This window comes from Hyaena hyaena, unplaced genomic scaffold, assembly GCF_003009895.1.
Source record: "Hyaena hyaena isolate Hyena2069 unplaced genomic scaffold, ASM300989v1 scaffold_122, whole genome shotgun sequence".
Classification (NCBI taxonomy): domain Eukaryota; kingdom Metazoa; phylum Chordata; class Mammalia; order Carnivora; family Hyaenidae; genus Hyaena; species Hyaena hyaena.
The window spans coordinates 102,911-174,999 of NW_024080754.1; the positions used below are offsets into that span (position 1 = coordinate 102,911).

Genomic DNA, 72,089 nt, shown 5'->3' on the forward strand with positions numbered 1-72,089 from the left:
ATTTTATTAACTATTTTATATTTATTTTTATTTTAGACAATTTCCACTTTTAAGTTTATTTTGAGAGAGAATGCATGTGCACGAGCGGAGAGAGGGTCAGAAAGAGAGACAGTCAGACAGACAGAGAATCCCAAGCAGGCTCTGCGTTGTCAGTACAGAGCCTGTTGAGGGGCTCGATCTCACAAACCATGAGATCATGACCTGAGCTGAAATCAAGAGCTGGATGCTTAACCAACTGAGCCACGCAGGCACCCTTATAGTTATTATTATATGGTGACTTTACTAATGTTTGCTAAATCTAAACTCCATGAGGGCAAGGCAGTGCCTGTTTTCTTATTATTGTAGTCCCACTTTTCAGTAGAGTCTCTAGCACAGAGTAGGTCCTCAAGTAAGACTTTTTAAATAAATATTTGTCAAGACAGGGTAGAACCAGATGACATCCAAAGTCCCCAATCCCCACCAAACTGCTGACTCTAAGATTTGGATTTTTATTTTAGCATGATTTATCATATTTAATAAATGTTTTAGACTTTTAGATTTGCATTATTCTCATTAATTTAATTTTCTGGGGCACCTGGGTGGCTCAGAAGGTTGGGCATCTGACTTCAGCTCAGGTCATGACCTCACAGTTTGTGAGTTCAAACCCCACATCGGTCTCTGTGCTGACAGCTCAGAGCCTGGAGTGTGCGTCTTCAGATTCTGTGTCTCCCTCTCTCCCTGCCCCTCCCTGGCTCACACTCTGTCTCTGTCTCTCTCAAAAATAAATAAACATTAAAAAATTTTTAATAAAAAATTAAATTTTTATCCACTTTTATTTAACTTTTTAGTATTTTTGTTTTAGTCATGTTTGATTTTAAGCTTTTCATTTCTGCATTATTATAAAATTATTTTGTTATCAATTCTGTTTGTTTGCTATTGCTCTTTCATATATTGCTCTTCTTTTCCTTTTTGCATGAATAGCTTGCTTTTAATTCTATAATAGTTAAGGTGATCTTCTGTGTCAGAAATTTAATATTTTGGTGATGACTAGCAAATGTTATTCTGCTACTTCTACACCCCTAGGTCTTTATTTCAATTAGTATAATTTGCTCATTAAATTAACACGTCTATTATGGTGCCAGCACTCACGAAACAGACAGAAAAATGTCTCATGTGGGTCAATTGGAATCATTTGGTTATATTAACATTGTAGCCTTTTATAAGAGGGTCTTAGTAGATACCGTTATTAACAGAGATAGGGCACAAATTGAAATGAGGTTTTTATGCATTACATGCTCTGAGTAGATTTTCAACTGACAAATCTGTGCAGAAGGCAGCTGGGCTTTCAAAATATACCTTATTCATGGGTCCACAGAGCCATTTGCCAGTTTTCACAGAATTAAGAACCATGCTTGTTTACCTGGTTCAGTGTATAAATAGGCATAGCAGCAAGCTTGTGGCGACTTCAGAAATATCATCTGACATTATTTTACCTGAATATAAGAAATGTTCTCTATACTGTTTGAGTCAAAGATACCTCTGACTAAAAAGCCTCTATTCGGCTTTTCTGGAACATTCTAATTCTGGGTGATTCAGCACCCCCTAAGCCAACGAGTCCCACGTCTGCACTGACCAACACAGTATGCCCTTCACATGTCAGCACACTGGCCAAGCTTTAATAAGACAAATAAAACCAATCAATGGTGATTAATCCCCACCTGTACTCTAACCCCAACCTTACATTCTTCCTAGATGTGTGGCCTTGAGCATGGCACATGCCCTCTTCTCCCTTGTTTTTTCAGCTTTAAAACCTACCCTGACTCACTCAGACATTAAGAATATCTAATGTATTGGGGTGCCTGGGTGGGTCAGTCGATTAAGCATCGGATTCTTAGATTTCGGCTCAGGTCATAAACTCATGGTTGTAAGATCAAGCCCCACGTCAGGCTCTGTGCTGAGTCGAGCCTCCTTGGGATTTTCTCTCTCCCTCCCTCCCTCTCTCTCTGTCACTCTCTCTCTCTCTCAAAATAAATAAACTTTTTTTAAAAAAGAATATTTAATGTATTAATACAATAAGCATTTTATAAAGTAAAGGTTGTCTACGAATAGATTTCATTTGTGTTGTGAACAATTTGCATTTTTATCCACTAGCTATTTCAAGCTTTATTATGGCTTGTTAGATTCCACATATAGTCTCCCCTCCCAGATGTTACTCCCCAGTTGATTAGCTTTCCTTGGAACACTATTCTGGTCATATCATTCACCAATGCAAAGCATTCAATGATGTACCATGACCTAACGGTGAGGTAAAAATTCCTCAATCTAATAATCCACGTTCCTACAATACACCCCCATTCACATATATTTTGAGGTTGACAAACTTATTGATGCAATAGATAGGGATAATCACTAGTACCAACTGGAAAGGGACTTATGGAGATTCGTGTCAGAACTGTTTGTTTTCTTAAGAAATATTTCTTGGGGCACCTGGGTGGCTCAGTTGGTTAAGCATCTGACTTCAGCTCAGGTCATGATCTCACGGTTCATGAGTCTGAGCCTCACATCAGGCTCTGTGCTAACAACTCAGAGCCTGGAACCTGCTTCAGATTCTGTGTCTCACTCTCTCTCTGTTCCTCCCTTGCTCATACTCTGTCTCTCTGTCTCTCTCTCAAAAATAAAATAAAGAATTAAAAAATTTTTAATAAATAAGTAAATAAATATTTCTCTGTTTTGAAGGCTTTTTCTCATTTTGTTATGGCTGCATTCACAATAAGTGGGACCTGGAAGATTTCCAGAGGATCCAGTTAAAGGTGATTACAGAGCAGGGGCGCCTGGGTGGCTTAGTCGGTTAAGCGTCCGACTTTCGCTTAGGTCATGATCTCAAGGTTCGTGGGTTCGAGCCCAGCGTCGGGCTCTGTGCTGACTGCCAGCTCAGAGACTGGAGCCTGTTTCAGTCTGTGACTCCCTCTCTCTCTGACCCTCCCCTGCTCATGCTGTCTCTTTCTCTCTCCTAGAAATAAATAAAACATTAAAAATATTTTTTAAAAAAAGGTGATTACAGAGCAAAAAACCAAGCAACACCTATGCGAAAGTTCCTTATTCCTACCACACATAGTATACTCATGATATAAACATTCCTGTAAAGCTTGTTAAGCTAAGGCAATTGGGGTTGTACTTTGTATTTGGCAACCAACGTGGACTAACCTAATGACCAATAAAAAGAGCATCATGTCTCCTGAGGTCATGGGCAAGGAAGACACCCCAGGACTCCGAAAAGTGGACAATGCCTCAGGATGGAGTACTCAAGAGGATGTCCTGAGAGGGCGCCTGGGTGGCTCAGTCAGTTAAGCGTCTGACTTCGGCTCAGGTCATGACCTCATGGTTCATGGGTTCGAGCCCCGCGTCGGGTTCTGTGCTGACAGCTAGCTCAGAGCCTGAAGCCTGCTTCAGATTCTGTGTCTCCCTCTCTCTCTGACCCTCCCCTGCTCACTCTGTGTCTCTCTCTCTCTCTCAGAAATAAATAAAACATTAAAATTTTAAAAAAGGGGGTATGTCCTGAATTCTAATCTGGAGACAAACCCTAGGAGAAGCAGCCTAGGAGCCTAGGAGATGCTCCACCAGGTCAGACCCCCTCATCACAAATGGGGGTGTCTGCCTGGACTGAGAGACACCTGTATGTATCTGCGGGACAGAGAGGAAGCAATCACAAAGTAAGCAGGTGATAGTCATCAGTAGCATTTTCATCATCCAATTCTCTTGATGAGCATTTAGCACAAATTGTCCATTCACACAGATACAGAACTTCATCAGCCTTCAACCTTCCCCCTCCTGGAAATAGAAAGAAGGTCTTTATTCCTGTATCCTTCCCACAAAACTTAATGAAGTCCTGCTATATATCAAAGACTATACTAGACCCTGAAGATATGGTCATAAGCAAGGCATGTTCTTGAAAAGAAGACATATTTCACCCTTCCATATAAATGAAATCCAGCAGTAACTATACATTTATAATAGATATTTTGTCCAAAAAAAAAAAAAAACCACCAGATGTTCATAGCAATTAGCAAAGTGATTAAGTCACTTTACATTTTTGCACTTGATTCTTGACTAATATGACAAAATGTCAGAGCTAAAAATAACTATACAAGGGTGACATGTAGAAGACAGCCAGGGGGAAATTAAAAACAAAGGAGCAGGAACTGGGGACTTTCCATGAAACCATCAGATAAAAGTGTCACATAGTTTATAATTCCATTTATATAACATTCTTGAAATGACAAAATTATAGAGATGGAAAACAAATTAGTGATTCTCAGGGGTCAGAGATGGTGCCGGAAGTAACGACTATTGTAAAGAGATAGCAGAGAGGAGATCTTTGCAGTAATGGAATAGCCTGTGTCTTCATCATGATAGTTTTTACACAAATTTACGTATGTGATAAAAAGGCATCGGGCCATATACACATACTGTAACATCGTCAAATTTCTGGGTTTGATCCTACTGTATTAGCCATTAGGGAAATGAGATAAAGAGTACCTGGGACCTCTATATTCTATTTTTGCAACTTCCTGTTAATTTATAATTATTTCAAAATTAAAAGCTAAGAAAAAAAACAGGAGCAAGCACTAGGTAGGGACTTTCCATGAAACATCAGTTAAAATATTTGTGTAAAAGCCAAATCTGTTTTCAAGTACAACCAGAGGTAGCTTTTAAGAGTTTGGTGCACATGAACAATGTGTCTCTGGCTCTTCAACACTGACCAGGGAAGTATCATCGCACCCACAAAGGATCTCCCAGTCAACTAGTTTGTGTTGTTTTCTTGTGATATGATAATATAATTGCAAGACTAATGTTGAGAAGAACAAACAAAAAGCTTAAAGCCTGCCACCTAACATCTGTCTAAAGATTGCATTGCTTCTAATTTCTGTCATGTAGCCTCTGGTTTTTACCTTAGGTAAAATGAGAAATATCTGACTTCAAAATTCAAAATCTTTTCCTCAGAAATTTTTTTAAGTGGGATTATTAGAGGCACACAAATTAGGATAGACACAAGAAGTTTAAGATACGCAGCAATGTTTCATGCTAATGAACTGAAGTACCTCTTGAGCCCTTCTAATCATCGATGTCTATGGTTGTATTATTTCTGTTGAGGTAAAATTATCTACATAATGTTATTACCTTGATCTCCTGTATAAGGATAATAGAAAATTCTTCCATACTTTGCAAATGCATTATATTCTGAAAGAATATTAACATTGTATTTCATGTAAGTTCCTAATGGGAACAGTTCTAAACGTAAAATAATTACTCAAAATGCCTCTCTACTCATAATTGCAACAAATTTTATAAAATTATAGATTTGAAGGAGATATTTCTATCTATTACATTTTGCTTTGTTAAGGTACTAAGCATTCTAATTCACTTTAAATATTCATAGAGTTGGCATATACATGTCTATACATAACATAGCTATACATACTATGATATATAGATCAGAAGGTCACAATGATAAAATATATCATTGAATAAAATGTCTAGCGCATTCCAAAATACTTATACCTGCAGTATTTTAACTTAAATTAATCATATAACTGGCTCTGTCCTGTATTTTGTTAAACACAATATTGGTGTTCTGTAGAGACTTTTTCATGAGCTATGGCTCCTCAAACCCAAACTCTAAAACCCTCTAGAAGTGAATATTGAAAACTAGAGTAAGAAAAGAAATTTCATTGTTGCTAGTATTCTAATGGGGGGGAGGGGAACAGGTATAGGGACATAGGTGTAAAGAACCAATGGAAGAGGGGGATAAAGCTTCATTTTGGTTATGAAGACCAAACCACCTTGTATTTTGAGGTTGAAAAAAAAATAATACTGTGTCTGATGTCATTCTGGCATCTATTACTCTAGTGGGCTAGAATCACAGGAAAGAGGAAGTGTAAGTCACTTGCCTAAACCCCAACACCATTCTTCTAGAGTACAACAACACGTGTACATAAAACTTGACATTATCTTTAAGAATCATTTGAAACAAAGGCACCCAGGGGCACCTGGGTGGCTCAGTCGGTTAAGCGTCCGACTTGGGTTCAGGTCATGATCTCACGGTTCGTGGGTTCCAGCCCGGCGTCGGGCTTGTGCTGACTGCCAGCTCAGAGCCTGGAGCCTGTTTCGGATTCTGTGTCTCCCTCTCTCTCTGACCCTCCCCTGTTCACGCTGTCTCTCTCTCTCTCTCAGAAATAAATAATTTAAAAAAAAAAAAAAAATTAAAAAAAGAAATAAATAAATAAAGTAATGAAACAGAGGCACCTGGGTGGCTCAGTGGATTAAGCATCTGATGCTTGATCTCACCCTCAGGTCATGATCTCAGGGTTTATGAATTCGAGCCCTGAGTAGGTCTCTGCACTGGTAGTGCATAGCCTGCTTAGGAGTACTTCTTGCCCGGGGCGCCTGGGTGGCTTAGTCGGTTAAGCGTCCGACTTTCGCTTAGGTCATGATCTCGCGGTTCGTGGGTTCGAGCCCCGAGTCGGGCTCTGTGCTGACTGCCAGCTCAGAGCCTGGAGCCTATTTCAGAGTCTGTGTCTCCCTCTCTCTCTGACCCTCCCCTGCTCATGCTGTCTCTCTCTCTCTCTCCTAGAAATAAATAAAAAAATTAAAAAAAAAAAAAAAAGGAGTACTTCTTGCCCTCTGTCCCACCCCTGCTCATGTGCTCGCTCTCTCTGTCTCTCAAAAATAAATAAATAAATAAAAAAGAATCGGGGGCACCTGGGGGCTCAGTTTGTTAAGCACCCAACTTCAGCTCAGGTTTTGATCTCACAGTTTGTTAAGTTAGAGCCCCCACATCGGGCTATCTGCTGTCAGCATGGAGCTCGTTTCAGATCCTCTGGCCCTCCCTCTCTCATTCCGTTCTCCCTCTGCCTCTCAAAAATAAATAAGTATAAAAAAATTTTAATTAAAAAAGTAAATAAATACAATTTTTAAAAAAGAATCGTTTGAAACAATAAAATAGAAATATATTCAGGAAGCATTTCAAGTTATGTCTTTTATTGTATTTAAACCCTCTATAAATTGGTAATTCCTATGTATAGCACAGGCCGGTCTGCATTAACTGAAACATTTTATTGGAAGACCCCGTACATAGTACTAGTTCAGAAAATCCTCTTAAATAAATGCTAGATTGATGAATGTCATTAAGTGACATACTTTTTAAAAATGTCCCATTAGTAAGGAAATGGTTAAATAAAATGTGGCATGCCCTATAATAGATTTCTTCAGGGCCATTTAAAAAAATAAAAGAGCTACATCAACGCAGATGTAGCCCAAAAATACATGTGGAAAAAGCATAATTCAGAATATATTAAAAATGCCATAATTTGTGAAAAAATTTAGATAATACCACAATAATAATTTATACTGCTCATGAATACTTCATTTGTGTAAGACAATGACAAACACACTGTGAGAACATACATTAAATTTATAATAAAGCTGTCCTTTAAGGAAGGGGAAAAAAGAATAAATTTGGAATGAAGGTTTAAAGACACCTCAGATGTGTGAAATAAGTCAGGCAGAGAAGGACAAATATCATATGTTTGCACGTATAGGAGGATTAGGAGGAACTTAAAGGAGGACAATAGGGGAGAAGAAGAGGGGAAGTGGTGGGGGAAAGGGGGAGAGGCAAACCATGAGAGACTCTTGAATGCTGAGAACAAACTGAGGGCTGATGGATGGGGGGGGTGGGCACGGAGAGGGGTACTTGTGGGGATGAGCACTGGGTGTTATACGGAAACCAACTTGACAATAAACTATTTGTAAAAAAAAAATAAAAAATAAACAACACCTCAGATGTCGCATTTATTTTAGTAATTCAGAACATGTAGCGGATTTATTTTAAAAAACTGAAAATTCAGATGCAGTTCATGTCTCTCAAATAAAAGAAAATCATCTTTTAACAAGCTTCTTTGTCTCAAGTACCCTTGCATTCTATCTTATATTATTTTTAGGAATCATTCTGGGAGTATTATACTCCAGTATTATAAACCAAAAGGAAAAAAAAAACCTATTTTGTGAACTATACAGACAAATAAAGGATAAATCTATTCGAAGTCCTGTTAGTAGGTATTTTTCATGAGCACAAAATGACTAATCTGACAAAATGTGAAACATAAAAAGGACTTTCTTATTATGGTTATTTCCACCGTTATTTTCTCCCTCTTGAAAGAGCTAATTGAGATTGTCTAAGACACATGGAAACCCTTCACTAAATGTCTATAAGTCAGACTGAATATGTAATCCGGTAAAATAGAAACTAGTGAGCCGCCCCTTCCCATCCCCAGGGAAGATCCAAGTTGAAGCCGAGGAAGTGGTACAACACCTTGCCCCAGTGAGCAGGTATTATGATTGGAGGTCGTTCCACTCTCAAAATAAGAGCTCCAAACTAATCTCAGAGATCACGGTGTTTCATTACCAGACCTACCCCATGAGCAGACTTATGAGTCTGGTTAGAGAACTGCTCACTTGGAAAACAACTGACTTGGTTTTTATATGCTGTACAATTCTCATAAAGGATCTGACACGTTTCCCCTCTCAAAGGCTGTCTTCCATTCCAAGGCTAACCCTAGACCCCGTGTGCAGACTCAACTGTCAGTGCCCAACCTCTGTTGTCTGGTCTGCAATGTCTTCTTAACAAGCCCTGTCTGCCTCAACTACACAATTGTGGAATACTACAAAATTCTAAATCAATTTTCAAATCTTGAATAAAAATGCATTCTTTGATTCCATTAAACTCACATGTTATATACATTTTATTGTATTCTTATCCTCTGAAAATTAGTTGAGTTTTAAAACGTAGCAGAGTCTTCTCTCAAATTAATTTAGCCAAACATTGCACACATTTTACAAAACACTGCACACATTTACAACTTACTGACTGGTAAGGAGGAGCTAGGGTAGACCCCACGCAGCCAGACAAATTCCAACACTCCCCAAATGCCCTGATGTTTGATTTGTTGACACTAAACCCAGCGCTGGGGATAACCCCAATTCTGTGTTCTGATTCTAGTATCTCCACTTCTTACCATGTGACTTGTAGCTTTATAGAAAAACACTCTAGCTATATAACTTCTGGTAAAGGAACACACTTTTAATCTCTGCTTGAATGCTAAAATAAGATTGAGAATGACATCTACTCATATTCTTAATTTTTATGAAATGCACTATGCCTCTTAAAATATACTACTCTCCTTTGTCATACTCATGGCATTTGATTGCTCTCAATGCAAGGGACAAAGGTCTCTGTAACCACAAGCTTGCTTGGCTACATGACTGTCTTCCTTGCATAGGAAAGAACTATTTCTTTTTAATTTTTTAATGTTTATTTGTTTTGGGGGGCAGGAGAGGAGGCATGAGACGGGCAGAGAGACAGAGGTTTCGAAGCAGGCTCCAGGCTCTGAGCTGTCAGCACAGAGCCCAGTGCATGGCTCACACCCACAAGCTGCAAGATTGTGACGTGAGCCAAAGTCAAACACTTAACCGACTGAGCCACCCAGGTGCTCTGATAGGAGAGATTTAGACCACAGGACCCAATTAGACTCCCACAATCTGTTGTGCCAAGAGGCATGATGGAGGAAGGTAGATGAAGGAAGGAATAGACATTGTGCTGCTTCACAATCTTCCTCAGCATCTGAGACCAGGTCACAGTCTTCTCAGGGAGTGGTGGCAGTACCCATTCATGAAGGTGATGGTGGCAACAGTCTTGCTTTACTCATGACACTCCCAGCCAATGACTAAGCAAGGCAGGGCCACACAGGACCTCCTCAGTCCCACCAAATGCAGGTAGGACATATTTTACAGATCAAATTTCCCACAAATATTTAACCACATATCCTTGATATACTATACTACAAAGTTACCTGACAAAGAAAAAAGAAAGATGCAGATATGTACACAGTTGAAGTAAATATGATGAGTGATGCAAAGTATAGAGAAAAGGGTCACCTGTCTGGCCTGAGAATTGAGAGGTTGCCAAGAAGAATTAGTATCTAAGCTAACTCATGAAGCATAAGGACTCATTTCATCTGGGATTAGCCAGGTATAAACAATGTGATGAGAATAGTTCAAGCCAAAGCACTCCATGCACAAACAAGAAGAGAGCCCAAAGTTAAACTCTCAGATTCCTTGTAAAAGGAAGAGTCCAGATTCAGACTCAGTTTGGACTATTAGGATCGTCAATAGTACACTTCCACCTAAGTTCAGACTGAAAATGGCAATAGACATAAAATTCCCCCTCTGTTCGCCACAGGTGTGTCCAGAGCCAACCCTCACCACTTCGATTCTACAAGGCATGCCTCCCTCATCCCGTTGCTCCCTTTGGGAACGAAATAAAGTCCAAGCAAACAACTGCCAGCAGTAACACAGAGAATTATGAAGGCCTTTTCTGACCGCCAATGGTTAGTTGAGTTGGCAGCAAAAATACTTTCTGAGCTAGAAAATCATTGATAGTGAAGACTTCTGGAAGGTTACACTTAACCTCAACTATGCCATTGCTCGCACCAAATGTTGACCTACTCATGTATAGGAGGCAGAAAAGAAACATTTTGGTTAATGACTGAGTGCTCTTTAAATATTTATGTTAAATGAGAGCTTAAATCTCACAGACTAAAAGATGTTTTGCCGTGCCAGAGTAATGGAAATCGTTTTATGATTCAGTGTTTAGCTAATGCAAATTACCTCCTCGAGACTCGCCCCAAATGTTTCAGAGTGGAATCCAAACAATTTTTATTCGGGGATGTCAATATGCAACTAGAATATAAAATTAAGGAACTTACAATAAAGCAGCCTTTGGTGCATTTATTTCCACCGTTGATAGATTCTGTTAGCAGAGTCATTGGAACTTGCTTCCAGGTAGAACATGACTAATCATGACTCCTGTAAGATGCTAATTTATCATTAGCTGAGTAAATACACATTTTTACATCTTTAATTTCAAGACCTAAATCAACCAGACAAAAATTATTTCATTTACTTGGTGGTGAGACTTTTCTTCTGTAGAATTAAAGGCCTATGTTGACCAGGAAGGAATCCAGGTGGCACATTGGCTTCATAGCACAGGATGCCAAAGGCAGTAGAGAAGCAGAGCCCACAGCCCAGAATGAGGCTATGATAGGAAATGTGCCAGAATTCCTAGTGTCTATGGAGGCCAACTCTGAACTCAGAGTGAGACCTGGGTGAATTAGGAGGCATCCTGGAATGTGGGCTTTGATGAGATGCAATGTCATGTGATGCGGCATACACGGAAGGGCCTGGCTCAGCAGTGGGCCCAGAAGTAGTAGCCTGGAAGTTCCAAGCTGAATCAGACTCGGAGAAGATCAGCAGTGCTGCCACCAACCACTGCGGGTGGGCTCTGGGTGGAGGATCATCTAGGAGATTGGTTCTCAAATCTAAGCATGTGTCGGAAGGAACCAGTCTGCTCCCCTGGCCTAACCCCAGAAAGTCTGATGCAACAAGGCAGGGATAAAACACAGGAATCTGTATTTATCACACTTGCCAGGTGGTTCCCATGTAGGTTTCTGATAAAGAATCACGGCCTACGTGGTAACTGAAATAAGTAAGATAAAGACATTATCTTCTACCTGGCAGAATGAACCATGATATATTGATGCAATAAAATATAGCTCAATGGCACAAGTAGGAAGACAGACTTTTACCACCCTCTCCCACTCTGGTTGCACTACACGTCAGTGTAAGTGTCCAATTGTGGTACCTCCAATTTTCAGAGGCCATTAAGAAATTGCTAAAAACACTTTACATTTTTTCAAATTTTTAATGTTTATTTATTCTTAAGAGAGAGGGAGAGAAGAGCACGAGCTGGGGAGGGGCAGAGAGAGAGGGAGAGACACAGAATCTGACACAGACTCCAGGCTCTGAGCTCTCAGCACAGAATCTAATGTGGCTCTCGAACCCACAAGCCATGAGACCATGACCTAAGCCGAAGTCGGATGCCTAACCGACTGAGGTACCCAGGTGCCCCAAGAAGCACTTTACATTTTTTAAATTCAAAACTTTTAACTTACTTATACATACCAATTGTGTAACTAACAGGTATTATAGTAAAAGGTGTATTGGGTACTAAAGGGAAAAAACTTGGATTTTAATCTCAGTTCCATTTCTGTTTACATTGATCACATTGACATGTTAGTAACAGCTCAGCATCTTAATTTCCTTGACTAAAAAGTTGGAATAATAATAATGCCTGTTGAGAATGGTTGTTTTAAGAATTAAATGAGGAGTATATTTAAGTTCGGAGTCTGGTATCTGGTACATAGAAGAAACTGTAATTTTTTTTTTAGATGAATGAGTGAATGAACAAACAAACATTAGGGCAGATGAGAAGTTCTTTTGAAATTCAATGAATGTTGGAAATGTTGACAGAGATGGTGTGCTAGCTTTCAAGTTATTGACAAACATAAGGAATTCTTTATTTTTAATTACCAGTTTATTTCTTTTTTCCAGTGCGTTTTTACCCACCAGGAACACGAGTGTAATCATCCTTTATTTTTATCCTGTTTTGGCTTTGACTTCCTACATAGCCTTGGTGTAAATCATTCAAACTACCACTTAAGCCATAGACCAGCAGAGCCTAGCAGTCTTTGGAACCAGTGCTGCTGAACCAGACGGGAAAACTAATTCATTCATCTGGCTTTCATTTTGTATACCTTTCCCATCTTCTTTAGTACTTTTATTAATTTCTAGAGCATGGTCTGTGAGTAGTTCCACAGAAGTTCACAATTACGACGGGCTGTCTTCCATGTTAACTCTTCAAATGGCCTCATTTATGGGCACAGCTGTTTCATCTTGATTTCATTGGGAGTGAGGCAAAACCAGCATTTCCCTTCTCACAGCTCATTGACTTTCAGACATGTATCGTGGCATACATTAAGTTCAATTTCTGCAGAGTTGTTATTGAGGTGTACAACCACACACAGTTTGGATGGCATCATGCCCTCCAAATGGGACAAAGAATAAGGCAGACAGAAGGACAGGCATAAGAAAAGGTAAATTTTCCAATCTGTGACATTCATTTCATGTTGTGGAGATCCCCAAGTTTTCCCAGGAAGAAAAGAAAGTCTGGGACTCGGAGGTAAACAGCACTTTTCTATGTATAAATAACTTCATACACATCACTTGATATTCTACACTATAACATAGTGGAGAATCCTTAGTTTATTTTTTTTAATGTTTTTACTTTTAATTTGAGAGATACAGAGAGAGTGGGAGCAGGAGAGAGGCAGAGAGAAGACAGAAATCCCAGGTAGGTTTCACACTGTCAGCAAAAGGGGCTCAATCTCTTGAACCAGGAGATCCTTACCTGAACCAAAATCAAGAGTCAAACGCTCAACCAACTGACCCAACCACCTCAGACACCCCTAAAATCCTTATTGTATTATTTTAAAATTTCTTTAATGTTTATTTATTTTTGAGAGAGAGAGACAGAGACAGAGCACAAGTAGGGGAAGGGCAGAGAGAGAGGAAGACACAGAATCCGAAGCAGGCTCCAGGCTCCCAGCAGTCAGCATAGAGCCCAAATCGGGGCTCGAACCCGTGAGCTGTGACATCGTGATCTGAGCCAAGGTCAGATGCTTAAGTGACTGAGCCACCCAGACACCCCTAAAATCCTTATTTTAAAGATGAGAAAATGGAAGCACAATAGGGTTGTATCAGTTACCCAAGGTCACACAGTTGGCCAGCTGCAAAGCAGGGGCTGCATATCATTTTCTTTTTGTCTTAGTCCATTTGAGCTGTTATAACATAATACCACAGCCTGGGTGGCTCATTAACAACAGAAGTTTGTTTCTCTTGGGCACCCTCCTACACTGTTGGTGGGAATGTAAACTGGTACAGCCCCTCTGGAAAACAGTGTGGAGGTTCCTCAAAAAATTAACAATAGAACTCCCCTATGACCCAGCAATAGCACTGCTAGGAATTTACCCAAGGGATACAGAAATGCTGAGGCATAGGAGCACATGGACCCCAATGTTCATAGCAGCACTCTCCACAATAGCCAAAACATGGAAAGAGCCTAAGTGTCCATCAACGGACGAATGGATCAAGAAGATGTGGTTTATCTATACCATGGAATACTACATGGCAATGAGAAAGCATGAAATCTGGCCATGTGTAGCAACATGGATGGACCTTGAGGGTGTTATGCTGAGCAAAATAAGTCAGGCAGAGAAGGACAGATACCGTATGTTTGCACGTATAGGAGGATTAGGAGGAACTTAACTGAGGAACAAGAGGGAGAAATGGTGGGGAAAAGGGAGAGAGGCAAACCATGAGAGACTCTTGAATGCTGACAAAAACTGAGGACTGATGGATGTGGGGGGGAGGGGGTGATGGGCATGGAGGAGGACACTTGTGGGGATGAGCACTGGGTGTTATATGGAAACCAACTTGACAATAAACTGTTTGTAAAAAAATTAAATTAAATTAAATTTAAAAAAAAAGAAGTTTGTTTCTCTCAATTCTTAAGGCTGGGGATCAAGATCAAAGCACCAGCATGGTTGGTTTTTGGTGAGGGTTCTCTTCCCGGTTCATGGTTGGTGCCTTCTCACTGTGTTCTCACATGGGGAGACAACCTAGCTCTCTGAGACACTTTTATAAGGGCATTAATCTCATCCCTAAGGACTCCATTCTCATGACTTAACCACCTCCCAGGGGCCCACCTCCTAATTCCATCACATTGGGCTTTAAGGATTTCAACATAAGAATTTTGGAGGTGACAGAAACATTCAGACCATAGCATTTTTCTAGTTCCAAATCCCAGATTCCTTCCAAAATAATAATATTTCTCCATAATCAGATGTGACTCTAGGGTTAGCAGAGCCTTAAAGGGGGAAAAGAGACATGTTCAAGGCAAATTCAGTTTTCCAGAGTTAACCTACATTATCTGATTCAAATAAACTTCCCACATCATATTCTGCTCAAAGACACTCTGCGGATGTAAGTTTATCAATTAATTGCCAGTCACTACAGGAGATTCCCTTTTTCGGATGGTTGCCATTACTTCCTGGCTTTAGTTTAGCCACAGACACCTAACAGCTGCCAAGGCAAACAGTTCAGTAGGATCATGGGCTGATCTGGACATGCTGTAGTCATATCTGGTTGAGTTTCCTTGGACCTGTGTTCTGAACTTGACTGGGCTGAGCAATCATTTTCACAGAGGAGTTGTTACACATAATTGAGATTTTTTCTTAGTACATAATGGTATTTTTTCTGAGTCATTATAAATAATCTCCAGTTCAAAGGATTCTACAGATAAAATGCCCACAGATATAGCCCTCCTCCTCCCCTTAGAAAAAGAAGCAGCAGCAGCAGCAGCCTCTAAAATAGATTCATTTTTATCTTATATAGTTTATGTAAACTGCACTTCTGTGACTAACGCAGGAATAGGTTCAGGTTAAGTGTTCTGCATTCTCAGGTAAATCTCAGAGACTCTTGTTTACCTTGTTTGTTTGTTTGTTTATGGTCCGGCAAAGTTCTTACATAAATGAACTACAGATTTCTCTGCTCTCAGCTAAACCTTATTGAACGTTTGATTAACTGCTTTACATACATCTTCCAGGCTCAGGAAATTGTTTAATGCACCAGGTACTAAGAGCTTGAGCAGGAGATCAAGCGTCGTGGGATTGAGGTGAAATCCCCCAAACACAAAGGGGAACACAGCGAATGCTAACATTTGGAGGAAAAGAAACACCTCCTCTTCCTCTCTTCAACCACCACCAATGCCCTGGGGTGTAGGGTGTGATTGTGATCCTCCCACTTCCAATCTCCCTCCCCACCCACTTCTGCTCCTCCACCCACCCTTGTTAACTCTTCACAAGACAGGAGTAGCTAATCCTCAGTAATGGAGATGTTCATGGGCACATTGCACTAGGTACCTTAAATATTAACATGTCCTTAAAGAGTACTGCTGAAAGCTCTCTGCTTTTTCCTCCTGCCTTCCAGATTTGCAAAGTAAGCAGACACAGGCAAAGCCTGACTTCTCTCCAGAATTTCTCTCTCTCTCTCTCTCTCTCTCTCTCTCCTTCTTAACTCCTTTCTCTCTCTCTCTGAGCATGTAATTGAACAGTGTTAGATTTAGGGGGAAAGGAGTCTTGCTTTTGTTGTGCTGATGAGCCTGTATTGAGAGAGATTTAATAAATCGACATTTCACTATTGATGAAATGGTACTCTACTTCTCCCTTGGCTATTAATCCTTGAGTTTAGCATTCTCCTTATCAGGCATCCAGTAAGAAGAAGTTCTATAAGGCAGAAGTGTACTCTCTCATTCTTGGGACGCCAATTAATAACTTCAAAATATACACCATACTTCTTTGGCATAATGTTTATACTTAGTTCTACTCAATCAATTACTGGGCTAATGATAAAATCTCCAAATGAAGGGAACTAAGCATGTGATGGAAGTTTGTTAGGGAATACTGAAAGGTAATCCACCTATGTCTCAAGAAGAGACTTTTAATTTTCCTATTTCACTTCATTGATCAAGCCCACCATGATGGGTATTATCTCTACTATTCTGTCCCCAGCAGGTTTTCCTGCCATCAATTAGCTCATAAGATGTTTCAACTATGCCTTAGTCTGTGTTCTCCTGGAAGGAGATCTGAGACAAAGTCTTGGGTGCAGTCCTTTCTTTGGGAAGTGATTCTTCTAGAAAGCAGGAATGAAGGATGAAGGTAATAAAACAAAGAATGAGAGAAATTCAATAAAAGAATACTTTATCAAGTTGGTGCTTGATGCTCAACATCCCAGGACCTTCTAAGGTCTCTGAGCAGGATCCCTAAAATGTCCAATGTCAAGGCACTAGAGAAGCCCTTAGCAGAAAGTTAGAGGAACATACTGAAGACACAGGGGAAAACTCTGTCAGGTGACATTTGTGGAGATCTAGTCAAGTTCTGCATAGAACTGGAGGCCACAGAAGAAGATGGACTAAAAGATGGTATTATGTCCAGTAGAGTCTTCCTGTATCATTACACAGTTCCTGGAGTGCCTTCTTTTGAGTCCAAAATGTTAGAGTCCCCTTCAAGCTGAGACCAGCCACAGTGTCAGGAAAGACCTATTACAATGGTTTGATATAACAATCCTGGCTGCTGCAGTTGGCCTGAGGCCATGACTGATATCCACCATCAATCCACATCATCAGTTTTCAAGTTCCTCAGTCTTGGGCAACATTTTGACAGCTCTTGGTTGCTTTTCTGGTTGAATAATCTAGACCTTTATCCGTTAGAAATCTGAGACTTTGTTTTTCTTGACTAACTTGAGCCAAGGTTACTCAATTTCCTGTTCACAGCTGTCACTGAACAGGGAAGCACCAAAGACAACTCCATGAATTCCCAAATTCCAGACCTACTCCTCTCTGATCCCATTATGTAACAGCAGCCCTATCTCCTCCTGATAATCAGACTCAAATTCCCCACAAATACAGTAATTCCTGTCTTTTCCTGCTGGCCCACTGACATGAGGATCCAGGAGTGACCAGGGGTAAGTATAGCTTCATGCAGTGGAAGCCTTACTGGGTGGTATTCTGGAATAGCCTAAGATTGTGAGGACGAATCTGCTCCCCAAGTGAATTTCTGGGAGTGATAGTAAAATGAGCCAATCTTACTTCTACCCCTTTGGTTCCCAGACTCCTGTTTTATGATAATAAAAAAAGAACATCACCTATTGAATGTTTTCCTCTGAAAGTAGAGCCTTAGCCAAAGCTCATACACTGTGTCCAAACCTTTTACATCATCCATAACTGATACTCTATACCCATTAAACAATAACTCTTTATCGCTCCCTCCCCGGAGCCCCTGGTAGACACTCTGCTACCTTCTGTCTCTATGATTTTGACTATTCTATGTCTTCAAATAAGTGAAATCATATAATATTTGTTCTTTTATTTCCGGCTTCTATTCACTATAGTATTAGAAGTTCCAGCCAGAGCAAGTAGGCAAGAAAAAGAAATAAAAGGCATCCAAATTGGAAAGAAAGAAGTAAATTTATCTGTAGTCACAAATTATATGATTTTATATGTAAAAACCCATAAAACTGGGGGCACCTACATGGCTCAGTCAGTTGAGCATCCAGCCTAATCATGATCTCGCCATTCCTGAGTTCAAGCCCTGCATCGGGCTCTGTGCTGACAGCTCAGAGCCAGAGCCTCTTTCAGATTCTGTGCCTCCCTCTCTCTTTCTCTCTTCCCCTTCCCCACTCACGCTCTGTCTCTCTTTCTCTCAAAAATGAAGAAACATTAAAAAAATTTTTTTAAACCCTAAAACTTCCACACATGCATAAAAACTGTAGTGCAGAGTGGTAATGGTTGTACAACCATGTGAATACACTTAATGTTACTGAATCATATACTTAAAATAGCTAAAATGATAAATTTTATACTTTGTTTATTTTACCAACATAAAGACAGAGAGAGTGCTCAGAGAAGAGAAAATGTTTTGGATTTTCTTTGATATCGGGAGTCGAGAAAAATGCCAAACCCATAACCATACGCCAGTGTCAGAGGTTGTAAAAAGCAGCTGGGTTTCTGGACACCTCTTGATAAACTAATGACTATGTGGACACAGAAAAGGGAAAAAGCATTTTGACTCAGGCCATCAGGAAAAATAGGATGGAGGTATCTCATGATAGAGACTTTGAGAACAGGGAGAATTTTCATAGTAGAGGTTGGAGAGATTATTCCAGGCTTTCCAACTGCAGAAGCAAGACATTGGCTCTTACTCAATTACATCTAGAACATGCTCTGAACAATCTGCTAAGGTAATTTCCATTTTTATGATTGCTAACTAGCTGAGAAGTGGAAGCAGCCACAACAGGCAATATTTGACGTTTAGGAATAAGGAGGTGCTCAGTGAAATCTAGGGTCTCCCCTACTCCCATTCAAGTTCTCCTGAAAGTGTTCCCCTCTGGTCCTTAAGTTCACCAAATGGACTTAGGAAAACATAACATCCAAGTTCATCAGGATACTGTAACAAAATTAACTAAAAATTTAAAATCCTCTTAAGGTTTTCAATTCTTAGATTTAAAGATACCTATCACAATATTGACTTACAATTAAATCATATATATCAAAATATCACTACATGTAACGTAGCTAACCCTTTGATCAGCGACAAAAACTCCCTATACTTTTCCCGGTGTCTCAAATTTTTTTTCAGAACTCTTCTTTAATCCGTGTTTCAATGACTTCCTCCTTTGCAGCCAAATGGAAGGTGAAGCTGAAGGCATTTCAGTGTCTACATATTGGGCGGCCAACCATCCTCACGGCAACTTTACCTGTAGCCTTGTCTAGAACCCAGGTCTTTATGTGGCCTTCTTATAAGCAGCTCCTTTCTTTCATAGTATAGAAATAAAGAATCTGTATAAAAGCTTATCAAATTTCTCACAGGGACCCACATTGGATTGCATAGGCTCAGTGTCGGTTTTTTCACTGTCTGCAGAATGATCTGGTGAGAGGCCACCTGTGCTGTGACTTTGTCAGCTCTTTAGTAAATTACATGCAAAGATAAAGAGGATAATCCTTGCCTGCTGATAAAACGCATTCTTCATTCTCCATTTTCCACAACGTATTGAATAACACCATAGTCCATAAGTCATTATATCCTTTATATAACAAATGTATAATTACAAAACATAGAGCCAAAAAAAAAAAAAAAATGCACCTCAAAGAACATTGTGCTTTCTAACAGGAAGTAGAGAGATATTTCAGAACAGCGAACACAGGTTTTCAACTCGGAAATCTTTTAACAGCACGATGATTCAGTGTTCTGCCTTGCTTAAACACAAGTAGCAATTGCCATTTGGAAAAATTTGAAAAGAGGAAGGAATTTTTAATATATTTTATTTTCCTAATTTTGTATGCATCCTGCACTTGCCTCTGACATCATTAACTCTTCGCGGCAACCTTCTGGAGGCATTATTACCTCATTTTATTGCAGAAGCTGAGAAGTGGTAAGGAATTTGCTCAAGGTCAGTCTCCAAAGAGGTGGAATCTAGATCCAAACCAGAATGTGTTTGAATCCAGTAACCTTTGACTATTCAGAGTCCGGGACATTTCTCATTAGAATTCAGTGTATAAAATTACCATTAGAGTTTTTTAGCTTTATAAAAACAAAAATTACGGTGTTTCTTAAGAATAAATTTAGCATATATAACGCATATTAATAATATGTCTTTAAGGGGCGCCTGGGTGGCTTAGTCGGTTAAGCGTCTGACTTTCGCTTGGGTCATGGTCTCACGGTTCGTGGGTTCGAGCCCCGCGTCGGGCTCTGTGCTGACTGCCAGCTCAGAGCCTGGAGCCTGTTTCAGTCTGTGACTCCCCCTCTCTCTCTGACCCTCCCCTGCTCACGCTGTCTCTCTCTCTCTCTCCTAGAAATAAATAAAAAAAATAAAAATAAAATAATATGTCTTTAAAATCTGTGCCTCAAAATTTATTACACAGCAAAAAAAAAAAAAAAAAGCTACTTATGGCTATTTGACCTTCTAAAATCTAGTTTTATTCAGTTAACATGTTTTGCTTCAACAAAACAAAAACTTATATTTAATGGCATTAATTCTGAATAGTTCAGTAACTTGATACTCTAGGTATTTTTTGTTTCTATTCATTTTTAAATATTGAGATCTATGTGGACTATTAGCATCAATCCTTTTAAGAAACTGAATTTCTATACATTTCGAGCCAACAAACCAGAAAAAAAAAAGTAGGGGGAGGGGAGGGCGGGAACTGGAGGAACAAGAAATCTGAGCGCAGGAAGCAACCAAGAGGCTTACAGAATGGAGTTCTTCTGCCACCTCGTGGCTCTTCTGTGTTATAGCCAGAACACTTTATTCATTTTTTTTTTTAATGTTTTATTTTATTTTTGAGGGAGAGATAGAGACAGCGTGAACAGGGGAGGGTCAGAGAAGAGGGAGATACAGAATCGGAAATGGGCTCCAGGCTCTGAGCTGTCAGCACAGAGCCCTACGTGGGGCTCGAACCCACAAACCGTGAGATCATGACCTGAGCCAAAATCTGACGCTTAACTGACTGAGCCATCCAGGGCCCCCTATTCATTTTTTTTCAAGAACTATCTTGGTACACTTTCGTTTCCAAAAGTTAAATTATTCACTCAGTGGTTTCCAAATCTGAATGCCCAACACAGTCGCTCAAAAAAAAATTATCCAGGGGACCCATATCTTGATAATGTTGATCTCATATTTGGGGGATGGGCCTGAGATAGTTTCCCAATTATCCCAGTTGCTAATAGCGCCTGTTGATACCACATTGGACATGTCAAACTTGCAAGCTTTTTATAAAGCATCAGTATTCTCATTCTGGGCTCACAGCTAAACTCCGTTTAGTGTCTCTCTTTAGCTGGGTTGTGACCACGTGACGGGGCTGTAGCGGCCTTCATCTTCATTGAATGCGGTTATATTGTTTTCATTTTCTTCTTGGATATTTTGGCTAATTTTGGTCTTGTTAACCCCTTTCTTGAAACTTTTTCTTCTGTTGGGTTTATGTATTTTCTCTATTGATCCTCCTACCAGAAAAACAACCAAACATCGTCAGCATAAAAGTCAAAGTTTCACTTCACTCTGGCTGAACTGGCCCGATTCTCCAACACATCAGACATGCCTCCCCTTGGGACTTCGGACCATCTAGTGTTTCCGGCTCAACACTCTTTCCTCAAATACGTACATGGGACCTGCCCCACATCGTTCAAGTCTTTGTTCAAGCATTTACTTCTCACTGATAACCCTACTCATAAATGCAACTTCTTTCCAACAAATTTCTTAACGTTTATGCTGCTTTATTTTTTCCATAGCAGTTACAATATTCAAATACTACACAATTTTAATACTTATTATGTTTATTGTCTTCTTTACCCTAGAAAACAAAATTCATAGAGACAGAGATTTATTTTCTCCACTGCTGTGTGCTCGGAAATAGAGATAGTGCCTCACATCTACAATGTGGGTGCTCAAAAAAATATTTGTGCAGGGACTGAATGAACGGGTTGAATGAAGGAATAATGATCCAAGCTGTTGGTAAATAAACACATGAAAACAATATTCAGCCCCACAAGTATTCAAACATAAAACTTAACACACAATATCATATCTTCCTATGGATTTTTCAATTTATAGGGTCTTTAAATATAATCCCTAAACCCAGTGAGCGTGTAGCGAATTGCATTCACATTTTAAATTGGTGTAGTCATTTTTTAAAATCAATTTACATGTAGTCATAAAGCATTTATAACCTCTGACCCAGTAACCCCAGTTTTGGAATTTTGCTTCAACAGCCACAAACAAAAATGTTTATACATATGTTCTATCCAGCCATCTACTGCAATATTATTAATAATGATGAAATTGGGAAGAAACTAAATGAATTAAATTATGTCAGTGCCATGGACTATTTTGCAGCCATTATAAGTCACAGGGACTTATAAATGTCACAGGGACTTCAGCATGGAAGATTGTTTATGGGAAATGGAATCTGTAATTACATAGTTTTTATATGTAGATGGGAAAAACTATAAAGAATACACAAAAATTAGAACTTTCGCATATGTGAGTGATGAGATTAAATCTTATTTTTGTCTCCCTTTCCCAAATGCTCCAGTCTGCTGCCTAGCTTTTACAGTTCTTTAGCATTGGTAAGGAAAATAAATTGTCTTACTTCTAAATGTTATACCCTCACCTGATGTGAATTTATTCAAAGTTCCAAAAAGGTGATCATTGCTTGCTTTTGTTGTATTCATCAAGAACCATTTACATCATTGTGGAAATATTTTTAGAGTCCTGAAAACAGATTTATTTGCATGAAAATGAGCAATTTATCCAAAAAATTCAGATTAGAATTTAACATTAATTCAAGAATTAAATTGTTCTCATTTATCATGTGTCTGCTCTACCTAACTGTCTGCAAGGGTTTACGTTCTAATTGTTTGGTTCATATAGATCTGGTTGAGCCCATTATCTCTCTATATTTTAGTAAATAGGACTGTCTATAATTGTTCTTCTTTACATACATTGCTACGAGTTCATAGCATACTCCCCAGGAATTCATGGAGGGGAGGGGTTTTCAGACAAAGGAATTCAGGGCATGCTCTTCCCCCCAAAAAATTGGTCCCCCCGCCCTTGAAATCTGAACTAACCCTCAGCCTTCACCAGATCCTGAGATTGTGATCTCTTTGCTTGATCTACCCTTTCCTACCAGCTCTCAACCCAGTAAACCCTTCCCTTCAGTCGTGTGTGACCTGACATACTATTGAAATTCAGTCTTCCTCCCGGGTGCCTTGGTCAGCAAGGATTTGGGCCACAGCCTTGCTGGCCTTCCTGGTCATGGTGAGAAGTAACTCCTCTCAATTTCATAGTCCCTCATTTGCATGACTCTCTACTACTCTGCCATTCCCCAATCAATACTGACTGCCAAGAATTCTTTTCAGGGTCATAACATTAACTCTTTGGTGTGCAATGATGTCAAGTCAACTATCCCTTGATTTGCATCCATGCAAAGTTAAAAACTCTTATAACAACAGCCAAAAAACAAAAGGCAAAAATCCCTCCTTGTGGGACCTCTTACTCCAAAGGCCCTCCCTAGAGAAGAATTGCACTTCTCACCATTGACAGGCTTACTGTGTGACTTACTTAAGCCAAAGAAATGAGGGAAGAAGTGATACGTTCCATACACAGTAGAAGCTGTAGGACTTATCGCATGGTTCTTCCACTGCTTTCTATTTCCTCTGCCTAAAGGTGAACAGTGTCCTCAAAAGGGCCTGTTTCTTCAGGAAAAGTCCAGAAATGAAGCAGACCAAGTGTCCTGTAATAAAGTTAAAAAAAAAAAACAAAAAAAAAAACAACCTTATTGTTAGATACAACTAAGATTTTAAAAGTTGTTTGTTACCATAACATAACCCAGCCAATACTGCCTGACACAACTTGTGTCTTCCTGACTTTTTAGGAGGCAGGATGATAGAGTGAGCTCAATGTGTGACTTTGGCACCTAATCTCATTGTGCCTCCTCTATAACATTGAGCATGGGTGAGGTTATTGTGATAAATAAATAAGTGAAAACTTAGAAACACATAAACACTAGCTGGTAAATAACAGATGCTAATAAATGTTAACTATTGCTATTTATTATTCTTATTACTATTACAATTATTAATCTACAACAGATAAGGGTTTTATCCTCATTCTGAACATACAGTCTCCAACACAGCGTCTGACTCACATATTCCATTTGATCTATTTTCCAAGTGTCTTTAACTGATTTCGTTTCATTTCATCACATGATCACTTCCTTTGATACTCTTTTACCATCACTTTTTCTTCTTTTCCTTTAAACTAGGAAAGATTTTATAACATAAATTTAAACAGGAACCAAGTACCTTCAAACATTCAGCTCATTTTACTTGATACCCTGAATTTTGTACTTTTATAGACTTCAATCTATTCTTTGCCCTAATGGAGCTCTCGATAAATCATTTCATATATCAAAATGTCTGCTTAACAGACATCGTAGGGTATAGTAGATTCAGTTTGTAAACACACGTATCTGAAATGGTCAAAAGTTATGGAGCCAGAGTCTCCAGAAAAACTATTTTTAAAAGCCATTCTTTTCTACTGTCATGTTCTCAAGGATGGGGAATAATGTTCTTTTCTCTTTTTCCTCCACGGAACAATTATACAAAAAGACAACCTTTGTTTCTTAGAAATCCTATATTTTTTGTGTCCTTAGTTTCTTTACATCTTTCTGTTTTTCTCACACAAAGCATCTTTAATCCATCTGTGACATTGATTCTCATTGCAACCCATTTTCCTGGATTCTATAAACAGAAGATATTCGCTTTAAATTACCAAATCTCACTCTCACCTCATTTTTCACTGCAAGAAAATAAAATAGAAAGTTCTTTCTCAAAGTGAAAACGATTATTTTCTATCCAGCTTTATAGATGCTTAAGGGCTTCAGGGTTGTTCTTATTACCTAATTTTCTAACTGGCCACCTGGTCTCCAGTTTCTCCCTTAACTGCATGCTTCATTTTGTTGCCAAAATCATCTTCTTAAAATTAAAATTTGACTCTCTCACTTTCTTGGGTAAAAACATCCATATGCTCTCCAACAACAATGAAATTACTGCAGTTGGAGAATTAGTGCCAAATTAGCGCACTCCTATCCAATAGACCACCCCCACACTAGATCTTCCTCTTCCTCTCATTCCTATGATAGCACTTTCTTCTTCACCTTTTCTGTTCATTCTTTAGTTCATTCCCAGCCTCCTTCTCTTTTTAGATCTGTGAATGTATACATTCTCCACACTTACATTCTCAAGCCTTCACACTTCTCTTACACACTATCCTTAGAGCCACACTATCCTTAGCTTTAGAACTCAAAAGAGTTTGAACACCATGACCTAGGCTTGGCTGTGTCTCTTCTCTCTTCTATAATGGCCACACCCAATTTATTACCAAATTCTGTCCATTCAACCTTCCAGATTTCCCTATTGCAAACCTTTTTCTCCCTTCCCTCTACCATTGACCAAGTCAGTCAGAAGAGGACCTGAGATGAGTGTTTTGGCCACACTATGCCAGATGGCATCGTACCCCAGTGGTCTGAGACACCACTGAGTTTCCTGCTGGTGGGTCTCAGTGCTCTGAGAAGAGGCTAGCTGTGGTCCCTTTGTGGGGACCTTCAACACATCCCTACCCAGATTACCTGCAGCACACATGCTACCAGTCCTGGTATCCCTTGGCTGTGCTTTGTCTGACGTCAACAGATTTGTTCTCATTTGTACAAGATGGTATTTGGTATCTTCTAGTTGGAGTGAGCATGCAATTTAAGGGCATGTTTTCTAGTCTGAGTAGTGGTTGCCTGCTTCCAGAGTCTAATGATTTATCTCAGGCCCAGAGTTTTCTAGGGCTGGTAATAGTTCTCTGGAAGTTGGACTTTTGGCTACTGCCTTGACAACTGACTGTCCCTTCCTTAGGTATCTTTCTCCATTACATCCTGCAGACCTCTGCCTGATTAAACGTCATCTTTCACGGATACAGTGTCACTCCCCTTCTTAGATATTCTTATGGGTGCCACTCAGCCAAGAAATAAAATTAAAGCTCTCTACGGGCACTTGGATGGCTCAGTGGGTTAAGCATCTGACTCTTGATCTCACCTCAGGTCTTGATCTCAGGGCCATGAGTTCAAGCCCTGTGCTGAGCTCCATTCTGGGAGTGAAGCCTACTTTAAAAAAATAAGTTAATAAAAGCTCTCTAACTTTGAATAAAGACTTTTCTGGGATCTTCCCTCACAGTTGCCTTTGTATCATATCTTCTGTATTTCTCTACCCATAACTAACACTCCATAAGAGGGATATCAGGGGCACCTGGCTGGCTCAGTCGGTGGAGAATGCAACTCTTGATCTTGGAGTCTTGAGTTGGAGCCCAGTGTTGAGGGTAGAGTTTATTTTTAAAAAGAGAGAGAGAGAGAGAGAAGACAGAAAGGGAATATCAGAGACTTTGATTCTCTTACTAGTGATTAATTTCATGTCTTCAAAAGGACAATTTCAATCAATGCTATTATATGAGAGTTGCTGTGCCCTGAAATTGTCTTCTATGTGGGCATATTAACACTGGTGATAGAATGGTCATAAATAATGTAAAGTACTTAAGTTGCCAGACCTCTCGGATCATAGGAGTCCTAACTCATATTCATAAGCTCATTCATGACCCTCTTCATCAGAGTCCCAACCCACTCCATGCAAATTGAAGCAGGCAAGTGACAAGTCACCATGGCTTATGTCAGACGTTGAATCTGAAAAATGGCCCCAAATTGCTACAAAAGAGACTGAATTGTCCTCTAGACACTATTTTAGCCCTTATGCAAACTCCTATTTTGGCATCCTGCCAGCTTCTTGCTTCTACAAAAATTTAAGCTGCCTGAAAAACATCGGTGTTTCACAGGGCAAAGGGATGGTCAGACCCTCTACTATGTGTCCTTCAAGTGAAAGCTATTGATTCTGAGATCAAACCCTCCAGCTGCTCACTGTAACACTCCCTCTGCTCAGTTACACCAGTGCTGTAACTGAAACCATTTGATGTATTTCTCCCTCACACTTCACTAGTCAGAGTCCAAATTGCTTCACTTCATTAATGTCTTTATCTCTACCCATTGGTGTTACCAGAATCAAACCTGAGAGAATATCGAGGGTATTTGGTTGCTCATGGTATTTATCACAATGCCAGCCTGGAAAAGAAGAAGCTCGGTGTTGGGAGAAATAATGCTCACTCTTTGCGTCTCCTCAGAGAAAATACCCAAAGCTGCCAGAACTTAGGCCTTGTCAGTAGGCCACTTCCCCACATCTCCATTTCAATGATAAGGGTTCAGGATGCTCATAAGCATGAATGGAAGGTAGCTGATTTTTACACAAACTCCTTTGTGAATTAGTTTTAAAATAGTACTAATAGTTACACAATAAGTATTGTGTTTTAAAACAAATTTATTAAAAACAATGAACCCACTCATTTAAATATGAGAAATGGTGGATCAAATGGTAATTTGATATGTAATATCTCTATAATATAATGAAAACTCTTCTGTAGCACACATTTATATCATACCTTGAAAGTTCCCTTTAAAATTCCACAAAACAGGGGCGCCTGAGTGGCTTAGTCGGTTGAGCGTCCGACTTTCGCTTGGGTCATGATCTCGCGGTTTGTGGGTTCGAGCCCTGCGTCGGGCTCTGTGCTGACTGCCAGCTCAGAGCCTGGAGCCTGTTTCAGTCTGTGACGCCCTCTCTCTCTGACCCTCCCCTGCTCATGCTGTGTGTGTGTGTCTCTCTCTCCTAGAAATAAATAAAAATATTTTTTAAAAAAATTCCACAAAACAAAATAGAGAATAGAAGAAGAAAGAGAAGGCAGGAGGTGAAAGTCGAAAGAAGGAGGGAGAGGAGGAGGAAATAAGAGGGTAGGCAAGGAGGGAAGGAGAGAAGGGAATAAAATATTCACATCTCCAGAGGGCAGGTGGGTTGGGGTATGGGTGAAATAGGTGGGTGCAATAGGGAATTTAAAAGTGCACCTGTTGTGATGAGTAGTAGGTGATTAAAATAGAAAGAAGAGAGAGAAGAAGGAGGAGAAGAAGGTGGGGTCGGGGGGAGAAGGAGAAGAATAAGGAGGAGGAGGAGGAGAAGAAAGGGCATAAGAAGCCTGTGCAGTACAACTAAGTTTCTAGTTCTTGGTCAGGCCTTGGTAGGATGAATGTATTCCCTTTGTGACGATTTATCTAACCGTATACTTGGGATTTGTGCACGTTGTTGCACGAGTGATACTTCAACAGAAAGTTTTCTCAAAAAAAATGTTCAGTGGAGAAAAGTAAAAATACAATATAAAATCACCCTCTTGGGGATTTTTCTATAGAAAAAAAAAGTCACACATGAAGAGTAAGCAGAATGCTTTATTAATCACATAGAAAATTAGACCAATTAATCATCACTTGTGATTTCTCCTGTGTAATTGACATAGTAAATGATTCTGTCTGGGCTGACCGTGGCCAGTGAAAAGCTAGCAGAATCTTTCTTTCTGTACATTTTTGTTAATAAATCTACGGGAAATGCAGGGTCATTTGGAACATTGAATAAAAGCTTTCTAACTCAAAGATCATATGTTTGAAATTCATCATATTTGTGATTCTGCCAAAACACCGTCAGAAGTTGGGATCTTTGTTTTCCTAGCCTTAATTCAGGCGTACTCTATGATACCATTAGGTTCTGAAGAGTCTGAATTTAAAACTTGTACTTCAGAAAAAGTCTCAAGTTTGTAATCTGTTTACAACTATAACATAAGTAGAATTTATTCATTCAGTCTTATTTCTTAGCAATAACAGGAAGTGTATCTAACATGCACCTTGCCCTCAGTAAGGTACTCAGTACCCTTTATTATGTAAAAAATAATCATAATCTGTGTTTTGAAATATTCCATGTGAACTACAAATAAATAAAAGATACAGATACAAATACAATAAAAGAGGAATATCTCTAAAGATACAGATAAAACCAAGCTGATAAGAAGTATATAAAAGGCCTAAGAGAATACAAGTTACCATGTCTTCCTGTAAATCTTGGTACATTTCCAGGGAATCCATATTTGCAGGACTTTGGAGGAAAAATCAAAATGAGACACAAGTTTTCTGGTTTCTTTTGAGTGTCATAGATATGGATACCAGGAATCAGACCTGGAGATGTGGTTTGGGTACAAGATGTTTATTAAAGAACAAAGTCTACAAAAGGAAGGGAGAAAAGGCAAGATTGTGTACAAGAAATCACTCTGGGATCCAGGCTTCTCACTGATGGTCCATATGCTTTGTTTCCTCACCAAATAACAGACTGGAAATACTCTGAAGACATTGTTTTTAAAAATGTTTGGCAGATCCCTAAAATGTGCCTTTTATTCAGCTTTCATAGGTAATGTTTATAGAAAGTTTTTGGCTATAAAAGAAACCTTCTTTCATGCTAATAGTGAACCGTGACTGGTGGAGAAATATGCTAGAACGTGATCACTGGTAGTGGGTATGTTTTCTTGTATATACATTTTTTCACTTGCCAAATTCTCCAAAGTGCATGTGTACAACTCTCAAAACAGTTATAAATATATGATAAAAGTCGACACTGAAAGCAGTGAGACAGCTGTACATGGGGCAAAAGGTATGAGCTGAGGAGTTTGGATTAAAAAAAAAAAAAAACCAAAACACTGACAATTAGTGTTTATAAACAATGGATTTTTTCGGTTGAGTGGAACCATAAATAGTTTTGTTTTCTTTTTACTTTACCAACATTCCTATAATAGGAAGTTATTACCTTTATAACAGGGTGATGGGGATGCAAGTTCTCCAAGCTCATTTAGTGTTTAAAATAACATTTAAAACAGAATAAAGACCCAAGGAGAGAGTTTAACCCTGCGTAGCTAAGACACAGCTGAAAGAAGTAATGAACAGCTGACCCCAGTTTGGGCCTCCTGTGTTTCAAGTTTCAGTAGGAGGAAAGACAAATCTCAAAGAAGGAGAATAAACAATATTTCGGGTGAGGGAATGGGCTCAGATACCTTGACTAGTTAGACAGCCTTTAGGGGATTGTCAAGATTTTTGAAAATGAAAATGCTTTTCTCTACTGGAGCACTTTTGAAAGAGACAAATGACAGCAACCTCTCTTCCATAGGGGGGCTTTCCAAGTGTATTGTATGAAAATTATAGCAAATGGCATCTGATGGGGAGGCCTGTTAACGTTCCCCTCCACCGTGAGTCATTCAGACATTCATCACACCCACAGAGCCTTCACCAGAGCCACCATTTCCCCCCATCACATTGGTTTGTGAATGTGTGACTGAAGGCCTCCTGGAGCCTCTCCTCATCCCTTGAGCTGAAGCCTCTCAGAAACCACTTTCAGCTCCAAGCAGAGCCTGTACCACAATCTTTGGCCTCAAGGACTCAGAGACTGTTCTTGGCAATCATAGAATTAGTCAACAGGAACTTGACCTTGCTGGGGGAGTTTTCCAGACCTCACCTCATCTCTCAATTCCAGACAGCTAATATGAGAGATACACAAAACCTACACAAGTACTGCTGTAAAACCAAAAAGAAAGTCATAAATGTTGGAGAAAGCCTGAAGCTATTTCAACTGTCAAAAATATTCAAACTTTTCCATCAATATTCTGTTACATTCTGTCTCATTCAAGTCCAGCAGTTCACCTAAAGAAAGAATCTGGACATGAATACATTCTACAACATAATACTCAAGGGATAGAGATTAAATGGATTCTTTTTAGAACTTTAAAAATCTGCAACTAATTATTTCCATAATATATACCAGTTTCAGAAAATTATGATGCCTAAAAATCTCCACTAGAAGAACTCCCAATCTATGTTATTACTTACATTTGAAATTTCAGATTGTTTATGCAGTGTAATCTTTTAATAGTCTACTTAGAATAAGTGTTCCATTAAAAAATTATCCTTTCAATCTCTGAATTTCAGTTTAATCATCTTATAATTATGTTAAAATGCTCTAAAAGCATTTTAATCTAATATCTGATTTCATGGAATCATTTTTTTATTCTATACAAATTGTGTCTTAACTAATTTCAGGAAGAAAGATCTGTCCATAATTTCGCCCTCAAAATAAAATTCAACTAGCTATAAGCCATTGGATGTCGGCCTTGTGGGCAGATGGAATTTATTTATGAAGGAAGTTTAGGTCTAGAGACCTAAAACAAGGGTATGAGGTTTCTGATCATTAAAATGAAAAATTCATCCACTAAGGAAGGAAGTGTTCTTTAGTGAGATTTAGGAAGACTTGCTCTGGAATATAGAGTTTTCCAGAGTAAGAGCTGCGTCCTCTGGTGAGATTTTGGATGGTAGATACTTTATCAGGGAAAGGAAGTCCATGGAGAAATGATAATGAAAACACTCCCCCTTGGAGAACTCCGGGTGTGGGTGGTGTAAGTGGCACCACATGAGAACTGAGAGTTTATCCCAGGGTATCAAAGCTTTTTGGTAGAAGGAGGGGTGGAGAACAGCTCTTGGCATATGGTAAGTACCACATAAGTGTTTATTATTATTACCGACAGGTCAGAACATAGGAGAAATGTGTGAGCAGCATAAGGAACATCGCTCCAAGGTGACACCACACTTATTATAGCTAACTCTTCTAGCTATAGTTAGGGCCAGCCTGGGAGCAAAGGATTAAAATATTCATTTATTTATTTATTTATTTGGACATGGTTCGTTGCATCTCTGAACACAGAGCAAATTTAATTTTTAATAACCCTTTTTTGTCTTATTTAAATTTCACTGTTAACTAGAGGAGGAGCATCAATGAAAGGGCATATGGGTTAACACACATTCTCACTGAAGGCCTAATTCAGATGAAGTCACACTTATTTCCTCTAACTTGAGGTATCGCCGTATACTAAGGTTGAGTGACTCCGAATCCCAGAGCCACAGCAAGAGCCCATGTGAGGATCTTGAATTTAGCCGTGAGAACAGGAGATCCAGAGGGCCTGAGGGTGAGAGACAGAGAGTCAGAGGAAAGAAGTAGGCTGGGCCAAGGATTTGCTTTTAAAGGTAACCTCTGATTGAGTCTGGTTATCTGTGATGTGACCGTAAAAGAGCAAGAATGATTTGCAATTAGAATCAGGATGCATGAAGTTCACTTTATGTTCACTTCTATGAGTGATATTAAATATATTTATTGCTCTTTTCTCTCTACAAAAGGGCAAGGGACCTATTTTTTATGAACCTGCTTAAAATATATAAAAATCCAAGGCAGCTTTCTTGGTGTGGGAGTTCTTTTATGGCAATTGAATAAAGATAATCATTCCAGTGGAAATTCTGCACACAGGAAAGTTTGAAATATCTGAGGACATATGTAATATAAGACAAAAGTGCTCTTAAATATTACAGTCCTCAAAATGTTGATGAGTTTAGGAAAGTTGAAGTAACAGTTGTTCCTTCCTAGGGCTGGATTGACATTTGAATATTTTAATAACAGTTAAATAGACAAACTTTAGGAGGATTCCAAAACAGGACACTGGTCAATAACTTTTAGGAGTACTTGGAATTTTGAAGAAAACTTAAAATAAATCCTACTGTTGAGAGGATATGACAGACTCCCTAAAGGAGAACTATCAAACTCTGGAAAATAAACATTCTAAAGACAAATTTGATTTATAATATGATGTTTTATTGAGTTCAACATTTTATCATTTCAACAGTAAAAACAATGTAGTGGTTAGTTCTGCATCTCAACTTGACAGGGCCACAGGGTGCCTAGATATCTGATCAGACATTATGCTGCATGTGTCCATAAGGGCGTTTAAAATGAGATTCACATTTGATTAGACTAAGTAAAGCAGATTGCTCTCCGTAATGTGGGTGGACCTCATCCAATGAGTTGAAGACTTGAACAAAAGGTCTGGCTCTTCCACAAGTGAAAGAGAACTCCTCTTGCCGATTGCTTTGAACCAAGATAATAGCTCTTTTCTTGCCTTCAGACTCCAATTAAAATATCAGTTCTTCTTGGGTCTTGAACCTAGAAACTTGAGATTTTTAGATTTCTCAGCCTCCGTAATTGCAGTGAGCCAACTTCTTACAAGGAAGAAACAAACATATCGGTTCTGTTTCTCTGGAGAAACCTAATACAAACGAGGACTCCTGCAATCCTACGAGGACTCCTGCAATCCTGCTGAGCACACTGAACATCTGTCCAGGTGAATTCATCAGAATCGGTGACCTAACCCAATGCCTTACCTGTGCCAACATTTAACTTCTTTCTTGAATGCATGAATATATGAATGTTTAGATAAATAAAAACTTGAATGCATGAAGAAATAACTGATTGAATGTTAAAATGATCAAGTGATTTCTAAGAATAAAAATGGGTGATTCTTCAATTATTCAGGACTGAGAGTTTTTCAAAAGCAAGTGCTCAGATGACTAGCTTCTTTCCTGCCCAATGTAAAACAATGCCAAATGACCCAGAGAAGTTTCTGGAAACTAAAGGCTGGCTATGTCCATGTGGTCCAAATATCCAGTTGAAAACTGATCTGTGCAGGGGTTTTGGCGTGGCTCAGTTGTTTAAGCGTCCAACTTCAGCTCAGGTCATGATCTCACAGTTCCTGAGTTCAAGCCCCACATCAGTCTCTCTACTGTCAGTGCAGAACCCGCTTCGGATCCTCTCTCTCTGCCCCTTCCCCACATGCTCTCTCTCTCTCTCTCTCTCTCTCTCTCTGTCAATAAATAAACATTAAAAAAAAGAAAGAAAACTGATCAGTGCAGACTATCTTTTAGATTGTGCCAAGTAAGATCAGCCAACGTGTTGCCACAAATGAATGAGTTTCAGAAGCAACGTTATTCAAAGCCTGCAACTTGTTAGACAATTCACACCCTCTGTGCTTTGCTGAAGCAGAGCTGATCGCTACTGCTTTCTTGCAACCTCTCATCTCCTGCAATAGACACCCATCTCCTAAAATCTAAGAGACTGACACAAATGGAAAATTCACACACGCACACAAACCCAAAACCCTTACTCTTCCTATCATACGAAAAATCTGGGGGGAAAAGATATTCATTGTTTGAAAAATAAAATCAAAAATCAAAGAGAAAGGCACACCCCTTGTACTCTAAACTCTGCTAGGAGTCATTATTCATTTTAAAAAGCATTCGAAGTGGGGATTTTTTTTAAGGTAATTGAAAATTTACCTAAAAAGATTCAACTAAAAGTTATTGAAACCTAAATCCAGGTCTGTGATCTCATACTTCTTTTCTGAACTAATCTTTAAAACAATGCTTTAAGTAAGTTATTATTGATTTCATAATGAAACTGATATGGGTTTAGTGGGTTTAGTAAGTTTTCCTCTTCAGACTTAATAGGTGGTGGGGCCCAAATCATCCTGGTCTCTTTGACTCATGAAATCTCAAGTCCATCATTCTGACTTTAAATATAATTGTACAGTAAGACCTGTAGTTAGCCACTCTGTGAAGTTCTGGCCAAGTGCAGCAATGATTTTGATTATTACAAATACTACCACACACATTAACCTGACACCTAGTCAGAGACATTACAGGTAAGGTGGTTTCGAAAGTCTATGCCTGGAATTTTCTAATGCTCCTGATGAAAGTCCTGACACTAGGATTCTTATAATGTTATTCTACATGAATGTGTCCAAACTGTAGAACTAATACCAGCTACACTCAGGCAAAATTCAAGAGATGTCCCTAATTTTTATATATCATGTATCTGAGTCAGGAAGAAAACAGAAAACTGAAATCCTAACTTTTTAAGATATGTGTCTCCTTGCACACGTACTCCAATGTTCATAGTGGCACTCTCAACAAGAGCCAAAACATGGAAAGAGCCTAAGTGTCCATCAACAGATGAATGGGTCAAGAAGATGTGGTTTATCTATACCATGGAATACTACATGGCAATGAGAAAGCATGAAATCTGGCCATGTGTAGCAACATGGATGGACCTTGAGGGTGTTATGCTGAGCGAAATAAGTCAGGCAGAGAAAGACAAATATCATACGTTTGCATGTATAGGAGGATTAGGAGGAACTTAACTGAGGAACAAGGGGGAGAAGAAGGGGGGAAATGGTGGGGGAAAGGGAGAGAGGCAAACCATGAGAGACTCTTGAATGCTGACAAAAACTGAGGACTGATGGATGTGGGGGGGAGGGGGGATGGGCATGGAGGAGGACACTTGTGGGGATGAGCACTGAGTGTTATGTGGAAACTAATTTGACAATAAACTATTTGTAAAAAAAAAAGAAAAATAATGGGGTTTAAAAAGTAAATATACAATATTATTCCCTATACTTTAAAAAAAAAAAAAAAAAAAGATGTGTGTCTCCTTGAATTACTTCACTCAGTTTGAACAGAAGTGTGTTAGCCGTCAAATCACTCTATATCTTCTCCAGAAACAAAAGCAGACCTTCACATACCCCTGGGGTAAATTTGTGTATTGCACACACATACACACATAGAAACTCATTGCACAACCCTTTCATTATTTCATTGTCTAAGTGTGTTCTCTCCAACTGGAAGACACTTGCAGAAATGTCAAGCAATTACTGACTTCTGAGTCTTTGTTAGCAAAACAATGAAATAAACCACAATTTCCTGCCCCTAGCACTTCACCACATGGTGCTGGTGCAGTGCCTACCCAAGAAATGCCAGATGGCGCGGAGACATCATTTTTTTCAAGAATAACATCACACACACTTTGAATAGAAGTATATTTTAACAACATACCTGCTGCAGTCATGGGAGCAAGAAGTCCTACAGCTGCACTCATCCTTGGGCTTTCACAACTAGCATAGATCACAAGCTGCTTTAGGAACTTTCCCAAAAGGTTGTATTACCTGTAACTATAAATCATTCTATGTAGCACTGAGAGTTTATGTCCAAAACCAAAGTATTTATTTGGACACTTAGAAAAGCAATATTGAAGACTTACACCACGAGTCATCACCTTGCCAATCCCCAATTTTATTGTGCTGTGTTATTAAAAATGTTGATGCTAGAACATCAAATCCTACAGGTATCTCTGAGGGATGCTAACTTTTATCCTAAGGTTGGTGTGAAGAGAATATCTAGTAGAGAAACTTCCTGGGAAATAAAAGTAATTACAAACCCATGTAACACTCCTTAGATTCAAAACTTAAGTGAAATACATCCTAATATTTTGTCAGTTCTACAAAGCACAGATCAGAAATTTATTTCCATGAAGGCATTGACTAAAAGTGGGACTCTACCAAGCTGCTAATTGATTTTTATATTGAATAAAATTTTTAGTAAGTGAAAATAGTATATACTATACTACTTAGCACAAAACTTCCAAAAGTAATTTTATGCCCTTGGGAAGTGATCAAGAAGCCTTGGGCAAAAATTGATATTGACTTTTCAGGATTCTTCCAAAAGAAGAAAGTCTGGATTGGCGTAATCTCCTTTGTTGTTTTTTGTTTGTTTGTTGCCATTATAATCTCAGAATTGTGATCGCCAGACATTAACAACTAACTAATCTAAATTTTCATCAGGTGAGTTAAAGGCATTTGTACAGAATTTTTTTTCCAAACAATAGAATAAAGAATATTCTTTTATTTGGATAAAGAATTCAGGTGAATAAAAATGTACTGAAGTGCATTGCTGGAGATGACTGACCAAATTTCAATAACCAATATAGGGCTTCTATCAATTTACAAGTTATGTATCAAATTGTAAGGTAATGCAATGTATTGTCATTATCACAGTATGTTGAAATATGAATGGATTTTTTTCCTAAAGTTCCCGCTTTCCCTTTTCCACTTGCTCACCTAATTCAGGCAAATAATCTGTCTATTCTAGTAATTTCCTCAGGATATAGATGTGACAAGGTAAAAGTGGAAAACAGAAGCTTCCTATGAATTCCTCGTTTATATTTTCCAAAATCACAATGCCACAAAGTGATTATTTGAGGGGTGAAAATGACTCTGGAAGGAAGCTATCAAAAACTATAAAGGGACAGATCTTCCCTGAATACTAGAAACATAATCTACTAGGCTGGGGGACAGCAGAAGAAAGACAAAGTATGGTGGTTTAGAGAGAGAAAGTATTGACTCTGCTCTCCATATTAGAACCTCAGTGAGAACACAAGTCCCTGATGTGGTTTAAGAGACAGAGAACAAATATGGGTATTTGCCCCCTTCTCCTAGATCATAAACCCATGGAAGTGATAAAATCACAAATTGGGCATCAAGGCAAATGAAGCCATAGATAATGTACCAGGAGAAGTACCTTACCAGGGAATAGCATAAAAGCTTGATGTTTCTGTTTTCAAGCCTGACATGGAAATATCAGAGAGACCCATTGGACCAGAAGCCCTAGATAGGCAAGAATGAGAGTTGTCTCAACAGTTTACTCTATGGATCAGTGAGCAAGGACCAAATGGGACCATGGACTGGTCGGCAAACATTTGTGTGGTGGATGACTAAAAACTAAGATAGGTCATATAACATCTTGAAATTGCATAAATCTCCCTGGAATTTAGACACAAGCCAGGGAAAAGAGAGACGGTTTAGGTGTTTGATCGCCTAAGGAACTGAAGATTCAAAGAGGTCCTACAGATGCTGCCCCTTGAAGCCACCTACAACCTCACTGTGTTCTTCAACATCGTGGTGGAGGGCAAGCCCTGGGGCATGTCTCCTTTGAGCTGTTTGCAGACAAAGTTCCAAAGACAGAAGACAACATTTGTGTTCTGAGCACTGGAGACAGAGAAATTGGTTATAAAGCCTCCTGTTTTCACAGGATTATCCTGGGACTTATATGTCTGAGGGTGACTTCGCACACCATAATGGCACTGGCGGCAAGTCTATCTATGGGGAGAAATTTGATGATGAGAATTTCATCCTGAAGCAGACAGGTCCTGGCATCTTGTCCATGGCAAATGCTAGACCCACACTAATGGTTCCCATTTTTTCATCTGCACTGCCAAGACTGAGTGACTGGATGGTAAGCACATGATCTTTGGCAAGGTGAAAGAGGGCAGGAATATTGTGGAAGCCATGGAGACTTTGGGTGCCAGAATGGCAAGACCATCAAGAAGATCATCATTTCTGACTGTATACAAACCTAATAAATTTGACTGTGTTTTATCTTAACTATCAGACCATTCCTTCTGTAGCACAGGTTAGCACCCCTTACCCTCATCTGATCGAAATATCCTTTAATCTTGGTGTGCTCACTGCAGTACTATGGGTTCCATATTTTCCTTACTCTCCTCCAAGTCTAGCTATATTGCAGAGTTAAGTTATGATTATAAAATAGAAACTAAACAACAGCAACAAAAATTTTTCAAAGAAAAATAGTTGCTATGTAGAAGAATCAAGGTATGTTTCTTACAGTTCTGGATCATTTTGGAGTAAAACTTGTACCTGTTATAAAAGATAATGTAATTAACACTCATATCATGAATTACTATTTAGGAGTTAACGTCCAAGTACCCTGATCTCCCAGATTTTCCTAAGATCATGAACACAAGGAAACTTTATAGCGTCACCTTTAGATCCATCTAATTTGTCATCATCTGCCCTCACATATATTTTTTAACTTCATATGTTTGCTTATATTGTGCATTCCACTTTCTCTTTTCTGTCTGAGTTTTTGTGAATACCTACCATGTGCAAACCATGATAGAGTAGTATTGTCTCTGCCATTCATGTCCCAGGTTCTATTATTTTATATGAACTATCATTTATTGCATGTTAATCAAAGTAGGAACTTTACAAGAACTATCTCCTCTTCACAAACACAAAATGTGTGAGTTCAGCGTCATGATCTCCTTTTTACGAATAGAAAGCAAGCTTGGAAAGGCTACAAAGCTTGCTTAAAGTTAAACTGATTGAATGTCAAGGAGAGAAACTTGAAAATATCTTGTTTTTAAACCTCTAGCCCACATTGGTCTCTAGCCTGCTACCACGTTTTGAAAGCATTGTCATCTCAATGTATAGTGTCTAATTTTCTCTTCTCTTTTCTTCCCTTTCTCATCACACAGCTAGTTCACAATAAAATTTCCTTTTATAGAATTTCCTATTCTTATGCCATTACTTATGTTTTATATTTACCTTCTAAGCCAAATTGGAAACAACCAAAGGTCATAGATAAGGCCTCCTTTGGGAGAAACTTTTCCCATATTTCTCACTTTTTCATAAATAGTAGTGTACTTCAGCAATGTTTAATCTTATGATCATCTTTCCTTTAAAAAAAAACCCTGACATTTCTTTATTCTTCTTTTCCTCTGGATATTTATCCTTTGTCTTTTCTTCTTTCTACACCCAAGATTCTTTAGAGTGTCTACATTCTCTGTATTTACCAGCTCACCCCCTATTCCCTCTCTATGCCAGTGCCATCTGACTTCCTCTCCCACCAAGCCACTAAGAGTTCTTTGGAATGTCACCAATGAATTCCTGAATGCTAAATCTATTAAACACCTTTTGGTCTTTATCTAATTAGCCATGTGGCACATAAATATAACCAAGTAGAAAGAGTGACTGTATGCCTTTAGCACTTTTTCCAAAGGTAAAACCTCTAAAGCATTCATTTCTGAGATAACATGTTCACATAATCAGGACATTTGTTAAAACTATGACGTAAATAAGTAGAGGGGTCAGTGTGAAAGCCAGGGAGCACACACAGAAAGAAGAGTAAAGGGCTTTCTCCTTTCTGAGCAACGGCGTTCCCCAATACCTAGTGGGGACAGCCACTCAAGACTCTCTCCACTGATATGAGACCTCGGAATTCTCCTCCTAAACAGTGTCTTCCTTTGGACTTTGGGAACCCGAAGGCTTCCTCATGTACCAATTCCACTGCCTGAACCTCTATCATCCTGGCTAATTTCTACTCATGCTTCAAGTCTTCACTTAAACATCTCCTCATCATAGAAGCCTTCCATGATTCTCCAGGATTCATTAAATTCCCTTTGCTTTAGACAACTTTACAGCTTATTCCATAACCCTCATCAGAGCTGTAATTACTTATTGAATCTCTGCCTTTGCTCGCTGTGATCTTCAGGAGGACAGATGGTCGTGTTCACTGTCATAGCCCCCAGGGCCCAATGGAGTGCCTGGCACATCAACAGTGCTTGATAACTATTCCCTGAATTGAACTGAATTGAAATTTTCTTAAATTAACTTTCTAACCATACTTTAGTAGATACATTTGTAACAGGGAGCATTAAAGGGAAAGGGTTATTATAGTGCTAAAATGTCTAGAATGACTATCAAAATGGAATAGTTGAAGAATCTGAGAATATTTAACCTACAAAAGAAGAAAGCATGTAAAGCCTATCATATGGAAGAGAGCCTAGAATTACTCCCTATGACCAAACTAGAACACAAAGGAACAATTCAGCTCAGTATGAGGAAAGACTCTTCGGCTGAAGCTAGAGGGGGAAAAAGTCATGCATCAAAGTGGGAGCAGTTCTCTGTTTAGACAAACATGATCCTTAGAAGGGATTTTCTCACTGAACAGGTAGTTGAAGGATATAAGTCCTGAAGACATTTCCACACTCTCATGCTTCCTTTGTAAGTGAAGGAAAAGTAAAAATGGTATATCATCCCTCTTCCCCCTAAACCCTTCTAAGTTTAAAGGGGAAAAGATACATAAAGCAGAGAAAAGGTGGACATAAACTTCAAAAAAATTGTGTTTAATGCACACTATTGTTATGATTTATTTTCCCCCCAGGTATTTTAAATTTGTTCTAATGCTATTTTCATGGTCAATTTGTTTTTAGTTGGGGTTTGTTTGGTTGACTGGTTGGTTTGTTTTTTAGTATCTACCGATGCATTATCCATGCAAAGAACTTCTTGTACTTTGCCCTTTATTCTGAATTCTGTATCCCAAGTTTGTGGTTCAGGGAGGAGCAATTGCTCAACAAACATGAAAATGATGATTGCTTATTGTTAGTATTTAATATAATTATTCAAAAACTTAATAAACACTTTTATAGAAGCTCAAAATTTCCAGTCAGTACATATCCCTTGAGACTATGGCTGGTAGCAAGTAGCTTGTCCATAACATTTTAGAGAGGGGAAATTATTTTTGAAAGAAAATCATGGAGCCATAACATTAGTTTAATTGTTATTAGGGTTTGATATTAGGGTTCTAAGGTTAAACACACTTTCTTCATTAGTAACCATTTCATTTCACGTACTTTCTGCCTCGCTTTTCTTGACTCTCAATGCCAGGAAAAAAAACAGATGGCAAATATGGAGGCATTTGGAATTAAAAATAATTATGCAAGTAATTCTCTAACAAGACAGAGACAGTATTTAAGTGGAGGGTTTTTTCCATTTACACTATAATTTCCAATATTATTTAGTCTTTCTCTACTATTCAGCAATATAGCACACATACAACAGTTTTCTTACAAAGAGAATGAAATTTTTTTCTCTTGAGAAAACAGTTGTTTTGGACAATTCAAATAATCCCATTTAAAAACAAAATCACTACAAGATAAATTTAAATTTGACTTGAACGAATATTAGAGTATGTCAAATTATAGCATAATTGAGATTATTTTTATCCCTTCCGGTACTCATTCTTCAGACTACAGAGAACTTTTATTCAGTTTTTCAACAGAGTGCAGACATAGACTAGACACTGGGGAGGACCTAGGGCGTGAGAAGAAACATACATAAAGATAACAGGGTGGAGTCGGGTAATGGGTTTGGAACATGGTAGTGGCTGGGCAGGAAGAGGCGAGCCTCTTACACAGCCAGATACTGCTCTGAGTGGTTCAGCAGTAAGACCAAAGCAGATAACCAAAAGTGAGAGTCTCAGGAGAGCCTGCTTAGCCTTTAAAACCTCAAAGGTTGTCTGGATAAAGTAGTGTTGTGCACGACCTCAGAGTTACTCTATCTTGACATCAGAGATATTTCTACTTCTGGAAAAATGGAGGTGGAGTACTTTTCCCTATTCCTTATGCTAACTAAAGCATAAACAAACAAAAAAACAAACAAACAAACTGAAACATTATACATAAAACCAATGTAAGAAAATCCTGAAAGATAAAGAGAACATAGAAGTCTGACTAGAGATTTTGAGAACCATAGAAAGACACAGTGGTAAGTTCTCTAGGTTTTGGGGCTTGGGGTTTTGGGTTCTCTTTGCTTCAAGTATTCCAGACTGCTTTTTGGATATGAGGACAGGGCTCTTCACTATGCCAGGTCCTATACACGACCCAACCTCATCCCTTTAGTGTCAGTGGGAGGCTAAAATTCCATCCCTGCTCCTCCCTCACCCCACTGAGCGGCATCAGAGGTGGCTTAGAAGAAAATCAAAACTTTGATCACTGCCTAGTGTAAGAAGGAACTCTTCATCCTCATGGTATTGGTGGAGGACATGTAAGGAGCAGTAACAAGGCACCACGCCCTGCACCCCAAGCCAGAGTAGTATCAGCAGAAACTTAGCAAAAAGCCTGGTCTTCCACCCACACCCACACTCACACTCACACCCAGCAGTAATGAGGATCGCCTCTGCTCCAGTTGTCAATGAGAAACATGGATTTCCACCCCCTCCTGGCAGTCATGAGGCAGTGCCCCCTTCACCTACCAGATCTGAGTCAGGGGAGGCCTACTATAACAGAGGATTTAAATAAGATCCAGACATCTATATTTTCATCAAAGATCATTCATCCTATTAGGGACCAGGAAAATCTCAGTATGAATGAGAAAACATAATCAACAAACACCAACACCCAGATGACACAGAGTTAGAAATATCTGACAATGAAGGTGTCTGGGTGGCTCAGTCAGTTGAGCATCCGACTCTTGATTTTGGATCAGGTCATGATCCCAGGATCATGAGATGAAACCCTGCGTTGGGCTACGCACTGAGTATGGAGCCTACTTGGGATTCTCTCTATCTCTTCCTCTGCCCCTCTGCTCGCTCACACTAATTATCTCTCTAAAATAAACAAACAAACGACAATTATTTTAAAGCAGCAATCCAATAAACATGCTCCCACAAACAATTATAAACATGATTGAAATAAATTATAAAATAGAAAGTCTCCGCAAAGACAGAAAATATAAAGAATCTAACGGAAATTTTAGAATTAAAAAACACAGTACAAAACAAAAAAAAATTAATGGATGGTCTCAACAGCAGAATGGAGAGGATAGAGTGAAGAATCAGTGAATTTGAAGACAGAACAATGGAAATTTTCCAGTCTGAAAACAGAGAACAGAAGGACTGGGGACAGGGGTAGGGAAGGGAGAGACACCTCAGGGACCTGAGGAACTTTGACAAAATATCTAACTTGTGTGTCACTGGAGTCCCAGAAAGGGGGAAGAAAGAGAATGGGACTGGAAAAGGACTCAGAAAAAGAACATGAAGAAATGAATAACACCATTAAGTCAGCACCATCAGCTCTCTGCTTTCCCTACCTCACCCATCCTTCGGACCTAGAGTCTGGCTTTCAGAATTGTGGGAAAACAACATTGGCTCCATGATGCAGCACTGGAAGGCAGTCAATGTGGCATCCCAAGCCCATTCAAAGATATATATTTTGGTAGAAATTACAAAAACTTCTTTTCTGTCTCTCTTACTTCTGGTCCTTTCCCATGATGTGAACCTGAGACAGCCTCAAGAGCTATAGTGTAGGGCTGCTAATGGGACCACAGCCCGTATTAGGCAGTTGGCACTAGATTTGGTCATGAGGAGGGGCAGATAACATAAATTCTGACCCTTGGATTTTCTGTTCTGGGGAAGGATAACAAAGTCTACTCCTGTCCTGCTTCCTTTAACAAAAGCCCCTGGTCACAGAGCTGTGAGTAATGCTTCAACCTTGAAACCACCTAAGAATTTGATCTTTAAACAGTTAAAGAAAAGCTGTGATTTTCAAAGTTTCTAACAATTCTTGGATTGCTAAGTATGTATTGCAAACTGATATTTTTTTTGAGAGGATATATCAAGACTTCAAAAGGCAAAGTCTAGGGCAGACTGGAATAAGGAGGCTGAAAAAAAGAAGATAAATTCTTCCATTGGACAAAACTATCAGTAAATTCTACATGCAGTTATAATGTCCATTTTGAAAAGATTTTCTTTGAAATGGATGGGAGGTGAATTTGGGACTAGGAGAAAGGCGAGGGGGGAGAAAGACCCTAGAGTGAGAGAGCAGACCCACAAAAACGGTAGCAGGCCAGTGGCCCAAAAGGAAGTATGATATTGTTAGAGTCCCCTAGAGCAGAAATGACTGATGAACTTGAGATAAGTTATTTACTTATTTGAATTTAGGTTGCTTACTGATTTGTGCTGTAATTCCTTGCCACCTTCACCAAGCCATCATGTAAAGTTCTCCGTAGCAGGTCTGGGCTGGTACGACAAGGAATAGAGGACAGGTGACTATATGTGGTTTGGAATGAACCGGTGTGGGCAGGAGACAGGTAGGTACAGCAGGATGGCAGATCCAGAGTGAATAAAAGGGAGACAGGAACAGCAAATGGGAGAATATATGAGCTGAGAGCATCTTGTAGCCATTCTCCTCCACTCCCCTACCCAGGGAAACAAGACACAAGGTATTAGACTGAATGCATCACTTAATGCCTTTGTGCAGGAGGGGCTCAGTTATTGGATTCGTATTTGAAAGGACAGCGTAACTCCAAAAGGCTGAAGGTTTTGGGCACTTTCAGCTCATACATTCTTCTTCCTGAGGATTCTTGAAATCTTGCAACTCATGGAATCTGCCATTGGTCACTATAAAGGTTTCCAAGTAGAGCTGGGTGAGCTTGTCCCTTGAACTATTACCTGGGTTTGTGCATGTTTCCTATCCAGGGTTCCCTGACACCCAATAAGACAAATATTAAAATGACATAAGTCTTACATAGCATTCAGAAGACAGATGTTCTAAAACAAAAAGTATCGGTCAAGTTGTCCTTGGCGGGACTTAATTATAAATAAGGAAATGTGTGTGTGTGTGTGTGTGTGTGTGTGTGTGTGTGTGTATGTGCGCGCTTCCAAAGAAATTGTGTTGGGTATTATGTGGAAATCTGGAGCAGAAAAGCACTGGCCACTTAGTGCTTAGTGACCTCTGCTACTTGTGCTGGTGTCTTGGTTGAGTCTTGGTTAAGGATTGCTCCCAGGGACAGATATCCCTGCCATTCCCAGTCTGTACTTCTCTGAGCCAGTTCCCAGGAAAACAAGACACAGCTGCCAGCTGATGAGTCTGAGCTCCAAGGGTATGTCACTCAAAGCTGGGCTGAAATCAGAGGTGGGCTAAAAGGAAGAGATGCAAGGTACAAAGAGCCGCTGCCACAACTCCGTGCCCAAAGCAGCCACCCAAAGACATACCATGTCCTTTCCAGCTGTCACCACAAACTTGTTCCTGGCAAGCCAAGAGTGGAATTCAGTTTTCTGTCCCCCCAAAAGTAAAGCTTTTCCTCTCTATCACGCCCCCTCTAAAAAATTCAACCTTCAGCAAATCAAGTAACATACGTATTCAATGGAATTGTTACCGATTGAAAGATGAAAAATATCTATCACCGCCCTCCTGGAGTATCTGATTCACTAATAGAAACACATGAAGAGGTCATTTCTTTTCTTTTTTTTTTAAGATTGTATTTTTAAGTAATCTCTACAGCCAACATGGGGTTCTAACTTACAACCTTGAGATCAAGAGATCAAGAGCCACACATGCCACTGACTGAACCAACTAGGTGCCCCCAGAGAGGTCATTTCTAATCACAGGGTAAAGACAACTGAAGAACTACAAACAAGGGCACAGAAGGTGTGAAGAGGGCAGCAGTGGGTTCCTTAGCCCTGCCAGGAATGGGACAGCGGTCAGGGACATTCTCCTGAAGGGGGCATTGTAGGTGCATGGAATAGCTGGAACACACACACACACACACACACACACACGCACACACACACACCAGCATGCTCTGTACTTCTGTGTTCCTTATTTGTTCCCTCCAACTTTTGCATCTGATAACAGTGTATTAAGCTTTTCCTTCATAACAATATCTTTATGTATAAGAACTTTTTCATGTTCATCCTATGAAGACCAGTTACTTCTGGTTTTATTTGTTTCTAATTTTGGCTGGTTTGTTTTCCAGTTTGGGTTTTTTTATTTCTCTACCCCCAGTACAAACCTATTGAGGCTCCCAATATTTGGTGAATGATTTAAAGAATGAGTGAATGAGTGATATTCATAATCTCCTTGAATTCTATAATCTATAAGATGACTCAGAGCAGTCTGTAGTATACAAGGCACAGGGTCATCACTTAAGAGAATGGCAATCCTGTATCTTTAAGATATTTGATTATTTACCCTCCCTGAAAGAGTAGACAATGTTCCAAGAAAAGTTGTTCATTTTCATAATCTAGAAAGCATAAGATTCAAATGGTCTATAAAACCAACTGAGGGTTGCTGGAGTGGTGTTGGGTAGGGGAATGGGCTAAATGGACGATGGGCATTAAGGAGGGCATTTGTTGGGATGAGCACTGGGTGTTGTATGTAAGTGATGAATCAATAAATTCTACTCTTTATAGTCACTGAAGTGACAAGACCTCAAATGAGGAAATTCCCCTCTGATTGTAACTTACACTGGGTCAGAGAAACTAGAGAAGTAGGGACACAACCTAGGAGGTTACCAGTTATATAGCAGTCAGTGTCCTCCCTACATATAAAATGTCCTTCAGATCGGACAAATCCCTATGGAAGTAACTTGGACTTCATGTGTCATATGAAAATGTCATAGAGATTCTCTTTTCTTCTGCCCTTCTTATCTTAGCTTCATGGAATCAATCTATTTCCTACCAAGTTATTGTCTTCGACATCCTCATAAACCCAACTATAAAAGGAGAAACCATCCTATTGTTCATTTTTGTGCTTATTTATAAACCTCTAAAGTTATTAAATTTTTTATAAAGGAAAGAAATAGATCTTTGAAAGTACACAGAGTGTAACATTATTACACTATATGTTAACCATCTTGGGTTTAAATAAAATTTAAACAAATTAATGAACAGTCTATTGGAGCTATTTGGATATTTATGGATATTAGGGCTTTATGCATCATAAATATCACCTCTGTAGAGATAGAGAGAGAGTTCAATTGCTCCTGTATAAGTTCATAGCTTCTTTGCTAATGTGTGTCTGGAGTTCTTACTGCCTACAAGTGTTTTATGGGGTGGGTAGTGGGTGTGTCCTTCTAATCAGCACTCTGTGTGCACTGCTCTGTGGTGTTGGCTGTTAATTGAAACTGACCTTGGCAAATACAGTAGCTTGTCTCAAGTCTCAACTCAGCAACAGTCAAGTGTAGCAAGGCTAGATATTTTGTTTTCACTTTAATTTAGCATACTTTGCTAAGTTTAATTTTTATGCGTGGATTACTATTTAATTTGATATCAACTAATATGTGATATACTTATCCAGAGGAATAATCTTTGGACAATTTTCCAATCATTTTTGTAGAATTAGTGATAGATCGGTTCAGGTACATCTATACTTAAGAGGCCTGGGTTTAGTTATGACTTACAGTAGAAAGTTACAAAATAGTATATAAGTTTATGAAAACAGTGTCCTTTTAGGGAGCAAATGAAAGCTAGCCAATCCATCTAGAATAGTCAGTTTGAAAATTTCATTCTTTCCACAAACACTTACTGAGTATCTACTATGGACCAAACATTGTGCTACATATTAATTTCAAACATCATGAGACTCACAGGTAAACTTGTTATTTATATTAAATTACATTGGAAAGCATTGCAAAACCTCAAAAGCCATGCTAGGCATAGGAGCATGCTGGCATCAGCAATCGGTATGAAACAAATTTTTAATTCAAGAGTTAAACTAGAAAAGAAGAAAAGCGATGTCTGAGTTTAACTTGTCACATTCCTATCGGCATCAGAAATGAGGTCAGTTTCATGCCCTAATAGCTAACACTTCAAAAATAAGAAAAACAAGAGCACCTGGGTGGCTCAGTCGGCAGTGTCTGACTTCAGTTCAGGTCATGCACTCATGGTTCATGAGTTCAAGCCCTGCATTGGGCTTTGCACTGGTGGTGTGGAGCCTGCTTGGGATTCTCACTCTCCTTCTCTCTCCCCCTCCCCCACTGTGCTCTTTCTCTCTCTCAAAATAAATAAATAGATAAACCTTAAAAATTCTCTAAACATTAGAAAAAGAATTACTCTGGAAAATTGCTTTTCCTGTATGAAAATAAGAGTATTAATAGATATTTCAATATGAAGAGAATTGTTTCAAATTTTAAATGTATCTATCTTGGTACTGTCCCTTTAACCAGTCTGTTTTTCATTATTTTTTGGCAAAATGTTTGACTAGATTAAATTTAGGCCCCTTTAAAACCTTTCAGAGCATGATTCTGGTCAAATTCATTGATCTAATAGTATTACAAATAGTTATCTTAATTTTACTGAATCCTTTTTAGCAGCAGGGTGATTATCTTGACAGCTAGATGAAGGGAAACACAAAAATCAAATCTAAATAATAAATTGAGTTAAAAGTTTGTGACTAGAACTTATTCATGTGCCATAAGAAATTAAACATAGCTGTAGAATTTTTTAAATTACTATAACAAATATCCTAATCCCACCAATCAAACATCTCTATTTTCTCTTCTATCTTTGCTTCTCTCTATCCATCTATCTCTATCTCTATCTATCTCTATCGCTATCTCTATCTCTATCTCTATCTCTTTCTCTTTCTCTCTCTCTTTCTCCCTCTCTATCTCATTCACACCTACATGCCCACCCACTACACACAATCTTGTTGAGTCCTGTAATCAATGGCCCATGAAGCATTTATTCACTTCCCTTTTTCACTTTTTAGAAAAGGAATATGATGGTATCTGTTTCTACGTAAGACAGCCAGTGGAAATTTGAAGTAAATTTCTAGATATCTGTCCATAGTGTACACTTTTTTTAAGTATCAAAAAAATTAAAGAGTGTGTTGATTTTATATTCTTAACTACTCAAATTTTATCTTTGTTGTACTTATACAAACATTCACACATGACTAAAAAGCAACATTTGTAGTCTTTCTCCTCAGTTATATTGAACATACATTTCATGGTGAAGCCACTGGAGAAAAAAAAGAATATTCTCCAGTTGTTGACCCAAAATCAAGTTCACTTTTCCAGAGAACTGTTCCATATTTGTTGCTAAGGTAATAAGAGTTCCTCACGTCCAAATGACATACAGAGGGGAAAAAAAACAAGTAATTGCCAGGAAGAACTAAAACTTTTTTCAAAACTTTTCTGGGTTCTCTCATTTCTACTTCGAAAATCACTGAACTGACAAGACCTCAAATAAGGAAATTCCCCTCTGATTGTAACTTACACTGGGTCAGAGAAACTAGAGAAGTAGGGACACAACTTAGGAGGTTACCAGTTATATAGCAATCAGTGTCCTCCCTATGTATAAAATATTCTTCAGATCTGACAAATCCCTATGGAAGTAACTTGGACTTCATGTGTCATATGAAAATGCCATAGAAATTCTCTTTTCTGCCCTCCCTATCCTAGCTTCATGGAATCAACCTATTTCACACCAAGTTATTTTCTCCTACATCCTCATAAACTTAACTATAAAAGGAGAAACCATCCTATTGTTCATTTTTGTGCTTATTTATAAATCTCTAAAGTTTTTACATTTTTTATAAAGGAAAGGAATAGATCTTTGAAGGTACACAGAGTGTAACAATAAAAAAAAAAAGGGAAGAAAAAGGGGGAAACAGACCAGAAAAAAAAGAAAAAAAAAATAAAAAAAAAAAAAAAAAATCTTTTCTTGAAAATAAAGGACCTATCTATAAACCCATTCTTTCTGCAGTTGTTTGAAGATTACCCCATGAGATGAAAAGGGCAGACTCAGGTGATTCATGAAAGAAGGTGAAAATATTAAAACAGGGTTGCGTCTATTGTCTTTTGAGTCTCCCATCTTCTAAATCTCAGCTACCACTAAACATAAATCACAAAACCGTTAAGCATTGTCTTGGCAGCAGAGCCCCCTCACTGTACACAAGTGGAAATCCCACTGGCCATCCTTCTCCAGGGGAGCCAAAGTGATTTAAAATAAGTTTCAGACTCTCCAAGTTCTGCCTCTTAGTTTTGAATTCTTTGTTGTTTCCAGTAGCATAAAGGCAACAAAAGAAATAGGATGATGGGTTCAAAAGCCAGGAGCACATTTTCTCAGCACTGCAAATTCCATGGGCCCCACAATCTCTAACACATTAAACCACATCTTGTGATTCCTGCAAATGGCTCCCATCTTGAGTAAGGCCTGGGTGAGGATAAAAGAGAAGAATTTAGCAAGGTCAAGTTCTGTCACATCGGTGCACACTTCACTGGCGGTACCAATCCCTAACACCATATTGCAGACATGGTATCTAATACACATCTGTTTGATAGAATAAAGGAGTGAATAACTGAAAGCACAGCAGCAACACTTCAAATAAACTGGTACCTGGTACCAGAAATAGGCCATCTTGGAGACACATTTCTTTGGGATAGAATCTCATAAAATACTGATGTTGTCTGTCAACATTGTTAATTTACCCACCTTTGGACTTCATCTCTTAGCTTGCAAAATTCCTACAAGACTTTACTAGTATTTTTATTTTTCCCTTTCTTGGACATCAAAGTTTTCTCATTCTTAAGCAACTTATGTGTTTTCTGATCGAAATTCCCCCCTTTGAATTGTGATAGAGAAAACTGAGGTGCAAAAATAAAAGTTACTTGCAAAGCCCTGCAGTGACTCAGCTGCTAAAAAGAATTCAAATTGAGCTTTCAGTATTCTACCATATAGCCCTAAATAGTATCATATTTATTATTTGACCACCACCAAGAAGCCTTCCAAATGACCTTGTCCAGAATAGAATCTTAGTCATTTTTCAACCAGACAATACATGAGCAAGTCTATGTACTTTCTGAGACTGGCATAGGTATACTAGTTAGAAATAAGAGAAAGAGTCCTTTTGTTCAAATTAATGAAAAATGTCTTCCTTTTTGTGTGGATTTGTATCAAGGAGGTTGTCATGTTTATTTTTATTTCACTAAATCTACATTTATTTGAGATTAGTTTGGATCTTTTCAAATCAAAAACATGAAAGTTGAAGCTTTGCTCAATACCACACAAAACAAAATAATTTTTCAACATAAAACTTGCCACCCATGGATTTTTTTAATTAGCTACACAAACCAGATTGTAGTGGATTTTAATTAAAGTTATTATATTGAGAATTAATTGCAGTCTCCAAATTGTGAGTCAGAAAATGTTTGCTAAATATCCCATTTTAATGTTCCAGAAAAAAAAAATTCCCATTCATTTCCTAACCAGGGTTATGAAGAAACATATGACATTAAATTCTGGTGCCAAATAATTTTTGAAAAGAGGAAACATATTTGTTTAGTATGTTTGTTTTATATGATTCTCAATACTTAATACGCTCAAAACTCATATTCTAATTATGCCTTTTAATATTATTTAAAAACTTAGCTTGACACCACAAGTTCCTAAATAAGTATTACACCACTTTAGATGTAAAACTATGTCTATTCTGATGTTTACCTATGTTTCGTGTTTGATCTGCCACACTGACTTTTGTAAAAAGTAGAAGCAGTAATTATCAAGTACTTAAATTTGACCCAAGAAATATCAATCTGAGCACCATCCTCTGAGTATATATAAGCTACATATAATAGTGGTTTTCACATAGGTTAAGACAGATACTAATCTGAATGGGACAGCCTAAAAGAAATATAGAAAAGGGAGAGATCTTTATTGGCTGGAAAGTAGTAAAGCCTCAGAGAGGTGTGACATTAAGCTTACCCGCTGAAGGATGCGAAGATAGCAGTGGTTCTAGATGTTTAAAAATATGGAAGTGGAACACAGGTTAAAACCTCAGAGCACAAGTGTAGACTTGATGCTTTTCATCATCAGCTTATAAACTCTGAGCAGATGAAACTCTGGAGAAATTAGTGTATCAAAAAGAAGAGAAAGCTAAGGTCTAATTCTTGAGGAACTCCAATGACCAGGATGTGGGAGGGAAAAGAAGAAAAGAGTGAAGATGTCACCGTGACACAGAAAAGAAAAGGAGATTTTTCAAAGAAGGAATACTCAACAGAATCACATGCAGATGAATAGCCCCAGGGAGTGATAATTCAAAAGGTCATTGATTTTCATTGGAAACAGGTCACTGCTTATGACCTTCCCATAAGCAGAGTCAGGAGGCTAAAATTCCCTTTCAAAGTTTACAAACAAAACAGATAATGGAAAAGTGAAGGTGAGTGTAGACTATGTTGAAGGGTTGGTAATGAAAAGGAAGAAAATAAATTAAACATTTATTAAATAGGCATCAGGATCCAAAGAAAAAAGTTGGTTTAAAGTAGTTGACTTCTAAGCATAACCAATGTCAAGAAAAAAAAATTTTAATTTAAAAGGAAGGAAGGAAGGAAGAAAAGGAGGGAAGGAAAGTAGGTTGAGGACCCTAAGGATGGTGGGGAGCAATGTCTGAAAAGTCTCAATCTGGGATGGGTCCCAAAACAGAGAAGAAAAGTTAAATAGAATAGAAATAATAATGGTTAACATTTATTGAGCAGTGTTATGTGCAAAAAACTGTTTTAAATGCTCAATGTGTGTTATCTTTTTAAATACTTAAAAAATCTTAAAAGGTGGATATTATCATTCTCCCTTCACCTATGAGGAAATTGGAACTAAAATAAATTAAGTAACTCGCACAAGATCACCCAGAAAATATGAGGCAGTGTCCAAACACACTTACCTGATTTAAAGCTCAATGATGAAAAGCTTTTATATCTGATTCATTGCCCAGTGTCATATGATATAAAAGCACAATCTCACTCAGCGTGATTGGTAGAAGTTATAGTCTTTTTTTTTTTTTTGGTAGACATTATATTATTTTTTTTAAAATTTTCTTTTAATGTCTTATTTCTGAGAGAGAGAAAGAGAGACAGCGTGAGCAGGAGAGGGTCAGAGAGAGAGTGAGACACGGAATCAGAAACAGGCTCCAGGCTCTGAGCTGGCTGCCAGCACAGAGTCCGATGTGGGGCTCGAACCCATGAACTGTGAGATCATGACCTGAGCCGAATTCAGACACTTAACCGACTGAGCCACCCAGGAACCCCGGTAGACATTATATTCTTAAAACTAATCTACACATTCATATAATTTGGACCTGCACAACTTCTGATACTGAAAATACAGCTTCTTCATACAGTATTTGCTATATGGATTATATACGGGGAGGCTATGAAGGCAGAAAAGGGTAAGCCCTTATTCCTGCAACAGTTCCCTTCCAAGGAGCAATTCCTTGATGTCAGTAAGTGAAGTGCACAAATAGAGTATATAAAGTTGATTTCAATAATTTTACTTCAGGGAGCCAAAAGAAATCCTTTTCTATCATGCTCCCTCTTTGCAGAGATTGGAGTGGTGTGTAAACCCTAAGCTAGCACCTCTCTAGCCGTCTCTAGCCACACTCACCCCTATCCCGGTGAAGAGGGTGACCAACAAGAGTTTTCATTAAAGTGAACAGAAATGTTATTTCAATCATCCTTCTGTTGCTAAATTCAAATGATGCCTTTCAATCTTTTGTCACTTCTCTGTAGAATTTGAAATTGTTCCCCAAATGCCCCTTTCAGAATTTCCACTGTGCTTTTGTTTTATGGAGTATAGTAGCCCTGGATTACTTTCGACCTCCTGGGTTTTCCTTTTTTTTACTTTTCATGGGCTCCTCTTCCTCTACCCATTCTTTGAATATTGGAGTTTCTACTACCCATCCTCTTTTTTCTCTTTCTTCATACTATCCCTAAAAAAATCTTATCTTCTCTAATGACTTGAATCACCACCTTGATGCTAATAAGCTCCAAAGCATATGTTCAACTTGGGCCTCTCTGCAGAGGTCCAGATCCATTTGTACAACTCTAAGTCTCCCTACCTGGGTGCTCTGTAGAGGTGCCCCAACATTTTCATAGCTTTTTTTTCTATGCAGACACCCCTCTGATGAAACAGTCAGCCAAGAAAGAAAACTAGCAATTACCTTTATGGTTTTTCTTCCTTATTCATCTCCTTTTCACATTCCATCCAATCACCAAACTCAGTAAGTTTGATTCCCAAACATCCCTCAACTCTCCTTTCTCTTCATCCATATTTTCACTATCATATGAGGTACTCATCTTTTCTTACATAAATTATTTTTAACAACAAAATCTGCTTTCCTTGCCTCCAATCTTCATCACTTCAAACCTAATCCCCACCCAATCTCCTAAGTGATATTTTCAAAATTCAAATCTGATCATGTTGCTCTTATCCATGAAATCTTCAAAGTCTTCCTATTGACATATGGGTAAGTCCCAATCCTTTAAGGGTGTTACATAATGTCTTATACCAGACCCTTACCCATGTCTCTACTCTCATCTAAGGCCACTCCTCAATTTCCACCCAGGGTCCCACGTTCACAAAAGTATTGTGGTTTTTTTCAATATGGGTATATTCCCTTCCCAATGCCTTAAATATGGTTTTCTTCCATTATGGTTGACTGACACTTACTCATCCAGCATGATCACCTTCTCAAGGACCATGTATCATCCCATTAGTCAAGTTTAGGTGCCTGCCACTTCTTTTCTTTTCAAAAAAAATTTTAATGTTTTATTCATTTTTGAGAGAGAGAGAGAGAGATATAACGTAAGCAGGGCAGGGACAGAAAGGGAGACACAGAATCTGAAGACAGGCTCCGGGCTCTGAGCTAGCTGTCAGCACAGAGCCCGATGCAGGGCTCGAACCCACAAACTGCGAGATCATGACCTGAGCTGAAGTCGGATGCTTAACCGACTGAGCCACCCTGGTGCCCCTTTTCTTTTCTTTTCTTTTATAATTAATTAGAATTTGCATTTTTTTCCTTTCAAATTTTTATTTAAATTCCAGTTAGTTAACATACAATGCAATAGTGGTTTTAGGAGTATGCCACTGTGTTTACTTAATGTCTACACTTTGCTCCACATAACCTGTTTGATCAATTAATAACAGGCTTACCAGTATAACTAAAATCTTAGTACCTTGAATGCAATATTTTCAAAAATGGTATCTGGCAGCAGTAACCTATATAAGTTAATAGCACCGGGTTTACAATGAAATAAATTTGGATTTGAATCCTGAAACTTACTTAATAATTCAACTTACTTAAGAATTGTGTGTGAATGGAGGTGGCAGACAAGTGCACCTATTTAAACTCCATCCTTTGTATCTATAAAATATATTCAGTAATACTTTATTTTTAGGATGTTTTTAGTATTAAAGTGAAGTAGGTCATAGTGACACTTTGACACAGTGCCTGCAATCTGACAAAATGGCATCGTTTTACCCATTTTTTTCAAACTGGTAACTGATACATAGTAGATATCTGAAGGGTGTAGACATTTGCTACTAGTGCCCCCTTGTTGATGGCAGTGCTTAATGAAGCCTTGAAGCAATGATGAGCAGACAGAGAACCAGTGGAGCCCTCAGAATTTTAATACGCTTTATTGACCCTAGAATGACTGAATGATCGCAAGCATTCATGAGAGGCTATGCAAAATCCCAAGCTTAGCTCTAAGGAATATGCTTTCATGAGGGTTTGTGCTTTTATCCCATAATAAGCAGTTTCCTCTAAGCGAAGTCCCTCTCTAATCATCATTAAAAATCTATATTCTATTGTATACAATATGTTGTCAGGAATAAGAAAACATAATTCCTCAAATCCAAGCTTTACTACCAATTCAAAGATATTGTCCTAGGAGCTCTGAACCAGAGACATTAATCTTATAGACTCTTCTCCACACTCATCATTTACCCTTGGGAAAGTTCCAGAATGGCTCTATACCCCCACTGACATCTGGTACCAAGGATAACACTTAAAAAAGATGAAGATATCTGCTGTAAATAACTGATCAAGCATGTAGGTCAAGCTCAGATCTCCTTATCTATAGATAAGGAAAGTCAAGATATTAGAGAGATATGAAGAATAGAAAGAAAGAGAGAAGGAAGGAAGGAAGAAAGAAAGGCAACTTCTGATTTTAGATCTTTACCCCTTAAGTTCATCTCAACCTTTGAATAACCCTCTCTGAAGGCCAATAAAAGTTTGTGAAATAAATAAAACAAATGCATTTTGGAAATGCAATATGTTCTCTATGCCTTAACAACACATCTTTTTTCTAAAAACACTTGTTCACACAGTCAGAGAGATGAAATCTTTTCATAAGGAATGGGACTTACGGTCTAGGCCAATTGATTGCATAGCTGTACAACTAAATTTTTTAAGTTTATTTATTTATTTTGAGAAAGAGAGAGAGATAGTGAGTGGGGGCAGGGGCAGAGAGAGAAGGAGAGAGAGAATCCCAAACAGGCATGGAGCCTGATGCAGGGCTTGAACCAACAAACTGAGACATTATTACCCGAGCCAAAACCAAGAGTTGGGTGCTTAACCGACTGAGCCACCCAGACGCCCATGTACAACTAAATTTTAAAGTGTGGCCAGACGTGATCTCTTTGCTGTCCATAAACAGTAGAAGCTCAATTAATCCTTTCTGAAGGAAAGAGGGGAAATCCAGCTGAATGACTTTTAAAAGCCTCTGGATTACTAATGAATGATGTTTACTTGTGCACTTATGCTTATTGTCTTAAGATAAAACCCATTTAATAACATGCACTTCATACCTCATTGAAGAAACATCTTCTCCTGCTTGGTTTTTCACAATCTAATTGGCCAACATGAAATAAATTTCCATTCTGAAAGCCAAGTTTCACAAGAAAAAGAAAGAATAGCTGCTCTTCATATTTGTCTTTATAGTTTACAAAAGAAAATAAAAGGACTCACATACATCATCCCATTTAATTCTTGTCTTGGTCAGGGATTGCTTGGTGGTGAGGAAAAATTTTCCTTAACAAGGGCAAATATGAGTCTTATTAGAAAGTTACAAAAAGGAAAAATTCATTAATATTCATAGGTAAGAAATAAAGCACAGCAGGGCCTCTTAGAGACAGACTAGGAACTGAAAATCAGAAAATGTAGTCATCTCTTTGGGTCAACATGATTTCTGGTCTCCTCTCTAACAGACTACCTCCTGATCTCTGGTCCAATCCATTGTGCTCATTGTTTCCACTCAACATGAGTAATTGCCATGAGTCACATCAAAGTTTGTAGGAAGATACTGCTTCGGGCCATTTTCTCTCTAAGAGAGTTATGATTACAGTAGACTCTTGGATCTCCATAAGCTCCTCTATTCTTTTTACTACATGGGGTCTCATTACCCTTGATCAAATAGAAGATTCCTTATAACTGGCCCACAGCTTCCAGATGGAAGATAGATGCAGACATTGTAATGGAGAAGAAGGCAGAAGCAAAGTCCTAGTTCAGCAAAGTCAAAGTTGGCCTCTTTTCAACGGGTCCATGAGAAATGAAATGTTTTCTGGGACGCAAAAGAGAGACAGGAAAATATCTCTTTATGAGGGAAATGAACCATAAGAAATGCTGTTTTGTGGGTCACAAATGGTCAAATATCAGCAGTTTTATGTGGTCTAAGTTAATAAAAACAGCGTAACCAGACAAGTCATCCTGATTATTACTCATACAGATGGTAAAATTTTGTTGATGTATTATTTATATATTTGAATTAAACCATCCTACTTTGCAACATCCCACTTTTTTAGTATATCTGGAACAATCCTTTTATTCATTAATGAAGATAATTTTCAATTTTCTGAGTCTATATTTTTCTTCCACTTAATCAAAAATACCTAACATTCCTGGTTTAGGGGCCATTTTTTCTTAATCACATTTCATTAAAACTAGTCAAGTTATTTTACCAAAACAAAAATGCATGTTCAGAAATAAGTACAGTCACTAAGAGTCCAGATGCCCAGTATAATCCAGCAACAAAAAAGCGGGGAGAGATGGATGTAGTCACATCGTTCCTATGATTCTTCAAACTTAAGAAACAAGGAGGTCGAAAACATAGTAGGGAAGAGTAAAAACAGCATAACTTGGTTTCACTTCCAAATTCTTCCACCTATCAGTTTTATGATCTTGGGTATGTTGATCAATGAACCAACCTTCTCTGGCTGTACATATAAACTGAGGAATGAAAGTACCATAAGGCAGAGTTGATATGAGCACTAATTGAGACCATGCATTTATTTATCAAGCTTCTATTATATGCCAGCACTTTGCTAGGGTAGAGATACAATCGGAAGAAAAGAAAGATGTGGTCCCTTTCAGACTTCTTGATGCTTATGATCTAGTGGGAAACAAAGACAATAATCAAAAGATTACATGAATAAATCTTAATAATGGTAAATTTTCTGAAGGACAATAACGTTCTGAGAATATGGTAGGAGGGTGCAGGCAGAGGGAACAGGTCCAATGGCCAGGAGTCATGTGATTGGAACAAGGAAATGACAAAAGATCTAAGTGGTTAAAAGAAGGGTGAAATAGGGCTGGAGTGGCAGTTAGGGCCCAAAAATACTAACTTTAGCCAATGAACATGAGAAACCATTAATTGTTTCTAGAAGAGAAATTATATGATGAGGTATGAAATTCACAAATACCAGCCTGCCTACAGTGTGGACAAAAAATTGGGAGGGTTGGGCAGTCAAAAAGGATTCAGGGATGTAGTCCAGTGATATAGATGAGAAATGATGGCTGTCTTGGCTTCAGTGGATTAGAACTGGTAAGTCTTGCTGTTGGATTAAATTTGGAGAATAAAAGAGTAAGGAAAAGGGATAACTCATAAGTTTCTGGCTTTGTAAGATACAAATTGGAAACACTGAAAAGGAACAAGAGGTATGTGATGAGGGGCAGGTGAATGAATTTTAAGACATGTTGAATATGACGTGTCTCTGAGACATACAGTATAGGTAATCAAGTAGGTATTTGAGTATTCAGAGCTGGAGCTCAATGGAAAAGTCTGGGTTATAGATGCAAACTTGTGAGTCATGTGTCGCATCTGTGGCAACTAAGGCCATGTATGAGTGTGAATGGGTTGTTCTGGGGGGTGGAAAGCATCGAATGAGAAGAAAGAAAGGAGAATTGAGCTTGTCCCAGAAGAGGACTGATTGTGCCAAGGAGTCAACTGTGAAGCACCCAAGAAGGTAGGAGAAACCCATGAGACAATCATACTAAAACCCCAACATCCTAAGAAGGCCATGGTCAGCATAACTGAGCACTGCTGAGATTAGGTGCCATGAGGAACACCTTGCTGGGCATATATATACACCACTCATTCACTGAATGATGTAAAAAGTCAGTGCAAGTTGGCCAAACTCTAAGCCACAGAATAAAGTAATTGGACCCTGCTACTGATTTCCCAGTGGTAAAACGGTAAATGAAGCCCAAAGAAAAGGGTTTGATGTCCCCCTCATTGGAAATTCATCCCTTTTCAATAAGCCCTTTGGGATCTGTCCAATCCCTCATCTGTCCTGACTCTGCTCAAGCATGAACTTCCTTGACTAATATTCGTGGGGATTCACTGTCTCGGGTACTGTTTTAATACTTAAATGTATAAAATCAAAAACCCCATCTACAAGGCTTAAATACAACCCCTATTTTACAAATGAAGAAAACAAAGCACAGAAAGGGTAAATCTCTTGCTCTGGGCTCCCTATCTGGTGAGGCGGCAGGGCAGAGATTCAAACCCAGGCATCCCAGCTCCAATGTGCTTTAATCATCTACCCACCTCTGCAAAGCCTTCCTTACCAGCCACAAGCAGATGTCAATGTGCTTCTTCCATGTTCCCGCGGCACCCTGTGCATATATCGTTTGTGAGACTTGTTATCTATTTTCATAAATGTCTGGAGCAGTACTGTTCAATAGAAATCTAATGTTAGTGACAAATGTGAACCACATAAACAATTTAAAATTTTCTAGTAGGAGCACCTGGAAGGCTCAGTCGGTTAAGCCTCCAACTTTGGCTCAGGTCATGATCTCATGGCTTGTGAGTTCAAGCCCCGCATCAGGCTCTGAGCCGTCAGCACAGAGCCCGGAGTCTGCTTTGGCTTCTGTGTCTCCCTCTCTCTCTGCCCCTCCCCAGCTTGTGTTGCTTCTCTTGTGGCAACAGGCAGCCCAAGAAGGTAATCACATTTAATAGAAAGGTTTTTTTAAAAAATCACATGAATTGTTATAAAAGGTTTATAATCTCTGGCAAAATTCTCACTCTACACGTAATGTTAAGTAAAGAATCACCTGGCATTGAGGCATTTAGCCTTCAACCTCATACCTCATGATAAGAGCACTAGTATTATTTTAATGTTTATTTATTTATTGGGGGGAGGGGCAGAGAGAGAGGGAGAGAGAGAAGCCTAAGCAGGCTCCATGCTGTGAGCACAGAACCCGACAGGGGGCTCAGTCTCACAACCATGATATCATGACCTGCGCCAAAGTCAATAGTCGGATGTTCAACCGACTAAGCCACCCAGGTGCCCCAGGAGCATTAATATTTTAAAGACCTTGTAAGAAATGGATCTCATTAGATTCCTGATATTTCATGGTTACTAGAATGCTGAGACCTCACAAGACATTTTCTTTCTTGTGGTTTTCCACAGAAAACCATGAAGTACAGGAATTTGCTTTTATTCTGTTGTACTCATTTATTCAACAAATATTTGTGAATGTTGCTATGTGAGAAGCTAATACAGCAATGAGCAGGTGTGTCTCTGCCTTAAGGACACTTGACTTATCACTAAAGTCTCTCAAATCTGGATTCATGTTGGAACTTTCCATTTGATCTTTCCTTCCTTCCCTCCTTCCTTCCTTCCCTCCTTCTGTGCTCTTGACTTTTTCTTTCTTTCTTTCTTTCTTTCTTTCTTTCTTTCTTTCTTTCTTTCTTTCTTTCTTTCTTTCCTTCCTTCCTTCCTTCCTTCCTTCCTTCCTTCCTTCCTTCCTTCTTTCTTTCTTTCTTTCTTTTTTCTTTCTTTCTTTCTTTCTTTCTTTCTTTCTTTCTTTCTTTCTTTCTTTCTTTCTTTCTTTCTTTTCTTTCTTATTTAGCATCTACCTAAACTAGCTAGGTAGCTATCATCCTCTTTCTATTATAATGTACTTATTAAAAGAACAAATTCCACAGGTTGAAGGCTAGGATTCATAAACAAGTTCCATGAAAAAAAGCTTTAAAAGAATTTTAGATGGATGGATGGATGGATAGATGATAGATAGATAGAGCCAAAAGAAATCATAAGTAAAATTTTTATATAAAGCAGACCTCTGACAATAGACATTGTTAAGTCCCAGCATAACTTTCTAAGAGAATTTTTATCATAATTATATTGTTTTTTCCCAAAGAAGCTATTTTCACAATATTCTCAGACAATAATCCCTACATATCTGGTAAATCATTACATCCAACTCATTTTTCTTCTCCCTTGTGCAGTGTTGGCCAATGAAGCAGTTTCATTTTCACTTTTGCAAAATGATAGTATAAAAAAACAGAAGTGAAAGTATGAATCATAATATAATCAGGCATTCATAGTGAGATATCCATTTATAACTCAGAAAACCACAGGGTATTTCCAAACTGATGTCATTCATAGAAAGAATGCCATGTGTTGTGGAAGAATAAGAAAAATTACCTACGCTAATTGGGGGATTTAGAATGCATGTGGGATATTCCCAGCTAATTTTTTTTAACTTATTTTTACTTTTATTACAAAGATCAATCTCTATTTCAAATACTTAAATTGACACTCATCTTAGAAAGTACACTGGATTCTGGGTTATACTTTTTAATTTTGATATTATCCTTTTACTTCAGAAATCATCAGTTTAAGTGCTATGTGTAAGTTAAGGTTTTCTTTTATTTTCTTTTTAAAAAACCATATAAATATTAAGGTTACCATGAAATTCTGTATAGTTGTTTTACTTTTGGGGGAAAAATGAAATTAATCTCTGCTCAAATTATTAAACTTGATTTTATTTTGTTCTTTTTCAGGGTAGAGAGAAATAATATAAATTTTATTTTTTCCAACTAAATAATTAAAATAGGATTTTTCCTTTCTCCTATGTTCAGTTTTTTTTAAGAATGTGAAGAAGATCATAGTATATGTTAAATAAATTAGTGATACTACAGGGAGGAAACATTATGCAGAAATTAATTTCCTCTAGGTTATCCATATTTTCTTTAAAAAATACTTTGGCTGTGTCAATTCTGCCATGTTTGCTGCCACATTTGCTTGTTGGTTTATTGTTTTGATCCAGATCCTAATATCAATTTGTGAGACCAGGTCAGTTATATCCTTTCCCAATCAATGAATATTCCTGGTTTCCTATTAGCTAATGTCCACAGAAGGCACTCCATTCACTCACCTAAGTAACACCACTAGTTTGCTAGCCTTTGGTTTCTGAGGCTGATCTATGAGCCCAGTGGTTTACCCGCAGTGTCTGGTCCTGATGCCTGCTCTGAACAGCTTTGCTCTTCTGGATTTTTCAGTAGAGCCGCAGGTGAAACTTCCAGTAGGATGGGCTGACCTCAAGTGATTAAGGAACAAGTTTTAAAATATGCCTGAAAATTAAATCCCTCCTCATTCCATAAACAAATAGGAAGTCCACATGGATGAAAGACTTAGAAGCTAAAAGCAACCCTTAAAAGTTTGAGAAGAAAATATAGGAGACTATCTTAGAAGAGTGAAGTAAGGAAAGATTCCTTAAAATACAAGAAGTTTCATTAGTTGTATCACAAGTACAATTCTGATAGGGATGCTGATAATGGAGGAGGTCATACATAAGTTGGAAACTAAAGGTCTATGGGAGATCTGTGTATCTTCTGCTCAATTTTGTATGAATTTAAAACTTTAAAAAATAAGGTCTATGAAGAAAAAAAAGACTAAGTCATCAAGTACAAACTCTACATTTGATGACATAAACATGTTAAATCTTTATACATTAGGAATCATAAATGAAGTTAAAAGGCAAGCTACAGACAGAGAAAATATTTACAGTACTTTTGAGAAATAAATTTAATATAGAATACATAAAAATATCGTAAAAGTAAGGCCAAAAAAAGCCCAGAAAAGAAATTAATATGAACTTCCAGTTCACAGAAGAGAATCTCTATATGACCAAGGAAGATATTTAAAAAAAACTAACTTGCTAGTAATAGGAACATGCAAATTAAAACATGTCCTCAGACTGGAAAAAATTCAAAAGTAAGTAGTGGTGAGGAAGTAGGGGTAACAGAAACTTTCAAATTCTTAATGTTAATTCCTGATGATTAATGAACAGTGAAGTTTTACTAAATGGAGCATAGTTTAAATTTGAGAAAAGAAAGGTGAGAGATTGAAGAGGCAAATTGGTTTAATGTTTAGGACATTTTCACAATATCTAGCACAATTTGAAGGTTAGTACCCAGCAAGTCAACTTCTAAAGCATAAATTACAGAAAAACTCTTGCACAGGGACATTAGACTATTCACTGCAACCTTTTCTATAATTCTAAAATGTTTGTTGTTGGAAGAATGGATCCCCTTAATTTCATTTGTCTCAATTCCAAGCATCTATTTCCTCCATGAAGTCTTATTATTCCCTTCTTTATATGGTTGGGAGGGACCTTCTCTCCTTGCACCCACAGACTCCTCCCTCCTCCTTCCTACACTCCTCTGTCCCCACGGGAATCTCCTTCTAGCCTCACCTCCCATCGTGCTTCTGGCCCAAGCATGTGGTCAATGCCCACAAATCCTCCATTTGGCTTTTTCTAGCAATCTTTCCTGACTTCTTCTGACTTGCGTTGTTGGAACTTAATAGCCAGAAACATGATCCTGCCTCACACTTCCCCAACACCAACTATTTACACAAATGAGGAGGAAAAGACATATACATATAAATATAAAATAAAGACATATAATATATATACATAATAGAGAGAAGAAGCATATTATTATGCCATAAAACGCATAGATTAATAACTGAAAATAGTATTGTGCCATATTCTTTTCCTAGAAGAACTGTAGACAATGATATCCACACAAAATTCAGTGCTTGCTCTGTGGGTGGGGTGAGGAGAGGAGCATAGCTGTCGGGCAAATTTCTTGACTCATCTAGAAGCTTCCCCTCATACCGGGAGTTGATGAGCCTTCATCCATCAATAGCCTTCTGCTGACCTTATCCCTCCCACCGTAGGAGTTTGACCTTGGGGCAGGTAAGGGCAGAACTTCTCCTGAGGCAGGGAATTACTGCATGGTGATACATAACTGGGAGGAGACTGGTCCTCGGCAACCTGAACACAACTCTACAGAGAAGAGGGGCTTTCTGGAACTGCAGGCAACTTGGGTGGTCCAGCCATGCTCCCCCTCCTCAGTCAACATCCTTCTCCAAATCTGTGCACTCAAAACGTCAAAAGCAGCTCACTGTTCCCGTTACAGGGGAGAAAAAGAGGCTGGCTGCCATATTAGTATCCAGTCCTTCTCTCACCTAGTACCCATCACCAGAATTGTGTTCTACTTTTTCCTTTCTCCTGCCTGTGTCTTCCCTTTTCTGATATCATTCATTCATTCATTCATTCATTCATTAAAAGAAAGCAAATCATACCCCATACCACCCTTGGGTAACAAATGTGAAGAATTGGGTGTGTACTTCTCCCATTTTCTCTTTGGTCAGTCACATAACCTGTTTTTTCTTTGGGGGGAGGGGTGTTTGTTTTACATTTCAATTTGAAAGCAGTCACTGTTTATTAACTGGCCAGATTACAAAAATAGTCATGATAGATACCCTCATTCATTCTTCTGTTAAGAAAACCACAGACCCAAAAGTGGTATCACTTAGGTTAAGGCTTCAGGTCAGTAAACCAAGACTTAACACATAACCTAACTATGGTTTCAACCCCCTAGAAATGTAACCTTTAGCCAATCAACATGGAAATTTCCTGGTCAGCACGAAGAAACTTACTCATACACCCCTTCAGTCCCCCTAGAAGAGCAACCTTACCTAAAACAATGGATTCTCTGCTTATAATTTCCCTTCTTCCACTCCCTCTCTACCTTTAAACCTTTCCTTTTCTTATAGAAAAGGAGATCCCTTTGGAGATCCTTTCTACTTGTTAGATGGAATGCTGCCTCATTCGTAGATCAATTAATAAACCCCCTTAGATCTTTAAAATTTACTCAGTTGAATTTTTGTTATTTAACACTTCTAATAAGCCTATTAATTTGGTCTTCCTTGTTGCCAGTGTCTCTAACTTCTACAAAATGAATGGTCTTTTTCTTTTTATTTGTTTTCGAGACAGAGAGAGAAAGCACGCAAGCAGGGGAAGGGCAGTGAGAGAGGGAGGCACAGAATCTGAAGCAGGTTCCAGGCTCTGAGCTGTCAGCACAGAGCCGGACACAGGGCTCAAACCCACGAACCCTGAGATAATGACCTGAGCTGAAGTCGGACGTTTAACCGACTGAGCCACCCAAGGGGCTCCTGAATGATTTCTTGCTATAAGCCGCCTCGTTCAGAAGATAATTGGAAGAGCCAGCAGAAGTTGTTTGCTACTTTGAAGGGTTTGCCAACAGTGTAGATCTCACGAATTACACCCTCCACTCCAGCAATCCCGTATTTACTAAGAGATGCGGCCATCAATTCTTGTTGATTCTGCCATTAACTATGCATGAAAAACATTCATTTACTGCCTTCCAGTTATGATATCCTCATGCAATATATGGTTCCACAATCCTTAGCTCGTTAACGGAAGCGTTGTGGAGCTTAACAAAGGTACCACTGAAGATCTGGTGAATGCAAAGAAGCCGCAACACCTCTCAGAATTTTGGGTTCACACCATTCATACTGATGCTGATGACAAATGCCCACCTGGGGTCTGCAGGTGCATAGAAGTTGCCAAACTTTCTCACCATCCTCGCTATTCTTGTATCAGTTTTGATCCATCTTGTATCAGTTCTGTACATACATCTTTTTCCTAGATAAGCTTTTTCCTTGCCTTTCAAAACATCTTTTGGGCAAACTTCTTTCTTAAGCACTTGATTTTCAGTTCTGTGCATTTTTTTAAACTTTCTCTTAGGGGTTCCTGGCATACCAAGAACCATCTTTTTCTTCTCTTCTGCATCTTCCTGGCTCCAGCCAGAAAAGAAAAGAGCACCACATAACCTGGTTTTCGTTTTTAATTTTTTTTTAACAGGTTGATATCATTCCCTTTACCTGAATTTGCTTTTTTCAACTCATGGTATATTGTGAACATCCCTCTTATCTGGGACACATATATATCCCAATACATCATTTTTCCACTGTGTGTTTGTGCATGCATGTGTGTGGGCATGCACACCTTTCATAATTTATTCAATTCCCTATTCGGGGGCATTCAGATTGCTTATGGTTTGCTGACACTATAAACAATGCTACAAAAAGCATTATCCTATATATGGCCTTTGTCAAATGTGACCTTTTTAAATTGATTTATTTATTTTGGGAGAGACAGAGACACCATGAGAAGGAGAGGAGCAGAGAGAGAGGGAGACAGAGAATCCCAAGCAGGCCCTGCTCTATCAGCACAGAGTGAGATGCGGTGCTCGAACTCACAAAACTATGAGATCATGATCTGAGCCCAAGCCAAGAATTGGACACTTAACGGACTGAGCCACCCACACATCCCAAATGTGACTTTTTAATGTAAGATAGGACTCATGAACTAGAATTTCTATATAACTTACTGTCATTTTAATTCAAATAATCACTGTCAGATTTATTTGCCAAGACAGTAGAAGAATTCACACTTCTACCACCAAAGTACTGGAACGTTCATATCCTTGAAAGTATGCCAGCAATAATTGTTACTACTTGTTCAAATGTTTATTTCTTTTTGAGCGAGAGAGATAGCATGAGCAGGGGAGGGGCAGAGAGAGAGGGGGACAGAGGATCTGAAGCTGGCTCTGTGCTGACAGCAGCGAGCTCAATGCATGGCTCATACTCGCATACCGCGAGATCATGACCTAAACTGAAGTTGGACACTCAAAAGACGGAGCCAACCAGGCACCCCTGTTATTACTTGTTTAAAACGTATGCCAATCTCACAGGTGAAAACTATTACTGTTGCAATTCAGTACCCTAGGCCAGGGGCAAAGAAGTAAATCCGAAGCAAAGAGAAGTATGCCTGAGAACCTGCAGCTCTTAGTTGCACGCACTGGTATCTTTCTCCACCTGACCCTTGTTTGAGACCTACTTCCCTCTTTGCAGAGGTCTGAGAAAGTTGGAAATAGCCAGTGTTTTCCTTGGTAGTGTTTTCTTAAAGATCAACAGGATTATGTCAGCTGTTATTACAAGAAAAGGCCACCGACACACCAGTTTAAAAAGGAAAAGGTGTGTCCACTGGCTAAAGTAAATAAAAGGGCAAAACACATAGTAACAGTTTTAAAGCTTAACAGTTACAATAGTACTGAGGAAGCAGGTAAGACAAAGCCAGGCTCCTTGCTTGTAAATTCAGGGTGTCTCCTGAACTTTCACAGCTGAATTTAGGAAACTAAATGTCGAACATCCTTGAAAAGTTCAGATACTGGCATTGATATTAAAGAAGGTTTCAAAAGTGTATTGACTGCGGTCCTAATTTTGGCCCTACTGATACCAATGATTTCAGAATGATTCATAACCTAATGAAAGGGTGACCAAGCGTAAATTACATAACATACTGGTGTATGGACACACTTCATTTTATTTTACATCAAAACAAAAATTGATGCGATTGTAAAACTTTAACACTTGTTTAATTTTAATTCATAGCCGACAAGAAATTATTCTTTATAAGTGGCAAGGCTTTACTAGGGGCTCCTGGGTGGTTCAGTGGGTTAACAGCCAGATTCTTGATTTCGGCTCAGGTCATGATCTCGTAGTTCATGGCTTCGAGACTCACATCCGCCTCGCACTGGGAGTGCAGAGCCTACTTCGGATTCTCTCTCTACCCCTCTCTCTCAGCCCCTCCCCTCTCTCTCTTACTCTCTCTCAAAATAATAAATAAACTTAAAAAAAAAATTTAAGCAGTCCTACTAGTTGATAGGGCAATGTATTGACTTGTAGAAGATGTGAAAATTATCTAACATTCCAACTCACATAGATTGTACATCATAAGAAATGATGCCACAGGGACAAGTTTGCCACAGTCCCTGAAACAAGGAGAATTCTGGCACAAGATTCCAAGGTAGCTCAGGAATAAGATATCTTACCTAAAACATAACATAGTATGGGCATAACTCACTGCACAGTGCCTGCTATGTCAGAGAGCTGAGCAGAAAATAATGGACACTACTATGTAAAACAAAACAAAAAAACCCCCAAAACCACGAATTCAGATATATTTATGGGAGGGACACCTGGGTAGCTCAGTCAGTTAAGCGTCTGACTCTTGATCTCAGCTGAGGTCTTGATCTCAGGGTCGTGAGTTCCAGCCCTATACTGGGCTTCACACTGGACATGAACCTTACTTAAAAAAAGAAAAAGAAAAAGGGTACATTGATGGGAAATAAAGTGAAAAAGACATTCTTTCTGGAAGAGCATGTGCACATTTCTTTTTGTGTCTCACATGCTATTATGATGTTAGTGGGTATGCTCATCAGTCTCCATTTCTATAAACTGACAGGCAGAAGGCATCTTTTTAATGCCCCAAATCTAGCACAGTGTCAGGTTCAGAGTACATGCTCCATAAATGTTGAATGTAGAAACTGAAATACTGATGTTAAACCACCGGAAATATTGTAGCTAGATCTGTTGTGCCAAGGCTATGGATTGAATTATGAGCCCTGTCCGCTGAAAATTCATATATTGAAGTCCTAACCTGCACTGTGATTATATTTGGAGATTGGGCTTTTAGGAGGTAATTAAGGTTAAGTAAATCATAAAAGCAGAACCCTGATCCAATAGGATTGGTAGCCTTATAAGAGGAAAAGAGAGATCTCCATGAGAACACACCAAGGAAAGCTATGTGAGCATACATGGAGAACTGGTCATCTACAAGCCAGGTAAAGAGCTCTCTTACCAGGAACAGAACTGCTCAGAATCTTGATCTTGGACTTCCAGTCTCCAAACTATGAGGAAATAAGTTTCTCTTACTTAAGCCACCCTGTCTGTTGTATTTTGTTATGGCGGCACAATAAGATGAAATCAACAACACAGTGAAAATGCTAATGCTTTTCACTGGTTTTATGACAATGAATGGGACCAAAGAAAAATGACTTTCTTAAAGTCATTATAGTGATAATCCAAGAATGGATTTTAGCACAATATTTGACATGTGTGAATTTAAGGGTAACCTGAAAGCTTGAGAATAGTATATAACAAAGTAGATTAGAGGGGAGAATTTAAAATTTGAGCTGTAAATTACTTTCAATACAAAAAGGGTTTGTTCTTTGTAGAACCTTTATTCAGTCTGCATGGCATTTGACAGAGGACTCTTTGATTACATTTGATTAACTCTAATAAAGCTTGAAAACCATTTTAGCCTAATGCAAATGTCCCAGTCTCTTCTTAGATTTCATCAAAGATTGGTAACACATTGCGTAAGTGTTACTTTCAAACTATAGCCCACTACATTTTCTAATTTGGAGAAAGGAAATGCTTTGAGTCTTTCTTATGAAGCATAGGAGTCCACACATAAAGAAATGTCATTTATTTCTCATATTTGTTTTGTGATTTGACAGATTTTTATGTAAGGTTGGTCATCAGAAATTTGCAAGCCAAAATTAGCAAGATAGCAGGTTGCAAATCCATTCCTTGAATGAAAGTTGCCTCTATGCAGTAAGGGAATGGACTCAGAAATGTGACACACACTTAACACATTTACTATCATCATGCCCAAAATGACCACGCTAGTGTAGGTTTAGAAATCTAGATCTGGGTTATTTTCTCACATTTACCAGCTTTTAAATAGAAGAATGCTCTAAGCCATTAACAGAAAGATGCCTGATGTTTTCATAACAGCGCAGGTAACTTAGGAAGGACAATAGTTTGGTTCTTCTGAAAGTCACCGCTTTTGCTGTTTCTCTTCTTTTCATTTTTTTTCTCTTCGAAACTCGTATCTACCACGTTCGGCTGCTGGCCTGAAGGCAGCGCTAATCTCTAGGGCATTATGACATATTTATTACCAAATCTCTCCAACAACTTTAGAATTGCCACAGTGATACATGAATATTTGAAAGCTAAAACTCAAAACCATATTCTCTTATACATCCTATGCCTTTTTATTGATAGTTATGAGCCTCATGAATCAAATTTGCTACTTTTTCCTGAGGCAAAAACAAAAAACAAGTAAAATTCTGAGTTTTATTCTTTGTCATAGCATTTTACTCTAAAATATACGTCCGAACAGATTCTTCCGTAGCGTATAGTTTTGCACCACATGGAGAACATTTGTAATTAGGTCAGCATTCGCTGTTTCTAGGCACCAACAATGAGGTAGTTTGTTGTACCCATATTAGAATATTACCAGAGTAACGGGACTAAAATGACTCACTGGGTTCTTGGTTGCAGGGCTCGGTGCTACAAGTGGTCTTAAAATAAGGCTCAGAAGTCTGAGCAGTTGTGGAAGTCTCTTTGAGAGACTCGGAGAGATCATAAGTGACTCTCTTCCAAAACACAAAAGCATAAAATAGGAGGACATGATGGGCTGGGAGAAAAGAAAACGTGGAAAGTGTAGAAGAAAAGACCTAAGGCCCTCGTGCTCCCTGAGAATACAAACTCGGGCTGATTATCATCCGTCTTAGAAGAGCCATGCAGGGGTGCTTGGGTGGCTCAGTTGGTTGAGCGTCTGACTTTGGCTCAGGTCAGGATCTCACGATTCGTGGGTTCAAACCCCGTGTTGGGCTCTGTGCTGACTGCCAGCTCAGAGCCTGGAGCCTGCTTCAGACTCTGTATCTCCCTCTCTCTCTGACCCTCCCCTGCTCACGCTGTCTCTCTCTCTCTCTCTCTCTCTCAGAAATAAATAAAACATTAAAAAATCTTTTTTAATTTAAAAAATTAAAAAAAAAAGAAGAAGAACCATGCAGAGCTAGTCCAGATGACAACGCCTTGCCCTGCATGATCTAGAATAATAAAAGAATAATCAACAGCTACCCTACTGGGTCAGGGTCACCAGTGTCAAAAGGACCAGAGGACATTTGGAAGAGACACCTGAATCTGAAAAGGCAGAATGTGCACATCTTCAATCACTATTCCTGAGGGAAGGACTTTCAGAAAGTACACCTAAATCTTACATAGTCTTGTATACCAATTGTACCTCAAAAAAATCACAAATTTGGTGGCATAGAAAAGAACTCTGCTTCATATACAAGCTACTGACATAGTGTCTTTCTCATTCGGCCAGGACTTACTATTGCTTCCTGTGAATTCGATACTAAAAAGGGATACGACCGAACAAACACATATGATTCCCATCATCACACAGTTTACAGTCTGATGAGGAGATGCATTCCACACTCACCTGCCTTTTCTCCTTGTCTGTCTCCTTTGCTTGCTCTTCCTTATCTGCGGACCACTGGATTCTGGAACCCTCCAAAACTCAATTCCTGAGCTACTTCTCTCCTTTATCTACATGCTTCCTCTGGTTGAACCCATCCAGTCCTGTGGCAGTAAGTACTAAACACATGGCAATGACTTCTAAATTTACATCTCCCGTCCCAGCCTCTCCTCTGAATTCCAGATGCCTGTCCAACACATCCACTTGGACTTGTCTGAAGGCACTTCAGACAAGATGACTAAAATTGACTTCCCATCACCGTCTATTTGCCCCAAGCTCCACACCTGCCCCTTTCCAGTGTTCCCCATCAAACGTAATAGCACCCTGATCCTTTCAGTTAGTAACCAAAATTCCAGGTATCATCTTTGTTATCTTTCTATTATAGTCTATGTAAATTTGTCTACAATTCTATTTACTCCATCTTCAGAACGTATCCAGAATTTGGCTGTTAATCACACAGCCCAAGATACAACTATTTGTGATTGCAATCACCTCCTAACTGTACCCCTATTTTATATTAGTCCAGCTTCATCATATTCTCCAATGTGCACAAATAGAGATTCTATTAAAACATAGTTGGGGTGC

The 72,089-nt window shown here is 38.7% G+C and overlaps 2 pseudogenes; one reads left to right on the forward strand and one right to left on the reverse strand.

Annotated features, from left to right (window-relative positions):
- Positions 1 to 11,034: 11,034 nt before the first annotated feature.
- Positions 11,035 to 38,165, forward strand: LOC120235120 (annotated as a pseudogene).
- Positions 38,166 to 65,190: 27,025 nt separating this feature from the next.
- LOC120235121 lies at positions 65,191 to 71,812 on the reverse strand (annotated as a pseudogene).
- Positions 71,813 to 72,089: the final 277 nt, after the last annotated feature.